This window comes from Arachis ipaensis, chromosome B7 (assembly GCF_059453495.1).
Source record: "Arachis ipaensis isolate K30076 ecotype BB chromosome B7, ASM5945349v1, whole genome shotgun sequence".
NCBI classification, from domain to species: Eukaryota; Viridiplantae; Streptophyta; class Magnoliopsida; order Fabales; family Fabaceae; genus Arachis; species Arachis ipaensis.
In genome coordinates, this window is record NC_142442.1 from 100391304 (window position 1) to 100463392 (window position 72089).

General features: G+C 39.3%; 1 protein-coding gene, 4 non-coding genes and 1 pseudogene across 5 annotated transcripts in view; all 6 read right to left on the reverse strand.

Annotated features, from left to right (window-relative positions):
* Nucleotides 1-13670: 13670 nt before the first annotated feature.
* LOC148553517 (small nucleolar RNA R71) lies at nt 13671-13778 on the reverse strand. The gene has a single exon (XR_015893595.1). It is a non-coding gene; the product is annotated as a small nucleolar RNA R71 (small nucleolar RNA).
* Nucleotides 13779-27531: 13753 nt separating this feature from the next.
* LOC148553518 (small nucleolar RNA R71) lies at nt 27532-27639 on the reverse strand. The gene has a single exon (XR_015893596.1). It is a non-coding gene; the product is annotated as a small nucleolar RNA R71 (small nucleolar RNA).
* Nucleotides 27640-41332: 13693 nt separating this feature from the next.
* On the reverse strand, nt 41333-41440 carry LOC148553519 (small nucleolar RNA R71). Its single transcript, XR_015893598.1, has one exon. It is a non-coding gene; the product is annotated as a small nucleolar RNA R71 (small nucleolar RNA).
* An 8148-nt stretch (nt 41441-49588) lies between these two features.
* LOC148553520 (small nucleolar RNA R71) lies at nt 49589-49696 on the reverse strand. Its single transcript, XR_015893220.1, has one exon. It is a non-coding gene; the product is annotated as a small nucleolar RNA R71 (small nucleolar RNA).
* Nucleotides 49697-66402: 16706 nt separating this feature from the next.
* Nucleotides 66403-67131, reverse strand: LOC148553521 (secreted RxLR effector protein 161 pseudogene; annotated as a pseudogene).
* A 2468-nt stretch (nt 67132-69599) lies between these two features.
* LOC148553522 (uncharacterized) overlaps nt 69600-72089 on the reverse strand; it is a 2899-nt gene continuing 409 nt past the window's right edge. The window contains exon 2 of the mRNA XM_088494834.1: nt 69600-71182. Within this exon, the coding sequence (XP_088350960.1) occupies nt 69600-71182 (1583 nt within the window). The remainder of the gene's footprint in view (nt 71183-72089) is intronic.

Consider the following 72089-nt stretch of genomic DNA (forward strand, 5'->3'; position numbering starts at 1 on the left):
AACTATCTAAATGAATCATGCAATTCTAATTTTTATTCACTTGTATATAAAACTTACATGTTGTTAAATTAATTCACATTCTCAAGGAATCATATATGCATAACCAACCTTAGATAATGTTAAGGCACTTTTACAATTGAGATGGGTAAAAATATTTTTCAAACTTGCAAGACAATTAACAATTTAAGCAGAGATATATGGTGATGAGCTATTGAACCCTCACTGGATTCTGTGTTTACTCTCTAGTCACTCAGTGTTTATTGGGTTAATCACTCTATTCTTCTTTTTATCCTTACTTTCTATAACTTTGTTCTTCATCTAACCAATCAACAATTATAGAATACAGACATACAAAATCATGAGGTCTTTTTCAAGGTTATAATGGGGCCAAGGTAAAGGTAAGGGTATATGTATAAGACTAAGTGAGCTAATAAATGAACCCTTGACTAGTCTAAGATCTCACCTAACATACATATTTTGTAATTCAAAGTTTCTTATCCTATTTGCCCAGATTTTCTCACTTTTGTATTGCAAGCTCATGCATTAACTTTTTATCCCATGTGCATTGATTCTTTTTATTTTTATTTTTTTTTGCAATTGGGGAATTTTGGTATCCCTTTTATTTAAATAAAGATAATTTTTTTTAATGCACATGGTAATTTAATTGATTTCACATGAGCATGCTTCCCAAAATTTTTATTTTGAGATATCTTTATTCTTTTTTAACTTTCCTACTTATTTCTATCATCCATGTTCCCATAAAGTTTCCCACACTTAAACAATACACAATTTCTGTCTTAAGCTAACCAAGGATTCAACTTGGAATTTTTATTTTGTTTTTCTGCTTAAGGCTAGTAATGTGGTTTATAGAACAAGAGGGGATTAAAAAGCTCAAAGGGGCTAACAAGGGTGATGTAAAGGTAGGCTAATTTGGGATAAGTGAGGAAAATTCTAATGATGGCCTCAATCATCTCTTAGTATGTATCTATACTCTATAAATGGACATATAAATTAAAACAAAGTAAAGAATATCAGAATAAAAAAGAAGGACAAAACACACAGAAATAAAAATTATGGTTTGAATGTAAGTAGAATTTAAGCTCAAAACTCACAGGCTGTGTGTTCTCTAGCTCAAAATTCATATATCAGTTATACATGTCATGTTAGTAGAATTTAAGAGTTCCCATTATTCTCAATGTAAAAATAAAAATTTTTATTTGTTTTGGGTGGCTTTAAAGTTTTAGTGTTCCTCCTTGATGAAATGTTGTTAACTAACTAACATGTTATGTTCTATATACAAGGTATGGATTGTTTTTTATTATGTTAAAGTCTCTAGTTTACTTCCTTTTTATTTTCAATTTAAACCAAACTATTATATGCTAAAAGGGTAAACTATACTAATTAATCCACATATTCTATAACTAATAAGTTTAGAATTGCAATTACACTAACTGGCTAAAATATGAACTATAGTGCAAAATGAAGAAAATAGAGTAAAAACACATGAAAGAATAATGTATAAGTACTGAAAGATAAAAATAAAAATAAAGATAAAAATACAGAAAAATAACCAAAATAAAATAAAAGAGTCTGTAGTGGTTCTCCAAAAATACGCCAGAGATGGCGACCTCCCCACACTTAAAATAAAGCATCGTCCTCGATGCTCACTCAATCTAGGTTTGAAGGAGTGTCATCACTGAAAGGATGGGCTGCTGGATGATAAACCCCGATTTCGTGGTTTATCTTGTGCTCATTTTGGGAGATTTTATCAATAATTCTCACACTTATTCACAAGAAATGCATGGTTTTGTGTTCACTTCCCAATATTGCTCTATGATGAGAAACATGCTTGTTTACCTTGAATTTACCATATTTTAACCCTCTTCTATTGTCATTCGATGCCGTGATATCTTTGTTGAGTAATTTCAGGTGTTATAGGTTAGGATTGACTCAGAAGAGAGGGAGAAAGCATGTACAAAAGGGGAGGAACATGAAGAATTGAAGTATTGGAAGCAGCAGCATCGGCGCGTCCGCGCATTCCACGCGCTCGCGTGGGTGGGACTGGATAGAAGCGGCGCGCAAGGATGGACGCATCCGCGCAGATTGGGAGATTTCCATCGACGCACACGCGCAACTGGCGCGCACGCGTGGATCACAAAAGCATCGGCGCGCGCGCACGCATGGCGCGGATGCGTGGGAAGCTGCACGTGACCTCATTAAGAAAAATCGTGCCTGGCGATTTCTGAGGCCAAGAAGGCCCAATTTCAAGCTTTTTCTACATGGAAAAGACCCAAGAATGCTGAGGGAAAGGGAGAGGAGAGTCAATTTGGAAAAGGAGACATATTTTGAGAGTTTTTCTTGTTTCTTGGATGATTCTAGAGAGAGAAACCATTGTTCCTCTCTAGATCTAGTTTCCATTTTGATTTTTCCTTATTGATTTGTGAATTGGATTTTGTTGATTACAGTTTTAATTGTTCAATTTAGTTTCCTTGCTATAATCTCTCTTACATCTAGTGATAGTTTTATGATTCTTGTTAATTGTTATTCTACCCAATTCATGAATATTGTGAATCTTGTTTTGTTGATGTTACATTGATGATTTCTATGTTTAATCTTGTTGATTGTTTAATTGTATGTTGATCATTGTTAGTGGGTATTTGTAGAATTCAATTTAATTACTATTTTGAACATGTCTTTCATAAGCACTTACCAAGTGTTTGATGAATTGTTTACTTTGATTATGGAGTAGTTTTTCACACTCTTGGCCTAGGTCAAGGGAATTGGGTAAACTTGAGTCATTAGGTCTAATGGATTTGATGATTTGAGAGCCCTAGGTGGTCAATTTGATACTCATTGATGCCAACCCACTACTAATCTAATTAGTAGGTAGGTTGGGACTTATGGGTTGATGTGGCCAGGGCCATTTGACGTACTTCAAATTTAGGGGTAGATATCACGTACTTAAGACTTGGGAGTAGACTTAATAAGCTTGGTTCCTCATAATTGTCAAGATGAAGTGTTGGACAATGATTGTGACCCCAATTCCCATGCCTAGCCAAGAGTTATTTTTAGCATTCATATTTGAAACCCGATTTCCAATTTCACGTATCTTAGTAGTAGTTATTCGTTTAGCTTAAGGTAGAATTGAGTAGAATATTGCTTGCTCATTGGAATTGCTTGGTTTTTGCTTGTGTAGTTGAATTCATTTGTTGCCATTTAAGATTACTTGTTTGTTAAGTTTTCCATTTACTTTTATGTTCATAACTCTCAACCCCGGATTTCTAACCAATGTCGAAGCACATGTTTGCCCATTCTTCGTGAGACGACCCGAGGTTTGAATACTTCGATTATTTCTATTGGGATTGAAATTATGACAACCAAATCCCTCTTCTAAATTTGACCCCAAGGCTTGTTGTTGGTAGGCTATACTCACAACGAGGTGATATTAAAGAGAAAAATCTTACCAATACAACATCCCTTGGTCGCAAGAGTTAGTGTGTGTCAAATTTATGGCGCCGTTGCCGGGGAATGGTTGCAATGTATGCCTCGATGTTGGTTATGTGAATATGTGAATATTGTAGATAATTTGCTCTTTCAATACTTAGCTAGAGTTTAAATTTCTTTTGCATTTGTACTATGACTTTCAAGTTTGATGACTCGGTCTCAACCGAATTCTAGCTTAGCCAATTTTGATCCCGAGATTGAAAGAACTTTGTTACACACTAGGCAAGCTAGAAGGCGGTTGGACTACACGCCTAGTACTTCGGCCTCTCTTGAGGAAAACACCGAATTACTAGTCACCGCCGAGGGTGACTTGGAGTCTGTTACTTCCTATTCTTCTGTTGACACTGCTAATACATCTTTGCATCCTACAGGTGAGCCACACATGGCGGAGCCACGCTGGATCACTTTGCATGAGCAAGGAGCTCCGGATATCATACTTCAACCGTTACAAGCAAGATATCCTATCCTTGATCCAAACTTTGAGTTGAAGAGTAGCTTGATAAATCTACTTCCTAAATATCATGGGTTTCCGGGTCAAGACCCCATCCGACATTTGAAGGATTTTCATGTCGTTTGTTCCACGGCTCGAAGGCATGGAGCCGATGAGGTAGCCATCATGGTTTTTGCCTTTCCTTTTTCTCTTGAAGCACAAGTAAAAACATGGTTTTATTCGCTACCGGATGATATTGTGACTAATTGGGATTTCCTGAGAAGAGAGTTTCTTGACAAGTTCTTCCCAACGGAGAAGACCGAATACATCCGGAAAGAGATTTCGGGCATAATGCAAAGAGACCAAGAGAGCATGTATGAGTATTGGTCTCGGTTCAAGAGGTTATTGGAGTCATGTCCACATCACGGAATGACCACTCGCTTGCTCATTAGCTACTTTACCGGAGGTCTTTGTGCGGAAGATAGAAGATTGCTTATCGCCTCTAGTGGCGGGTCCCTTTCGAAAAACAAGACGGAAGGAGAAGCTGGGGATTTGATAAAGGATGTCGCCGAATCTATGCAACACACAAGAGCAAGGAATAACCTCCTTAAGGGTGTGGTAGAACCGTCCCCTTCCGAAGCAAGTCTAACCAAGGCACTTGGGGATATGGCCACCATTCTTACACAAATTCAAAGAGATCAAAGGGAGTATTACTCCATCAAAGCCATCCAAGCCCCTCCTCCGGTTGCTCAACTTGAAGGCCCTCCTAGGATTTGTGGTTTGTGCTCTAGCACCACACATTACACCGACCAATGCCATCAAATTCAAGAGGAACATGGCCTTGTGGTAGCCAATGTGAATTACAATAACCGTCCACCATATCCTTCCCAAGGCCAGAGCAACTACCATCAAGGTAGCAATCAACAACAAGGGTGGAGAGATAATTCACAAGGAAACAATCAGAACCAAAGATGGAACAACCCTTCTTCTTACCACAATAACAACCCATCTTCATCCCAATATCACCACAATAACACCAATTACCAAGCCAACCAAAACCAAAACAATTACACCAAGTACCAAACATCACACCATAGACAACAAAACCAAACTCCTACATCTTCCAACAATCAAGTTGATGAGCTTAGAGCCCCTATGGAAAAACGAGATGAGATCAACAAGGCTCAATTTGAGGTCTTGAACACTCAGTTGGCTAACCTCACCAACATACTCTCAAAGATGAACATGTCAAACCAACCACCAACTCCCAATAACAACACCACCCAACCCTCAAGTTCATCCAACCTTCCATCCCAACCCCAACCAAACCCAAGAGGCGGTCTCAATGCCATCACTCTACGGTCGGGGACTACATTGGAGGAAATACCCCCAAGAATCATGGGAGAGATGCATGAGGAAGAGGTAGTTGTTGGAGCTCCACATAAAGAAGAGGTGGTAGACAAAAGGCATGAGGAAGAAGGAGTAAACCTCAAGGAACCCAAGAGGAAAGCCGTAATCGATGAATTAATTCCTATTCCATTTCCTTCCATGGTGAAGAAAGCAAAGAAGACACCGGAATTTGATTTAGACATGCTCCAAGTGTTCAAAAAGGTCGAGGTAACCATACCACTCCTTGACGCTATTCAACAAATCCCTAAGTATGCGAAATTTTTGAAAGACTTGTGTACACACAAGAGTAGAATAGGGGAATTGGAGACACTATCCTTGGGTAGTTCGATCTCTTCTTTGATGGAACCTATTCCAAGAAAATGTGGTGATCCTGAACCGTGCTTAGTGTCTTGTTGTATTGGTGGATACACTTTTCATGATTGTATGTGTGATCTGGGAGCTTGTGTTAGCATCATGCCGTTTTCCATCTATGTGCGGTTGAATTTAGCTCCTTTGAAGAAGTTGGCGGCGAGATTTGCCTTAGCCGATAAAAGTGTGATCACAGTAATGGGAATAGCTGAAGATGTACTTGTGGCAATTAAGGATTTGATTTTTCCGGTGGACTTTTACATCCTTGAGATACCCCCAACAGAAGGTAGAAGCTCATCTTCCGTTCTACTTGGTAGACCTTTCCTCAAAACCTCCAAATTCAAGCTAGATGCTTTTACTGGTATATATTCCTTTGGAGTTGGAGACAAGACTATCAAGTTCAATTTAGAGGAAGCCATGAAACATCCTTGATGACATGTCACCAGGTCATGTTTTTATATGCTTTTTCCTTTGTTTTCAATAGGTTTTATGCACTTTCTTGAGCCATAAGCAAGCCAATTGGGTAGATTTCCATGTTTCCTTTAATTCAATCAACCATGGATGAATTAATGCAATTTCATGAGATTTTATGCTATAATTGTCATATATTATGAAAGAATAACAAACTCATGATTTTGAGCATAGCTTTGATGTGTTTGGTTGATTGATGATAGGTGAAAAGAGTTTTGAAGAAGGTTGAAGGAAGAAGGAATGGCTAGGAGCAAGAGAGAACAAAAAGTTTGAGCCAAAGTTTGCCTCAAACTTTAGCTCAAACTTTTGGAAGAGTTGAAAACACCTTAGAGGAAAAAAGCTTGAGCCAAAGTTTGCCTCAAACTTTAGCTCAAACTTTTGGAAGAATTGAAAATGCCCTGGAGGAGAAAAGCTTGCGCCAACGTTTGCCTCAAGCTTTTTGGCAAATTTTGGTGCCACACTTGCACACCCTGGAGGAAAAAGCTTGCGCCAACGTTTGCCTCAAGCTTTTTGGCAAACGTTGGCGCCACACGCCACAACAGCCTGAAGGGGTATACTTCCAACATGAATAACTTGAGCTACAGAGCTCCAAATGAGGTGATTCAAAAAGCAATGGAAAGTAGGAATCGAGAGCTTTCCAAGCATATATGGCACTGCATGGTGGACACTAAAATTGAGGTAGAAAACTGCCCCGAAATGTGCATAAACGAACATGGTGGCAACTTGCAGTGAGGCCAACTGACCTCTGCACCTTCGACGGAGTATAACTCGAGCTGTGGAACTCCAAATGATGCGCTTCTAATGACATTGGAAAGTAGACATTCAGGGCTTTCCAACAATGCATAATAGTATGGTGTGAACAATGTGTTTGAGTCTCCAAAAGCTGGCGTTTTCGACCACGTTTGAGGCAAACGTCGCCTCAAACGCTGCACACCAAAGCCAGCGACCTTGTCCTCTTCAAAGGAGCATAACTTGAGTTGTAGATGTCCAATTGAGGTGGATTCCAAGTGGGTTAGAAAGCTGACATTCAGAGCTTTCCAACCATATATAATAGTCTATAGTTGGCATAAAATTGGCAATGTTGACAAGAGGACAAAGTAGCGCCACAAGACATGCAAGGGAGGATCCACGTTTGAGCTAAAGTTTGACCTCAAACTTTAAGCCAAACGTGGATGACAGCAAAAAGAGCAAGCTGCTACAAAAAGCTTGAGTGAAAGTTTGCCTCAAATTTTGACTCAAACTTTTTTTGGTTCATGGTCCGGTTCAAAGCTTAAATATTTCCCAAGGTCAAGAGCAATCAACAGAGGCTATTTTCAACCCAATTCCATCAAGGCCAAAAGCCCAATTGACATCACTCAAAGGCACAAGAAACAATTTGGTTAGGAATTTCATTTTCTTTGTAATTTTCTTTTCAATTTTATTTTCATTTGTCATGTTTGTAAAAGCCTATAAAAGGGCATCATTTTCATTTTAGAAAAAGGGGCCCGAATAGAGAGAATAGAGGCTGGCTTCACTAGGGAGCATTAGAATTGGAGAGCTTTCCCTCTTCTAGTTTTTCTTTCTTTGAATTTGAATCTTGGATTGAGGGGAGAAGGAATTCTGTTTCCCTCTCGGTCTAAGATTTCTCTTGTTCTTCTTCTGAAATTTTAATTTCTCCTCTACTATAAGTTCCTTTGCTGCAAGTTTACAATTTAATTTACATTGAGCTTGATTTTGATCTTTGGTTCTCATTTCTTTTTGTTCTCATTGAATTCAATTTACTTTCAAGCAATTTAATTCTTCTGCAAGTGCTCTGCATTTTACATTTCTGTTCATGATCTGATTTACTTTTCCTGCAAGTTTAATTTTCTCTAAGCTTTGATCTATTGCTCTCTTTAATTTCCAGCACCCACTCCCCTTTACATTTAATGCAATTTACATTTCTTGCAATTTAAGTTTCAGCTATTTTACTTTCTTGTTCTTTAAGTTACTGTCCAATTTACTTTCTGCACTTTAATTTTCCTTGTCATTTACTTTCTGCTGCATCAATTATCACTCAAATGTTAGCTTGACTAAACTAATCACCCACTAAAGTTGCTTGATCCATCAATCCCTGTGGGATCGACCTCACTCCCGTGAGTTTTACTACTTGATGCGACCCGGTGCACTTGCCGGTTAGTTTCGTGTGTTTGGAAAATTCGTTTTCCGCAAAAACACCATCAAGTTTTTGGCGCCGTTGCCGGGGATTGATTTAGATCAACAATGATTAAGTGGGTGAGAAGTTTAGATCAAGCATTTTTTTTGTTTTTGTTCTTTGTTTTAAACTGAAACCAAGGTGTTTGTGTTTTTACCTCACTGAGAAATTCTGTCTCTGTGACATGAATTTCAATTTTCAATGGTGTTGTGTTTTGCAAAATACAAATGGAGTTCAACTCATCTTGCAGTTAAACAAAATTTTTCAGGATATCACCCACCATCACCAACCTCTAATGGTGGCTGGGGATATCACCAAGAATTAACAGATTCTGAGCACTCCAATCCATGGAGAATTGCTTCAGAGACACAAGATGATCAAGGAAATCAGATGGGACACTTTCCAGAGACACAATATGATCCAGATTTTGATGAGTCTAACAACTACTCATATTGTGACTGGGAAAGTCAAAATCAAAGAAACCTTAGCAATCCATACTGTGATGAGTTCAACAATTCTTCAAATTGTGATTCAGAGGATCTCCTTCAAAAGTCCAGAGGAATTTTTGAAAGACAAGAACAATCCTGGAAAAGGCAAGAAGCTCTCTTAAAAAATATGAATGGAGATTTAGAGAAAATAAGGAGGAGCTTATAACCACTGAGCAAGAAAAATGAAGGCCAATTGATGGATATGAAGGAGAAAGTGGAAGAGCAAGATAAGGAGGCCACTGCATCAAGTGAACTTTCAATGAAGAATGAGGTGGTTGAAAATGAAACTGCACTTGAGGTAACAAAGGAACATTCACAACCCTCACAAACTTCCCTTGAATCTGTGATCGAAAAATATGAAGAAGAGATGAAGAAATCTTGGGAAGAACAACAAACCTCCTCCATAAAAGAACTATTAAGTCAAATATTGGGTGCAAAGAAAGGAGTGGAGGAGCATGAAAGTGAGGAAGTCATTCCAAAGAATTCACACTCAAGTGAAGCAGAAAATCACATGAAGGAAGGGCTCCTGGAACCACCAAAACAAGAGGCTCTTAATGAAGAAATCACTCCAATAATCACGCAGCAACCATGTCTTGACATCCAAGAAGTGAAGGCAATTGACAAAAGCACCAAGAAGAGGATTGTGACCAAGATACTGATGAGCGGATAATTTATACGCTTTTTGGCATTGTTTTTAATATATTTTTAGTAGAATCTAGTTACTTTTAGGGATGTTTTTAATAGATTTTATGTTAAATTCACATTTCTGGACTTTACTATGAGTTTGTGTGTTTTTCTGTGATTTTAGATATTTTCTGGCTGAAATTGAGGGACTTGAGCAAAAATCAGATTCAGAGGTTGAAGAAGGACTGCTGATGCTGTTGGATTCTGACCTCCCTGCACTCAAAGTGGATTTTCTGGAGCTACAGAACTCAAAATGGCGCGCTTCCAATTGCGTTGGAAAGTAGACATCCAGGGCTTTCCAGAAATATATAATAGTTTATACTTTGGCCAAGAATAGACGACGTAAACTGGCGTTCAACGCCAGCTCTCAGCCCAAATCTCGCGTCCAGTGCCAGAAAAGGATCCAAAACCAGAGTTGAACGCCCAAACTGGCACAAAAACTGGCGTTCAACTCCACAAATGGCCTCTGCACGTGCTACACTTAAGCTCAGCCCAAACACACACCAAGTGGGCCCCGGAAGTGGATTTATGCATCAATTACTTACTCATGTAAACCCTAGTAGCTAGTTTATTATAAATAGGACCTATTACTATTGTATTAGGCATCTTTGGATTACCTTATGATCCTTTGATCACGTTTTAGGGGGCTGGCCATCTCGGCCATGCCTGGACCTTCACTTATGTATTTTTAACGGTAGAGTTTCTACACTCCATAGATTAAGGTGTGGAGCTCTGCTGTTCCTCAAAGATTAATGCAAAGTACTACTGTTTTCTATTCAATTCTTCTTATTTCGCTTCTAAGATATCCATTCGCACCCAAGAACGTGATGAAGGTGATGATTATGTGTGACGCTCATCATCCTTCTCCCTTATGAACGCGTGCCTGACAAACACTTCCGTTCTACATGAATTAAGCTAGAATGAATATCTCTTAGATCTCCTAACCAGAATCTTCGTGGCGTAAGCTAGAATGATGGCGGCATTCAAGAGAATCTGGAAGGTCTAAACCTTGTCTGTGGTATTCCGAGTAGGATTCAATGATTGAATGACTGTGACGAGCTCCTAACTCGCGATTGCAGGGCGTTAGTGACAGACGCAAAAGGATAGTAAATCCTATTTCAGTATGATCGAGAACCGACAGATGAATAGCCGTGCCGTGACAGGGTGCGTGAGCATATTATTCACTGAGAGGATAAGATGAAGCCATTGACAAGGGTGATGCCTCCAGACGATTAGCCGTGCCGTGACAGGGCATTGGATCATTTTCCCGAGAGATGACCGAAAGTAGCCATTGACAGTGGTGATGTATCACATAAAGCCAGCCATGGAAAGGAGTAAGACTGATTGGATGAAGATAGCAGGAAAGCAGAGGTTCAGAGGAACGAAAAGCATCTCCATTCGCTTATCTGAAATTCCTACCGATGAATTACATAAGTATCTCTATCCCTATTTTATTATATAATATTCGAAAACACCATTATCACTTTATATCTGCCTGACTGAGATTTACAAGGTGACCATAGCTTGCTTCATACCAACAATCTCCGTGGGATTCGACCCTTACTCACGTAAGGTATTACTTGGACGACCCAGTGCACTTGCTGGTTAGTTGTATCGAAGTTGTGACAATCATGAATTAAGATCAGAGCACCAAGCTTTGGAGCCATTACCAGGATTTGTTCGAGTCTGGAGATCACAATTTCGTGCACCAAGTTTTTGGCGCCGTTGCCGGGGATTGTTCGAGTTTGGACAACTAACGGTTCATCTTGTTGCTCAGATTAGGTAATTTTCTTTTTGTTTTCTTTTCAAAAAAATTTTTCAAAAACCTTTCAAAAATTCCTCACTTGTTTTCGAAAAAAAAAAATTTTACTAAAAATAATGTTTTCAAATATAAATTATTCTATGGCTTCAAAATTTTTAAGAATGAATTCTAGTGTTTCATGAAGCATGTTGAAGCCTATCTGGCTGTAAAGCCATACCCAAACTGCTTTGGGATTGGCTAATCACTTCAGTGGAGTCATGCCCAATCCTTCTGGATAGGGTATGTCAGGCTTGTCATGTCTGAATTACACTCATATTTTTATTAAAGCTTGGCTGGCTATTAAGCCATGCCTGACCCTTTGATTGGAGCTTTAAGACTAACATGGCAAGATTCCTGGAATTCATATTAAAAATTTTGAAATCCTTATTTTTATTTTTCACAATAATTTTCGAAAAAAAAAATAATAAATAAAAATACAAAAAAATTATAAAATCATAAAAATCAAAAATATTTTTGTGTTTCTTGTTTGAGTCTTGAGTCATGTTATAAGTTTGGTGTCAATTGCATATGCATCTTGCATTTTTTCGAAAATATCATGCATTCATAGTGTTCTTCATGATCTTCAAGTTGTTCTTGGTAAGTCTTCTTGTTTGATCTTGATGATTTTTTGTTTTGTGTCTTTTCATGTTTATCATATGCATTATTGAATTCTTAGTGCGTAAGCATTAAAGAATTCTAAGTTTGGTGTCTTGCATGTTTTCTTTGCATTAAAAATTTTTCAAAATTGTGTCTATGATGTTCATCTTGACATTCAAAGTGTTCTTGGTGTTCATCTTGACATTCATAGCATTCTTGCATGCATCACATGTTTTGATCTAAAAATTTCATGCATTGCATAATTTTCACGTTTTCATAAAAATTCAAAAAAAATCAAAAAAATATCTTCCCCTTTTTCTCTCATCAAATTCGAAAATTTGAGTTGACTTTTTCAAAAATTTTTAAAATCAAGTTGTTTCTTATGAGTCAAATCAAATTTTCAATTTGAAAATCTTATCTTTTTCAAAATCTTTTTCAAAATTCATGATTATTTTCGAAAATTCCAAAAAAATAATTTTCAAAAACCTTTTTCTTATTTTATATCATAATTTTCGAAAATAACATAATCAATTAAAGTTTTGATTCAAAAATTTGAAGTTTGTTACTTGCTTGTTAAGAAAGATTCAAACTTTAAGTTCTAGAATCATATCTTGTGATTTCTTATGAATCAAGTCATTAATTGTGATTTTAAAAATCAAATCTTTTTCAAAAACTAATTTCTATCATATCTTTTCAAAAAAAAAATATCTTCTTATCTTATCTTTTTCAAAATTTGATTTCAAAATATCTTCTCTAACTTCCCAACTTCTTATCTTTTCAAATTTGTTTCAACTAACTAACTAACTTTTTGTTTGTTTATTAACTTTTTCAAAACTACCTAACTAACTCTCTCTCTCTAATTTTCGAAAATATCTTCCCTCTTTTTCAAAAATTTCTTTTTTATTAACTAATTATTTTTATTTTTTATTTATAAAAAAAAAAATTTTTTTCGAAAAAAATACTAACCTTTTTCAAAAACTATTTTCAAAAATCACTAACTCTTTTTCAAAAATTGTTTTTGAAAATTCACTTCCCCCTCTCATCTTCTTCTATTTGTTTATTGATATACTAACATCTTTCCATCAACTCTCCAAAAATCCGAACCCCCTCTCTCTTTGAGTTCAGATTTTCTTCCCTTCTTTTCTTCTACTAACACAAGGATCCCTATACCGTGGTGTAAAGGATCCATATTATTATTACTATTTTTTCTGTGCCATCTTCTTTGTCATATGAGCAGGAGCAAGGACAAAAACATTCTTGTTAAAGCAGATCCAGAACCTGAAAGGACTCTGAAGAAAAAAATTAAGAGAAGCTAAAATACAACAATCCAGAGATAACCTTTCAGAAATTTTCGAACACGAAAAGGAGATGGCAGCCGAAAATAATAATAATATAAGGAAGATGCTTGGTGACTTCACTGCACCTAATTCCAATTTACATGGAAGAAGCATCTCCATTCCTGCCATTGGAGCAAACAACTTTGAGCTGAAACCTCAATTAGTTTCTCTGATGCAGCAAAACTGCAAGTTTCATGGACTTCCATCTGAAGATCTCTTTCAGTTCTTAACTGAATTCTTGCAGATATGTGATACTGTTAAGACTAATGGAGTAAATCCTGAAGTCTACAGGCTCATGCTTTTCCCTTTTGCTGTAAGAGACAGAGCTAGATTATGGTTGGATTCTCAACCCAAAGACAGCCTGAACTCTTGGGATAAGCTGGTCACGACTTTCTTAGCCAAGTACTTTCCTCCTCAATAGCTGAGCAAGCTTAGAGCTGATGTTCAAACCTTCAGGCAGAAAGAAGGTGAATCCCTCTATGAAGCTTGGGAAAGATACAAACAGTTGACCAAAAAGTGTCCTTCTGACATGCTTTCAGAATGGACCATCCTGGATATATTCTATGATGGTTTATCTGAGCTATCAAAGATGTCACTGGACACTTCTGCAGGTGGATCCATTCACCTAAAGAAAATGCCTGCAGAAGCTCAAGAACTCATTGACATGGTTGCTAATAACCAGTTCATGTACACTTCTGAAAGGAATCCTGTGAGTAATGGGACGCCTATGAAGAAGGGAGTTCTTGAAGTTGATACTCTGAATGCCATATTGGCTCAGAATAAAATATTGACTCAGCAAGTCAATATGATTTCTCAGAGTCTGAATGGAATGCAAGCTGCATCCAACAGTACTCAAGAGGCTTCTCCTGAAGAAGAAGCTTATGATCCTGAGAACCCTGCAATAGCAGAGGTGAACTACTTAGGTGAACCTTATGGAAACACCTATAACTCATCATGGAGAAATCATCCAAATTTCTCATGGAAGGATCAAAAGCCTCAACAAGGCTTTAACAATGGTGGAAGAAACAGGTTTAACAACAGCAAGCCTTTTCCATCATCAACTCAGCAACAGACAGAGAACTCTGACCAAAATGCTTCTAATTTAGCAAATCTAGTCTCTGATCTATCTAAAGCCACTGTAAGTTTCATGAATGAAACAAGGTCTTCCATTAGAAATCTGGAAGCACAAGTGGGCCAGCTGAGTAAAAGGATCACTGAAATCCCTCCTAGTACTCTCCCAAGCAATACAGAAGAGAATCCAAAAGGAGAGTGCAAGGCCATTGACATAAGCGCCGTGGCCGAACCTATGAGGAGAGGAGAGGACGTGAATTCCAAGGAGGAAGACCTCCTGGGACGTCCAGTGGTCAATAAGGAGCTTCCCTCTGAGGAACCAAAGGACTCTGGGGCCCATCTAGAGACCATAGAGATCCCATTGAACCTCCTTATACCCTTCATGAGCTCTGATGAGTATTCCTCTTCTGAAGAGAATGAGGATGTTACTGAAGAGCAAACTGCCAAGTTTCTTGGTGCAATCATGAAGTTAAATGCCAAATTATTTGGCATTGATACTTGGGAAGTTGAACCTCCCTTGTTCATCAATGAACTAAGTGATCTGGATCAACTGACATTGCCTCAGAAGAGACAGGATCCTGGAAAGTTCATAATACCCTGTACCATAGGCACCATGATCTTTAAGGCTCTGTGTGACCTTGGTTCAGGAATAAACCTCATGCCCCTATCTGTAATAGAGAAACTGAGAATCTATGGGGTGCAAGCTGCTAAAATCTCATTAGAGATGGCAGACAGCTCAAGAAAACAGGCTTATGGACAAGTAGAGGACGTGTTAGTAAAGGTTGAAGGCCTTTACATCCCTGCTGATTTCATAGTCCTGGATACTGGAAAGGAAGAGGATGAATCTATCATCCTAGGAAGACCTTTCCTGGCCACAGCAAGAGCTGTGATTGATGTTGACAGAGGTGAAATATTCCTTCAATGGAATGAGAACTCCCTTGTGTTTAAAACTCAAGGATCTCCCTCTGCAACCATGGAGAGGAAGCAGAAAAAGCTTCTCTCCAAGCAGAGTCAACCAGAGCCCCCACAGTCAAACTCTAAGTTTGGTGTTGGGAGGCCACAACCAAACTCTAAGTTTGGTGTTGAACTCCCATATCCAAAAATAAAATAAAAGAGTCTGTAGTGGTTCTCCAAAAATACGCCAGAGATGGCGACCTCCCCACACTTAAAATAAAGCATCGTCCTCGATGCTCACTCAATCTAGGTTTGAAGGAGTGTCATCACTGAAAGGATGGGCTGCTGGATGATAAACCCCGATTTCGTGGTTTATCTTGTGCTCATTTTGGGAGATTTTATCAATAATTCTCACACTTATTCACAAGAAATGCATGGTTTTGTGTTCACTTCCCAATATTGCTCTATGATGAGAAACATGCTTGTTTACCTTGAATTTACCATATTTTAACCCTCTTCTATTGTCATTCGATGCCGTGATATCTTTGTTGAGTAATTTCAGGTGTTATAGGTTAGGATTGACTCAGAAGAGAGGGAGAAAGCATGTACAAAAGGGGAGGAACATGAAGAATTGAAGTATTGGAAGCAGCAGCATCGGCGCGTCCGCGCATTCCACGCGCTCGCGTGGGTGGGACTGGATAGAAGCGGCGCGCAAGGATGGACGCATCCGCGCAGATTGGGAGATTTCCATCGACGCACACGCGCAACTGGCGCGCACGCGTGGATCACAAAAGCATCGGCGCGCGCGCACGCATGGCGCGGATGCGTGGGAAGCTGCACGTGACCTCATTAAGAAAAATCGTGCCTGGCGATTTCTGAGGCCAAGAAGGCCCAATTTCAAGCTTTTTCTACATGGAAAAGACCCAAGAATGCTGAGGGAAAGGGAGAGGAGAGTCAATTTGGAAAAGGAGACATATTTTGAGAGTTTTTCTTGTTTCTTGGATGATTCTAGAGAGAGAAACCATTGTTCCTCTCTAGATCTAGTTTCCATTTTGATTTTTCCTTATTGATTTGTGAATTGGATTTTGTTGATTACAGTTTTAATTGTTCAATTTAGTTTCCTTGCTATAATCTCTCTTACATCTAGTGATAGTTTTATGATTCTTGTTAATTGTTATTCTACCCAATTCATGAATATTGTGAATCTTGTTTTGTTGATGTTACATTGATGATTTCTATGTTTAATCTTGTTGATTGTTTAATTGTATGTTGATCATTGTTAGTGGGTATTTGTAGAATTCAATTTAATTACTATTTTGAACATGTCTTTCATAAGCACTTACCAAGTGTTTGATGAATTGTTTACTTTGATTATGGAGTAGTTTTTCACACTCTTGGCCTAGGTCAAGGGAATTGGGTAAACTTGAGTCATTAGGTCTAATGGATTTGATGATTTGAGAGCCCTAGGTGGTCAATTTGATACTCATTGATGCCAACCCACTACTAATCTAATTAGTAGGTAGGTTGGGACTTATGGGTTGATGTGGCCAGGGCCATTTGACGTACTTCAAATTTAGGGGTAGATATCACGTACTTAAGACTTGGGAGTAGACTTAATAAGCTTGGTTCCTCATAATTGTCAAGATGAAGTGTTGGACAATGATTGTGACCCCAATTCCCATGCCTATCCAAGAGTTATTTTTAGCATTCATATTTGAAACCCGATTTCCAATTTCACGTATCTTAGTAGTAGTTATTCGTTTAGCTTAAGGTAGAATTGAGTAGAATATTGCTTGCTCATTGGAATTGCTTGGTTTTTGCTTGTGTAGTTGAATTCATTTGTTGCCATTTAAGATTACTTGTTTGTTAAGTTTTCCATTTACTTTTATGTTCATAACTCTCAACCCCGGATTTCTAACCAATGTCGAAGCACATGTTTGCCCATTCTTCGTGAGACGACCCGAGGTTTGAATACTTCGATTATTTCTATTGGGATTGAAATTATGACAACCAAATCCCTCTTCTAAATTTGACCCCAAGGCTTGTTGTTGGTAGGCTATACTCACAACGAGGTGATATTAAAGAGAAAAATCTTACCAATACAACATCCCTTGGTCGCAAGAGTTAGTGTGTGTCAAATTTATGGCGCCGTTGCCGGGGAATGGTTGCAATGTATGCCTCGATGTTGGTTATGTGAATATGTGAATATTGTAGATAATTTGCTCTTTCAATACTTAGCTAGAGTTTAAATTTCTTTTGCATTTGTACTATGACTTTCAAGTTTGATGACTCGGTCTCAACCGAATTCTAGCTTAGCCAATTTTGATCCCGAGATTGAAAGAACTTTGTTACACACTAGGCAAGCTAGAAGGCGATTGGACTACACGCCTAGTACTTCGGCCTCTCTTGAGGAAAACACCGAATTACTAGTCACCGCCGAGGGTGACTTGGAGTCTGTTACTTCCTATTCTTCTGTTGACACTGCTAATACATCTTTGCATCCTACAGGTGAGCCACACATGGCGGAGCCACGCTGGATCACTTTGCATGAGCAAGGAGCTCCGGATATCATACTTCAACCGTTACAAGCAAGATATCCTATCCTTGATCCAAACTTTGAGTTGAAGAGTAGCTTGATAAATCTACTTCCTAAATATCATGGGTTGCCGGGTCAAGACCCCATCCGACATTTGAAGGATTTTCATGTCGTTTGTTCCACGGCTCGAAGGCATGGAGCCGATGAGGTAGCCATCATGGTTTTTGCCTTTCCTTTTTCTCTTGAAGCACAAGTAAAAACATGGTTTTATTCGCTACCGGATGATATTGTGACTAATTGGGATTTCCTGAGAAGAGAGTTTCTTGACAAGTTCTTCCCAACGGAGAAGACCGAATACATCCAGAAAGAGATTTCGGGCATAATGCAAAGAGACCAAGAGAGCATGTATGAGTATTGGTCTCGGTTCAAGAGGTTATTGGAGTCATGTCCACATCACGGAATGACCACTCGCTTGCTCATTAGCTACTTTACCGGAGGTCTTTGTGCGGAAGATAGAAGATTGCTTATCGCCTCTAGTGGCGGGTCCCTTTCGAAAAACAAGACGGAAGGAGAAGCTTGGGATTTGATAAAGGATGTCGCCGAATCTATGCAACACACAAGAGCAAGGAATAACCTCCTTAAGGGTGTGGTAGAACCGTCCCCTTCCGAAGCAAGTCTAACCAAGGCACTTGGGGATATGGCCACCATTCTTACACAAATTCAAAGAGATCAAAGGGAGTATTACTCCATCAAAGCCATCCAAGCCCCTCCTCCGGTTGCTCAACTTGAAGGCCCTCCTAGGATTTGTGGTTTGTGCTCTAGCACCACACATTACACCGACCAATGCCATCAAATTCAAGAGGAACATGCCCTTGTGGTAGCCAATGTGAATTACAATAACCGTCCACCATATCCTTCCCAAGGCCAGAGCAACTACCATCAAGGTAGCAATCAACAACAAGGGTGGAGAGATAATTCACAAGGAAACAATCAGAACCAAAGATGGAACAACCCTTCTTCTTACCACAATAACAACCCATCTTCATCCCAATATCACCACAATAACACCAATTACCAAGCCAACCAAAACCAAAACAATTACACCAAGTACCAAACATCACACCATAGACAACAAAACCAAACTCCTACATCTTCCAACAATCAAGTTGATGAGCTTAGAGCCCCTATGGAAAAACGAGATGAGATCAACAAGGCTCAATTTGAGGTCTTGAACACTCAGTTGGCTAACCTCACCAACATACTCTCAAAGATGAACATGTCAAACCAACCACCAACTCCCAATAACAACACCACCCAACCCTCAAGTTCATCCAACCTTCCATCCCAACCCCAACCAAACCCAAGAGGCGGTCTCAATGCCATCACTCTACGGTCGGGGACTACATTGGAGGAAATACCCCCAAGAATCATGGGAGAGATGCATGAGGAAGAGGTAGTTGTTGGAGCTCCACATAAAGAAGAGGTGGTAGACAAAAGGCATGAGGAAGAAGGAGTAAACCTCAAGGAACCCAAGAGGAAAGCCGTAATCGATGAATTAATTCCTATTCCATTTCCTTCCATGGTGAAGAAAGCAAAGAAGACACCGGAATTTGATTTAGACATGCTCCAAGTGTTCAAAAAGGTCGAGGTAACCATACCACTCCTTGACGCTATTCAACAAATCCCTAAGTATGCGAAATTTTTGAAAGACTTGTGTACACACAAGAGTAGAATAGGGGAATTGGAGACACTATCCTTGGGTAGTTCGATCTCTTCTTTGATGGAACCTATTCCAAGAAAATGTGGTGATCCTGAACCGTGCTTAGTGTCTTGTTGTATTGGTGGATACACTTTTCATGATTGTATGTGTGATCTGGGAGCTTGTGTTAGCATCATGCCGTTTTCCATCTATGTGCGGTTGAATTTAGCTCCTTTGAAGAAGTTGGCGGCGAGATTTGCCTTAGCCGATAAAAGTGTGATCACAGTAATGGGAATAGCTGAAGATGTACTTGTGGCAATTAAGGATTTGATTTTTCCGGTGGACTTTTACATCCTTGAGATACCCCCAACAGAAGGTAGAAGCTCATCTTCCGTTCTACTTGGTAGACCTTTCCTCAAAACCTCCAAATTCAAGCTAGATGCTTTTACTGGTATATATTCCTTTGGAGTTGGAGACAAGACTATCAAGTTCAATTTAGAGGAAGCCATGAAACATCCTTGATGACATGTCACCAGGTCATGTTTTTATATGCTTTTTCCTTTGTTTTCAATAGGTTTTATGCACTTTCTTGAGCCATAAGCAAGCCAATTGGGTAGATTTCCATGTTTCCTTTAATTCAATCAACCATGGATGAATTAATGCAATTTCATGAGATTTTATGCTATAATTGTCATATATTATGAAAGAATAACAAACTCATGATTTTGAGCATAGCTTTGATGTGTTTGGTTGATTGATGATAGGTGAAAAGAGTTTTGAAGAAGGTTGAAGGAAGAAGGAATGGCTAGGAGCAAGAGAGAACAAAAAGTTTGAGCCAAAGTTTGCCTCAAACTTTAGCTCAAACTTTTGGAAGAGTTGAAAACACCTTAGAGGAAAAAAGCTTGAGCCAAAGTTTGCCTCAAACTTTAGCTCAAACTTTTGGAAGAATTGAAAATGCCCTGGAGGAGAAAAGCTTGCGCCAACGTTTGCCTCAAGCTTTTTGGCAAATTTTGGTGCCACACTTGCACACCCTGGAGGAAAAAGCTTGCGCCAACGTTTGCCTCAAGCTTTTTGGCAAACGTTGGCGCCACACGCCACAACAGCCTGAAGGGGTATACTTCCAACATGAATAACTTGAGCTACAGAGCTCCAAATGAGGTGATTCAAAAAGCAATGGAAAGTAGGAATCGAGAGCTTTCCAAGCATACATGGCACTGCATGGTGGACACTAAAATTGAGGTAGAAAACTGCCCCGAAATGTGCATAAACGAACATGGTGGCAACTTGCAGTGAGGCCAACTGACCTCTGCACCTTCGACGGAGTATAACTCGAGCTGTGGAACTCCAAATGATGCGCTTCTAATGACATTGGAAAGTAGACATTCAGGGCTTTCCAACAATGCATAATAGTATGGTGTGAACAATGTGTTTGAGTCTCCAAAAGCTGGCGTTTTCGACCACGTTTGAGGCAAACGTCGCCTCAAACGCTGCACACCAAAGCCAGCGACCTTGTCCTCTTCAAAGGAGCATAACTTGAGTTGTAGATGTCCAATTGAGGTGGATTCCAAGTGGGTTAGAAAGCTGACATTCAGAGCTTTCCAACCATATATAATAGTCTATAGTTGGCATAAAATTGGCAATGTTGACAAGAGGACAAAGTAGCGCCACAAGACATGCAAGGGAGGATCCACGTTTGAGCTAAAGTTTGACCTCAAACTTTAAGCCAAACGTGGATGACAGCAAAAAGAGCAAGCTGCTACAAAAAGCTTGAGTGAAAGTTTGCCTCAAATTTTGACTCAAACTTTTTTTGGTTCATGGTCCGGTTCAAAGCTTAAATATTTCCCAAGGTCAAGAGCAATCAACAGAGGCTATTTTCAACCCAATTCCATCAAGGCCAAAAGCCCAATTGACATCACTCAAAGGCACAAGAAACAATTTGGTTAGGAATTTCATTTTCTTTGTAATTTTCTTTTCAATTTTATTTTCATTTGTCATGTTTGTAAAAGCCTATAAAAGGGCATCATTTTCATTTTAGAAAAAGGGGCCCGAATAGAGAGAATAGAGGCTGGCTTCACTAGGGAGCATTAGAATTGGAGAGCTTTCCCTCTTCTAGTTTTTCTTTCTTTGAATTTGAATCTTGGATTGAGGGGAGAAGGAATTCTGTTTCCCTCTCGGTCTAAGATTTCTCTTGTTCTTCTTCTGAAATTTTAATTTCTCCTCTACTATAAGTTCCTTTGCTGCAAGTTTACAATTTAATTTACATTGAGCTTGATTTTGATCTTTGGTTCTCATTTCTTTTTGTTCTCATTGAATTCAATTTACTTTCAAGCAATTTAATTCTTCTGCAAGTGCTCTGCATTTTACATTTCTGTTCATGATCTGATTTACTTTTCCTGCAAGTTTAATTTTCTCTAAGCTTTGATCTATTGCTCTCTTTAATTTCCAGCACCCACTCCCCTTTACATTTAATGCAATTTACATTTCTTGCAATTTAAGTTTCAGCTATTTTACTTTCTTGTTCTTTAAGTTACTGTCCAATTTACTTTCTGCACTTTAATTTTCCTTGTCATTTACTTTCTGCTGCATCAATTATCACTCAAATGTTAGCTTGACTAAACTAATCACCCACTAAAGTTGCTTGATCCATCAATCCCTGTGGGATCGACCTCACTCCCGTGAGTTTTACTACTTGATGCGACCCGGTGCACTTGCCGGTTAGTTTCGTGTGTTTGGAAAATTCGTTTTCCGCAAAAACACCATCAAGTTTTTGGCGCCGTTGCCGGGGATTGATTTAGATCAACAATGATTAAGTGGGTGAGAAGTTTAGATCAAGCATTTTTTTTGTTTTTGTTCTTTGTTTTAAACTGAAACCAAGGTGTTTGTGTTTTTACCTCACTGAGAAATTCTGTCTCTGTGACATGAATTTCAATTTTCAATGGTGTTGTGTTTTGCAAAATACAAATGGAGTTCAACTCATCTTGCAGTTAAACAAAATTTTTCAGGATATCACCCACCATCACCAACCTCTAATGGTGGCTGGGGATATCACCAAGAATTAACAGATTCTGAGCACTCCAATCCATGGAGAATTGCTTCAGAGACACAAGATGATCAAGGAAATCAGATGGGACACTTTCCAGAGACACAATATGATCCAGATTTTGATGAGTCTAACAACTACTCATATTGTGACTGGGAAAGTCAAAATCAAAGAAACCTTAGCAATCCATACTGTGATGAGTTCAACAATTCTTCAAATTGTGATTCAGAGGATCTCCTTCAAAAGTCCAGAGGAATTTTTGAAAGACAAGAACAATCCTGGAAAAGGCAAGAAGCTCTCTTAAAAAATATGAATGGAGATTTAGAGAAAATAAGGAGGAGCTTATAACCACTGAGCAAGAAAAATGAAGGCCAATTGATGGATATGAAGGAGAAAGTGGAAGAGCAAGATAAGGAGGCCACTGCATCAAGTGAACTTTCAATGAAGAATGAGGTGGTTGAAAATGAAACTGCACTTGAGGTAACAAAGGAACATTCACAACCCTCACAAACTTCCCTTGAATCTGTGATCGAAAAATATGAAGAAGAGATGAAGAAATCTTGGGAAGAACAACAAACCTCCTCCATAAAAGAACTATTAAGTCAAATATTGGGTGCAAAGAAAGGAGTGGAGGAGCATGAAAGTGAGGAAGTCATTCCAAAGAATTCACACTCAAGTGAAGCAGAAAATCACATGAAGGAAGGGCTCCTGGAACCACCAAAACAAGAGGCTCTTAATGAAGAAATCACTCCAATAATCACGCAGCAACCATGTCTTGACATCCAAGAAGTGAAGGCAATTGACAAAAGCACCAAGAAGAGGATTGTGACCAAGATACTGATGAGCGGATAATTTATACGCTTTTTGGCATTGTTTTTAATATATTTTTAGTAGAATCTAGTTACTTTTAGGGATGTTTTTAATAGATTTTATGTTAAATTCACATTTCTGGACTTTACTATGAGTTTGTGTGTTTTTCTGTGATTTTAGATATTTTCTGGCTGAAATTGAGGGACTTGAGCAAAAATCAGATTCAGAGGTTGAAGAAGGACTGCTGATGCTGTTGGATTCTGACCTCCCTGCACTCAAAGTGGATTTTCTGGAGCTACAGAACTCAAAATGGCGCGCTTCCAATTGCGTTGGAAAGTAGACATCCAGGGCTTTCCAGAAATATATAATAGTTTATACTTTGGCCAAGAATAGACGACGTAAACTGGCGTTCAACGCCAGCTCTCAGCCCAAATCTCGCGTCCAGTGCCAGAAAAGGATCCAAAACCAGAGTTGAACGCCCAAACTGGCACAAAAACTGGCGTTCAACTCCACAAATGGCCTCTGCACGTGCTACACTTAAGCTCAGCCCAAACACACACCAAGTGGGCCCCGGAAGTGGATTTATGCATCAATTACTTACTCATGTAAACCCTAGTAGCTAGTTTATTATAAATAGGACCTATTACTATTGTATTAGGCATCTTTGGATTACCTTATGATCCTTTGATCACGTTTTAGGGGGCTGGCCATCTCGGCCATGCCTGGACCTTCACTTATGTATTTTTAACGGTAGAGTTTCTACACTCCATAGATTAAGGTGTGGAGCTCTGCTGTTCCTCAAAGATTAATGCAAAGTACTACTGTTTTCTATTCAATTCTTCTTATTTCGCTTCTAAGATATCCATTCGCACCCAAGAACGTGATGAAGGTGATGATTATGTGTGACGCTCATCATCCTTCTCCCTTATGAACGCGTGCCTGACAAACACTTCCGTTCTACATGAATTAAGCTAGAATGAATATCTCTTAGATCTCCTAACCAGAATCTTCGTGGCGTAAGCTAGAATGATGGCGGCATTCAAGAGAATCTGGAAGGTCTAAACCTTGTCTGTGGTATTCCGAGTAGGATTCAATGATTGAATGACTGTGACGAGCTCCTAACTCGCGATTGCAGGGCGTTAGTGACAGACGCAAAAGGATAGTAAATCCTATTTCAGTATGATCGAGAACCGACAGATGAATAGCCGTGCCGTGACAGGGTGCGTGAGCATATTATTCACTGAGAGGATAAGATGAAGCCATTGACAAGGGTGATGCCTCCAGACGATTAGCCGTGCCGTGACAGGGCATTGGATCATTTTCCCGAGAGATGACCGAAAGTAGCCATTGACAGTGGTGATGTATCACATAAAGCCAGCCATGGAAAGGAGTAAGACTGATTGGATGAAGATAGCAGGAAAGCAGAGGTTCAGAGGAACGAAAAGCATCTCCATTCGCTTATCTGAAATTCCTACCGATGAATTACATAAGTATCTCTATCCCTATTTTATTATATAATATTCGAAAACACCATTATCACTTTATATCTGCCTGACTGAGATTTACAAGGTGACCATAGCTTGCTTCATACCAACAATCTCCGTGGGATTCGACCCTTACTCACGTAAGGTATTACTTGGACGACCCAGTGCACTTGCTGGTTAGTTGTATCGAAGTTGTGACAATCATGAATTAAGATCAGAGCACCAAGCTTTGGAGCCATTACCAGGATTTGTTCGAGTCTGGAGATCACAATTTCGTGCACCAAGTTTTTGGCGCCGTTGCCGGGGATTGTTCGAGTTTGGACAACTAACGGTTCATCTTGTTGCTCAGATTAGGTAATTTTCTTTTTGTTTTCTTTTCAAAAAAATTTTTCAAAAACCTTTCAAAAATTCCTCACTTGTTTTCGAAAAAAAAAAAAATTTACTAAAAATAATGTTTTCAAATATAAATTATTCTATGGCTTCAAAATTTTTAAGAATGAATTCTAGTGTTTCATGAAGCATGTTGAAGCCTATCTGGCTGTAAAGCCATACCCAAACTGCTTTGGGATTGGCTAATCACTTCAGTGGAGTCATGCCCAATCCTTCTGGATAGGGTATGTCAGGCTTGTCATGTCTGAATTACACTCATATTTTTATTAAAGCTTGGCTGGCTATTAAGCCATGCCTGACCCTTTGATTGGAGCTTTAAGACTAACATGGCAAGATTCCTGGAATTCATATTAAAAATTTTGAAATCCTTATTTTTATTTTTCACAATAATTTTCGAAAAAAAAAATAATAAATAAAAATACAAAAAAATTATAAAATCATAAAAATCAAAAATATTTTTGTGTTTCTTGTTTGAGTCTTGAGTCATGTTATAAGTTTGGTGTCAATTGCATATGCATCTTGCATTTTTTCGAAAATATCATGCATTCATAGTGTTCTTCATGATCTTCAAGTTGTTCTTGGTAAGTCTTCTTGTTTGATCTTGATGATTTTTTGTTTTGTGTCTTTTCATGTTTATCATATGCATTATTGAATTCTTAGTGCGTAAGCATTAAAGAATTCTAAGTTTGGTGTCTTGCATGTTTTCTTTGCATTAAAAATTTTTCAAAATTGTGTCTATGATGTTCATCTTGACATTCAAAGTGTTCTTGGTGTTCATCTTGACATTCATAGCATTCTTGCATGCATCACATGTTTTGATCTAAAAATTTCATGCATTGCATAATTTTCACGTTTTCATAAAAATTCAAAAAAAATCAAAAAAATATCTTCCCCTTTTTCTCTCATCAAATTCGAAAATTTGAGTTGACTTTTTCAAAAATTTTTAAAATCAAGTTGTTTCTTATGAGTCAAATCAAATTTTCAATTTGAAAATCTTATCTTTTTCAAAATCTTTTTCAAAATTCAAAATCTTTTTCAAAATTCATGATTATTTTCGAAAATTCCAAAAAAATAATTTTCAAAAACCTTTTTCTTATTTTATATCATAATTTTCGAAAATAACATAATCAATTAAAGTTTTGATTCAAAAATTTGAAGTTTGTTACTTGCTTGTTAAGAAAGATTCAAACTTTAAGTTCTAGAATCATATCTTGTGATTTCTTATGAATCAAGTCATTAATTGTGATTTTAAAAATCAAATCTTTTTCAAAAACTAATTTCTATCATATCTTTTCAAAAAAAAAATATCTTCTTATCTTATCTTTTTCAAAATTTGATTTCAAAATATCTTCTCTAACTTCCCAACTTCTTATCTTTTCAAATTTGTTTCAACTAACTAACTAACTTTTTGTTTGTTTATTAACTTTTTCAAAACTACCTAACTAACTCTCTCTCCCTAATTTTCGAAAATATCTTCCCTCTTTTTCAAAAATTTCTTTTTTATTAACTAATTATTTTTATTTTTTATTTATAAAAAAAAAAATTTTTTTCGAAAAAAATACTAACCTTTTTCAAAAACTATTTTCAAAAATCACTAACTCTTTTTCAAAAATTGTTTTTGAAAATTCACTTCCCCCTCTCATCTTCTTCTATTTGTTTATTGATATACTAACATCTTTCCATCAACTCTCCAAAAATCCGAACCCCCTCTCTCTTTGAGTTCAGATTTTCTTCCCTTCTTTTCTTCTACTAACACAAGGATCCCTATACCGTGGTGTAAAGGATCCATATTATTATTACTATTTTTTCTGTGCCATCTTCTTTGTCATATGAGCAGGAGCAAGGACAAAAACATTCTTGTTAAAGCAGATCCAGAACCTGAAAGGACTCTGAAGAAAAAAATTAAGAGAAGCTAAAATACAACAATCCAGAGATAACCTTTCAGAAATTTTCGAACACGAAAAGGAGATGGCAGCCGAAAATAATAATAATATAAGGAAGATGCTTGGTGACTTCACTGCACCTAATTCCAATTTACATGGAAGAAGCATCTCCATTCCTGCCATTGGAGCAAACAACTTTGAGCTGAAACCTCAATTAGTTTCTCTGATGCAGCAAAACTGCAAGTTTCATGGACTTCCATCTGAAGATCTCTTTCAGTTCTTAACTGAATTCTTGCAGATATGTGATACTGTTAAGACTAATGGAGTAAATCCTGAAGTCTACAGGCTCATGCTTTTCCCTTTTGCTGTAAGAGACAGAGCTAGATTATGGTTGGATTCTCAACCCAAAGACAGCCTGAACTCTTGGGATAAGCTGGTCACGACTTTCTTAGCCAAGTACTTTCCTCCTCAATAGCTGAGCAAGCTTAGAGCTGATGTTCAAACCTTCAGGCAGAAAGAAGGTGAATCCCTCTATGAAGCTTGGGAAAGATACAAACAGTTGACCAAAAAGTGTCCTTCTGACATGCTTTCAGAATGGACCATCCTGGATATATTCTATGATGGTTTATCTGAGCTATCAAAGATGTCACTGGACACTTCTGCAGGTGGATCCATTCACCTAAAGAAAATGCCTGCAGAAGCTCAAGAACTCATTGACATGGTTGCTAATAACCAGTTCATGTACACTTCTGAAAGGAATCCTGTGAGTAATGGGACGCCTATGAAGAAGGGAGTTCTTGAAGTTGATACTCTGAATGCCATATTGGCTCAGAATAAAATATTGACTCAGCAAGTCAATATGATTTCTCAGAGTCTGAATGGAATGCAAGCTGCATCCAACAGTACTCAAGAGGCTTCTCCTGAAGAAGAAGCTTATGATCCTGAGAACCCTGCAATAGCAGAGGTGAACTACTTAGGTGAACCTTATGGAAACACCTATAACTCATCATGGAGAAATCATCCAAATTTCTCATGGAAGGATCAAAAGCCTCAACAAGGCTTTAACAATGGTGGAAGAAACAGGTTTAACAACAGCAAGCCTTTTCCATCATCAACTCAGCAACAGACAGAGAACTCTGACCAAAATGCTTCTAATTTAGCAAATCTAGTCTCTGATCTATCTAAAGCCACTGTAAGTTTCATGAATGAAACAAGGTCTTCCATTAGAAATCTGGAAGCACAAGTGGGCCAGCTGAGTAAAAGGATCACTGAAATCCCTCCTAGTACTCTCCCAAGCAATACAGAAGAGAATCCAAAAGGAGAGTGCAAGGCCATTGACATAAGCGCCGTGGCCGAACCTATGAGGAGAGGAGAGGACGTGAATTCCAAGGAGGAAGACCTCCTGGGACGTCCAGTGGTCAATAAGGAGCTTCCCTCTGAGGAACCAAAGGACTCTGGGGCCCATCTAGAGACCATAGAGATCCCATTGAACCTCCTTATACCCTTCATGAGCTCTGATGAGTATTCCTCTTCTGAAGAGAATGAGGATGTTACTGAAGAGCAAACTGCCAAGTTTCTTGGTGCAATCATGAAGTTAAATGCCAAATTATTTGGCATTGATACTTGGGAAGTTGAACCTCCCTTGTTCATCAATGAACTAAGTGATCTGGATCAACTGACATTGCCTCAGAAGAGACAGGATCCTGGAAAGTTCATAATACCCTGTACCATAGGCACCATGATCTTTAAGGCTCTGTGTGACCTTGGTTCAGGAATAAACCTCATGCCCCTATCTGTAATAGAGAAACTGAGAATCTATGGGGTGCAAGCTGCTAAAATCTCATTAGAGATGGCAGACAGCTCAAGAAAACAGGCTTATGGACAAGTAGAGGACGTGTTAGTAAAGGTTGAAGGCCTTTACATCCCTGCTGATTTCATAGTCCTGGATACTGGAAAGGAAGAGGATGAATCTATCATCCTAGGAAGACCTTTCCTGGCCACAGCAAGAGCTGTGATTGATGTTGACAGAGGTGAAATATTCCTTCAATGGAATGAGAACTCCCTTGTGTTTAAAACTCAAGGATCTCCCTCTGCAACCATGGAGAGGAAGCAGAAAAAGCTTCTCTCCAAGCAGAGTCAACCAGAGCCCCCACAGTCAAACTCTAAGTTTGGTGTTGGGAGGCCACAACCAAACTCTAAGTTTGGTGTTGAACTCCCATATCCAAAAATAAAATAAAAGAGTCTGTAGTGGTTCTCCAAAAATACGCCAGAGATGGCGACCTCCCCACACTTAAAATAAAGCATCGTCCTCGATGCTCACTCAATCTAGGTTTGAAGGAGTGTCATCACTGAAAGGATGGGCTGCTGGATGATAAACCCCGATTTCGTGGTTTATCTTGTGCTCATTTTGGGAGATTTTATCAATAATTCTCACACTTATTCACAAGAAATGCATGGTTTTGTGTTCACTTCCCAATATTGCTCTATGATGAGAAACATGCTTGTTTACCTTGAATTTACCATATTTTAACCCTCTTCTATTGTCATTCGATGCCGTGATATCTTTGTTGAGTAATTTCAGGTGTTATAGGTTAGGATTGACTCAGAAGAGAGGGAGAAAGCATGTACAAAAGGGGAGGAACATGAAGAATTGAAGTATTGGAAGCAGCAGCATCGGCGCGTCCGCGCATTCCACGCGCTCGCGTGGGTGGGACTGGATAGAAGCGGCGCGCAAGGATGGACGCATCCGCGCAGATTGGGAGATTTCCATCGACGCACACGCGCAACTGGCGCGCACGCGTGGATCACAAAAGCATCGGCGCGCGCGCACGCATGGCGCGGATGCGTGGGAAGCTGCACGTGACCTCATTAAGAAAAATCGTGCCTGGCGATTTCTGAGGCCAAGAAGGCCCAATTTCAAGCTTTTTCTACATGGAAAAGACCCAAGAATGCTGAGGGAAAGGGAGAGGAGAGTCAATTTGGAAAAGGAGACATATTTTGAGAGTTTTTCTTGTTTCTTGGATGATTCTAGAGAGAGAAACCATTGTTCCTCTCTAGATCTAGTTTCCATTTTGATTTTTCCTTATTGATTTGTGAATTGGATTTTGTTGATTACAGTTTTAATTGTTCAATTTAGTTTCCTTGCTATAATCTCTCTTACATCTAGTGATAGTTTTATGATTCTTGTTAATTGTTATTCTACCCAATTCATGAATATTGTGAATCTTGTTTTGTTGATGTTACATTGATGATTTCTATGTTTAATCTTGTTGATTGTTTAATTGTATGTTGATCATTGTTAGTGGGTATTTGTAGAATTCAATTTAATTACTATTTTGAACATGTCTTTCATAAGCACTTACCAAGTGTTTGATGAATTGTTTACTTTGATTATGGAGTAGTTTTTCACACTCTTGGCCTAGGTCAAGGGAATTGGGTAAACTTGAGTCATTAGGTCTAATGGATTTGATGATTTGAGAGCCCTAGGTGGTCAATTTGATACTCATTGATGCCAACCCACTACTAATCTAATTAGTAGGTAGGTTGGGACTTATGGGTTGATGTGGCCAGGGCCATTTGACGTACTTCAAATTTAGGGGTAGATATCACGTACTTAAGACTTGGGAGTAGACTTAATAAGCTTGGTTCCTCATAATTGTCAAGATGAAGTGTTGGACAATGATTGTGACCCCAATTCCCATGCCTAGCCAAGAGTTATTTTTAGCATTCATATTTGAAACCCGATTTCCAATTTCACGTATCTTAGTAGTAGTTATTCGTTTAGCTTAAGGTAGAATTGAGTAGAATATTGCTTGCTCATTGGAATTGCTTGGTTTTTGCTTGTGTAGTTGAATTCATTTGTTGCCATTTAAGATTACTTGTTTGTTAAGTTTTCCATTTACTTTTATGTTCATAACTCTCAACCCCGGATTTCTAACCAATGTCGAAGCACATGTTTGCCCATTCTTCGTGAGACGACCCGAGGTTTGAATACTTCGATTATTTCTATTGGGATTGAAATTATGACAACCAAATCCCTCTTCTAAATTTGACCCCAAGGCTTGTTGTTGGTAGGCTATACTCACAACGAGGTGATATTAAAGAGAAAAATCTTACCAATACAACATCCCTTGGTCGCAAGAGTTAGTGTGTGTCAAATTTATGGCGCCGTTGCCGGGGAATGGTTGCAATGTATGCCTCGATGTTGGTTATGTGAATATGTGAATATTGTAGATAATTTGCTCTTTCAATACTTAGCTAGAGTTTAAATTTCTTTTGCATTTGTACTATGACTTTCAAGTTTGATGACTCGGTCTCAACCGAATTCTAGCTTAGCCAATTTTGATCCCGAGATTGAAAGAACTTTGTTACACACTAGGCAAGCTAGAAGGCGGTTGGACTACACGCCTAGTACTTCGGCCTCTCTTGAGGAAAACACCGAATTACTAGTCACCGCCGAGGGTGACTTGGAGTCTGTTACTTCCTATTCTTCTGTTGACACTGCTAATACATCTTTGCATCCTACAGGTGAGCCACACATGGCGGAGCCACGCTGGATCACTTTGCATGAGCAAGGAGCTCCGGATATCATACTTCAACCGTTACAAGCAAGATATCCTATCCTTGATCCAAACTTTGAGTTGAAGAGTAGCTTGATAAATCTACTTCCTAAATATCATGGGTTTCCGGGTCAAGACCCCATCCGACATTTGAAGGATTTTCATGTCGTTTGTTCCACGGCTCGAAGGCATGGAGCCGATGAGGTAGCCATCATGGTTTTTGCCTTTCCTTTTTCTCTTGAAGCACAAGTAAAAACATGGTTTTATTCGCTACCGGATGATATTGTGACTAATTGGGATTTCCTGAGAAGAGAGTTTCTTGACAAGTTCTTCCCAACGGAGAAGACCGAATACATCCGGAAAGAGATTTCGGGCATAATGCAAAGAGACCAAGAGAGCATGTATGAGTATTGGTCTCGGTTCAAGAGGTTATTGGAGTCATGTCCACATCACGGAATGACCACTCGCTTGCTCATTAGCTACTTTACCGGAGGTCTTTGTGCGGAAGATAGAAGATTGCTTATCGCCTCTAGTGGCGGGTCCCTTTCGAAAAACAAGACGGAAGGAGAAGCTTGGGATTTGATAAAGGATGTCGCCGAATCTATGCAACACACAAGAGCAAGGAATAACCTCCTTAAGGGTGTGGTAGAACCGTCCCCTTCCGAAGCAAGTCTAACCAAGGCACTTGGGGATATGGCCACCATTCTTACACAAATTCAAAGAGATCAAAGGGAGTATTACTCCATCAAAGCCATCCAAGCCCCTCCTCCGGTTGCTCAACTTGAAGGCCCTCCTAGGATTTGTGGTTTGTGCTCTAGCACCACACATTACACCGACCAATGCCATCAAATTCAAGAGGAACATGCCCTTGTGGTAGCCAATGTGAATTACAATAACCGTCCACCATATCCTTCCCAAGGCCAGAGCAACTACCATCAAGGTAGCAATCAACAACAAGGGTGGAGAGATAATTCACAAGGAAACAATCAGAACCAAAGATGGAACAACCCTTCTTCTCACCACAATAACAACCCATCTTCATCCCAATATCACCACAATAACACCAATTACCAAGCCAACCAAAACCAAAACAATTACACCAAGTACCAAACATCACACCATAGACAACAAAACCAAACTCCTACATCTTCCAACAATCAAGTTGATGAGCTTAGAGCCCCTATGGAAAAACGAGATGAGATCAACAAGGCTCAATTTGAGGTCTTGAACACTCAGTTGGCTAACCTCACCAACATACTCTCAAAGATGAACATGTCAAACCAACCACCAACTCCCAATAACAACACCACCCAACCCTCAAGTTCATCCAACCTTCCATCCCAACCCCAACCAAACCCAAGAGGCGGTCTCAATGCCATCACTCTACGGTCGGGGACTACATTGGAGGAAATACCCCCAAGAATCATGGGAGAGATGCATGAGGAAGAGGTAGTTGTTGGAGCTCCACATAAAGAAGAGGTGGTAGACAAAAGGCATGAGGAAGAAGGAGTAAACCTCAAGGAACCCAAGAGGAAAGCCGTAATCGATGAATTAATTCCTATTCCATTTCCTTCCATGGTGAAGAAAGCAAAGAAGACACCGGAATTTGATTTAGACATGCTCCAAGTGTTCAAAAAGGTCGAGGTAACCATACCACTCCTTGACGCTATTCAACAAATCCCTAAGTATGCGAAATTTTTGAAAGACTTGTGTACACACAAGAGTAGAATAGGGGAATTGGAGACACTATCCTTGGGTAGTTCGATCTCTTCTTTGATGGAACCTATTCCAAGAAAATGTGGTGATCCTGAACCGTGCTTAGTGTCTTGTTGTATTGGTGGATACACTTTTCATGATTGTATGTGTGATCTGGGAGCTTGTGTTAGCATCATGCCGTTTTCCATCTATGTGCGGTTGAATTTAGCTCCTTTGAAGAAGTTGGCGGCGAGATTTGCCTTAGCCGATAAAAGTGTGATCACAGTAATGGGAATAGCTGAAGATGTACTTGTGGCAATTAAGGATTTGATTTTTCCGGTGGACTTTTACATCCTTGAGATACCCCCAACAGAAGGTAGAAGCTCATCTTCCGTTCTACTTGGTAGACCTTTCCTCAAAACATCCAAATTCAAGCTAGATGCTTTTACTGGTATATATTCCTTTGGAGTTGGAGACAAGACTATCAAGTTCAATTTAGAGGAAGCCATGAAACATCCTTGATGACATGTCACCAGGTCATGTTTTTATATGCTTTTTCCTTTGTTTTCAATAGGTTTTATGCACTTTCTTGAGCCATAAGCAAGCCAATTGGGTAGATTTCCATGTTTCCTTTAATTCAATCAACCATGGATGAATTAATGCAATTTCATGAGATTTTATGCTATAATTGTCATATATTATGAAAGAATAACAAACTCATGATTTTGAGCATAGCTTTGATGTGTTTGGTTGATTGATGATAGGTGAAAAGAGTTTTGAAGAAGGTTGAAGGAAGAAGGAATGGCTAGGAGCAAGAGAGAACAAAAAGTTTGAGCCAAAGTTTGCCTCAAACTTTAGCTCAAACTTTTGGAAGAGTTGAAAACACCTTAGAGGAAAAAAGCTTGAGCCAAAGTTTGCCTCAAACTTTAGCTCAAACTTTTGGAAGAATTGAAAATGCCCTGGAGGAGAAAAGCTTGCGCCAACGTTTGCCTCAAGCTTTTTGGCAAATTTTGGTTCCACACTTGCACACCCTGGAGGAAAAAGCTTGCGCCAACGTTTGCCTCAAGCTTTTTGGCAAACGTTGGCGCCACACGCCACAACAGCCTGAAGGGGTATACTTCCAACATGAATAACTTGAGCTACAGAGCTCCAAATGAGGTGATTCAAAATACAATGGAAAGTAGGAATCGAGAGCTTTCCAAGCATATATGGCACTGCATGGTGGACACTAAAATTGAGGTAGAAAACTGCCCCGAAATGTGCATAAACGAACATGGTGGCAACTTGCAGTGAGGCCAACTGACCTCTGCACCTTCGACGGAGTATAACTCGAGCTGTGGAACTCCAAATGATGCGCTTCTAATGACATTGGAAAGTAGACATTCAGGGCTTTCCAACAATGCATAATAGTATGGTGTGAACAATGTGTTTGAGTCTCCAAAAGCTGGCGTTTTCGACCACGTTTGAGGCAAACGTCGCCTCAAACGCTGCACACCAAAGCCAGCGACCTTGTCCTCTTCAAAGGAGCATAACTTGAGTTGTAGATGTCCAATTGAGGTGGATTCCAAGTGGGTTAGAAAGCTGACATTCAGAGCTTTCCAACCATATATAATAGTCTATAGTTGGCATAAAATTGGCAATGTTGACAAGAGGACAAAGTAGCGCCACAAGACATGCAAGGGAGGATCCACGTTTGAGCTAAAGTTTGACCTCAAACTTTAAGCCAAACGTGGATGACAGCAAAAAGAGCAAGCTGCTACAAAAAGCTTGAGTGAAAGTTTGCCTCAAATTTTGACTCAAACTTTTTTTGGTTCATGGTCCGGTTCAAAGCTTAAATATTTCCCAAGGTCAAGAGCAATCAACAGAGGCTATTTTCAACCCAATTCCATCAAGGCCAAAAGCCCAATTGACATCACTCAAAGGCACAAGAAACAATTTGGTTAGGAATTTCATTTTCTTTGTAATTTTCTTTTCAATTTTATTTTCATTTGTCATGTTTGTAAAAGCCTATAAAAGGGCATCATTTTCATTTTAGAAAAAGGGGCCCGAATAGAGAGAATAGAGGCTGGCTTCACTAGGGAGCATTAGAATTGGAGAGCTTTCCCTCTTCTAGTTTTTCTTTCTTTGAATTTGAATCTTGGATTGAGGGGAGAAGGAATTCTGTTTCCCTCTCGGTCTAAGATTTCTCTTGTTCTTCTTCTGAAATTTTAATTTCTCCTCTACTATAAGTTCCTTTGCTGCAAGTTTACAATTTAATTTACATTGAGCTTGATTTTGATCTTTGGTTCTCATTTCTTTTTGTTCTCATTGAATTCAATTTACTTTCAAGCAATTTAATTCTTCTGCAAGTGCTCTGCATTTTACATTTCTGTTCATGATCTGATTTACTTTTCCTGCAAGTTTAATTTTCTCTAAGCTTTGATCTATTGCTCTCTTTAATTTCCAGCACCCACTCCCCTTTACATTTAATGCAATTTACATTTCTTGCAATTTAAGTTTCAGCTATTTTACTTTCTTGTTCTTTAAGTTACTGTCCAATTTACTTTCTACACTTTAATTTTCCTTGTCATTTACTTTCTGCTGCATCAATTATCACTCAAATGTTAGCTTGACTAAACTAATCACCCACTAAAGTTGCTTGATCCATCAATCCCTGTGGGATCGACCTCACTCCCGTGAGTTTTACTACTTGATGCGACCCGGTGCACTTGCCGGTTAGTTTCGTGTGTTTGGAAAATTCGTTTTCCGCAAAAACACCATCAAGTTTTTGGCGCCGTTGCCAGGGATTGATTTAGATCAACAATGATTAAGTGGGTGAGAAGTTTAGATCAAGCATTTTTTTTGTTTTTGTTCTTTGTTTTAAACTGAAACCAAGGTGTTTGTGTTTTTACCTCACTGAGAAATTCTGTCTCTGTGACATGAATTTCAATTTTCAATGGTGTTGTGTTTTGCAAAATACAAATGGAGTTCAACTCATCTTGCAGTTAAACAAAATTTTTCAGGATATCACCCACCATCACCAACCTCTAATGGTGGCTGGGGATATCACCAAGAATTAACAGATTCTGAGCACTCCAATCCATGGAGAATTGCTTCAGAGACACAAGATGATCAAGGAAATCAGATGGGACACTTTCCAGAGACACAATATGATCCAGATTTTGATGAGTCTAACAACTACTCATATTGTGACTGGGAAAGTCAAAATCAAAGAAACCTTAGCAATCCATACTGTGATGAGTTCAACAATTCTTCAAATTGTGATTCAGAGGATCTCCTTCAAAAGTCCAGAGGAATTTTTGAAAGACAAGAACAATCCTGGAAAAGGCAAGAAGCTCTCTTCAAAAATATGAATGGAGATTTAGAGAAAATAAGGAGGAGCTTATAACCACTGAGCAAGAAAAATGAAGGCCAATTGATGGATATGAAGGAGAAAGTGGAAGAGCAAGATAAAGAGGCCACTGCATCAAGTGAACTTTCAATGAAGAATGAGGTGGTTGAAAATGAAACTGCACTTGAGGTAACAAAGGAACATTCACAACCCTCACAAACTTCCCTTGAATCTGTGATCGAAAAATATGAAGAAGAGATGAAGAAATCTTGGGAAGAACAACAAACCTCCTCCATAAAAGAACTATTAAGTCAAATATTGGGTGCAAAGAAAGGAGTGGAGGAGCATGAAAGTGAGGAAGTCATTCCAAAGAATTCACACTCAAGTGAAGCAGAAAATCACATGAAGGAAGGGCTCCTGGAACCACCAAAACAAGAGGCTCTTAATGAAGAAATCACTCCAATAATCACGCAGCAACCATGTCTTGACATCCAAGAAGTGAAGGCAATTGACAAAAGCACCAAGAAGAGGATTGTGACCAAGATACTGATGAGCGGATAATTTATACGCTTTTTGGCATTGTTTTTAATATATTTTTAGTAGAATCTAGTTACTTTTAGGGATGTTTTTAATAGATTTTATGTTAAATTCACATTTCTGGACTTTACTATGAGTTTGTGTGTTTTTCTGTGATTTTAGATATTTTCTGGCTGAAATTGAGGGACTTGAGCAAAAATCAGATTCAGAGGTTGAAGAAGGACTGCTGATGCTGTTGGATTCTGACCTCCCTGCACTCAAAGTGGATTTTCTGGAGCTACAGAACTCAAAATGGCGCGCTTCCAATTGCGTTGGAAAGTAGACATCCAGGGCTTTCCAGAAATATATAATAGTTTATACTTTGGCCAAGAATAGACGACGTAAACTGGCGTTCAACGCCAGCTCTCAGCCCAAATCTCGCGTCCAGTGCCAGAAAAGGATCCAAAACCAGAGTTGAACGCCCAAACTGGCACAAAAACTGGCGTTCAACTCCACAAATGGCCTCTGCACGTGCTACACTTAAGCTCAGCCCAAACACACACCAAGTGGGCCCCGGAAGTGGATTTATGCATCAATTACTTACTCATGTAAACCCTAGTAGCTAGTTTATTATAAATAGGACATATTACTATTGTATTAGGCATCTTTGGATTACCTTATGATCCTTTGATCACGTTTTAGGGGGCTGGCCATCTCGGCCATGCCTGGACCTTCACTTATGTATTTTTAACGGTAGAGTTTCTACACTCCATAGATTAAGGTGTGGAGCTCTGCTGTTCCTCAAAGATTAATGCAAAGTACTACTGTTTTCTATTCAATTCTTCTTATTTCGCTTCTAAGATATCCATTCGCACCCAAGAACGTGATGAAGGTGATGATTATGTGTGACGCTCATCATCCTTCTCCCTTATGAACGCGTGCCTGACAAACACTTCCGTTCTACATGAATTAAGCTAGAATGAATATCTCTTAGATCTCCTAACCAGAATCTTCGTGGCGTAAGCTAGAATGATGGCGGCATTCAAGAGAATCTGGAAGGTCTAAACCTTGTCTGTGGTATTCCGAGTAGGATTCAATGATTGAATGACTGTGACGAGCTCCTAACTCGCGATTGCAGGGCGTTAGTGACAGACGCAAAAGGATAGTAAATCCTATTTCAGTATGATCGAGAACCGACAGATGAATAGCCGTGCCGTGACAGGGTGCGTGAGCATATTATTCACTGAGAGGATAAGATGAAGCCATTGACAAGGGTGATGCCTCCAGACGATTAGCCGTGCCGTGACAGGGCATTGGATCATTTTCCCGAGAGATGACCGAAAGTAGCCATTGACAGTGGTGATGTATCACATAAAGCCAGCCATGGAAAGGAGTAAGACTGATTGGATGAAGATAGCAGGAAAGCAGAGGTTCAGAGGAACGAAAAGCATCTCCATTCGCTTATCTGAAATTCCTACCGATGAATTACATAAGTATCTCTATCCCTATTTTATTATATAATATTCGAAAACACCATTATCACTTTATATCTGCCTGACTGAGATTTACAAGGTGACCATAGCTTGCTTCATACCAACAATCTCCGTGGGATTCGACCCTTACTCACGTAAGGTATTACTTGGACGACCCAGTGCACTTGCTGGTTAGTTGTATCGAAGTTGTGACAATCATGAATTAAGATCAGAGCACCAAGCTTTGGAGCCATTACCAGGATTTGTTCGAGTCTGGAGATCACAATTTCGTGCACCAAGTTTTTGGCGCCGTTGCCGGGGATTGTTCGAGTTTGGACAACTAACGGTTCATCTTGTTGCTCAGATTAGGTAATTTTCTTTTTGTTTTCTTTTCAAAAAAATTTTTCAAAAACCTTTCAAAAATTCCTCACTTGTTTTCGAAAAAAAAAAATTTTACTAAAAATAATGTTTTCAAATATAAATTATTCTATGGCTTCAAAATTTTTAAGAATGAATTCTAGTGTTTCATGAAGCATGTTGAAGCCTATCTGGCTGTAAAGCCATACCCAAACTGCTTTGGGATTGGCTAATCACTTCAGTGGAGTCATGCCCAATCCTTCTGGATAGGGTATGTCAGGCTTGTCATGTCTGAATTACACTCATATTTTTATTAAAGCTTGGCTGGCTATTAAGCCATGCCTGACCCTTTGATTGGAGCTTTAAGACTAACATGGCAAGATTCCTGGAATTCATATTAAAAATTTTGAAATCCTTATTTTTATTTTTCACAATAATTTTCGAAAAAAAAAATAATAAATAAAAATACAAAAAAATTATAAAATCATAAAAATCAAAAATATTTTTGTGTTTCTTGTTTGAGTCTTGAGTCATGTTATAAGTTTGGTGTCAATTGCATATGCATCTTGCATTTTTTCGAAAATATCATGCATTCATAGTGTTCTTCATGATCTTCAAGTTGTTCTTGGTAAGTCTTCTTGTTTGATCTTGATGATTTTTTGTTTTGTGTCTTTTCATGTTTATCATATGCATTATTGAATTCTTAGTGCGTAAGCATTAAAGAATTCTAAGTTTGGTGTCTTGCATGTTTTCTTTGCATTAAAAATTTTTCAAAATTGTGTCTATGATGTTCATCTTGACATTCAAAGTGTTCTTGGTGTTCATCTTGACATTCATAGCATTCTTGCATGCATCACATGTTTTGATCTAAAAATTTCATGCATTGCATAATTTTCACGTTTTCATAAAAATTCAAAAAAAATCAAAAAAATATCTTCCCCTTTTTCTCTCATCAAATTCGAAAATTTGAGTTGACTTTTTCAAAAATTTTTAAAATCAAGTTGTTTCTTATGAGTCAAATCAAATTTTCAATTTGAAAATCTTATCTTTTTCAAAATCTTTTTCAAAATTCAAAATCTTTTTCAAAATTCATGATTATTTTCGAAAATTCCAAAAAAATAATTTTCAAAAACCTTTTTCTTATTTTATATCATAATTTTCGAAAATAACATAATCAATTAAAGTTTTGATTCAAAAATTTGAAGTTTGTTACTTGCTTGTTAAGAAAGATTCAAACTTTAAGTTCTAGAATCATATCTTGTGATTTCTTATGAATCAAGTCATTAATTGTGATTTTAAAAATCAAATCTTTTTCAAAAACTAATTTCTATCATATCTTTTCAAAAAAAAAATATCTTCTTATCTTATCTTTTTCAAAATTTGATTTCAAAATATCTTCTCTAACTTCCCAACTTCTTATCTTTTCAAATTTGTTTCAACTAACTAACTAACTTTTTGTTTGTTTATTAACTTTTTCAAAACTACCTAACTAACTCTCTCTCTCTAATTTTCGAAAATATCTTCCCTCTTTTTCAAAAATTTCTTTTTTATTAACTAATTATTTTTATTTTTTATTTATAAAAAAAAAAATTTTTTTCGAAAAAAATACTAACCTTTTTCAAAAACTATTTTCAAAAATCACTAACTCTTTTTCAAAAATTGTTTTTGAAAATTCACTTCCCCCTCTCATCTTCTTCTATTTGTTTATTGATATACTAACATCTTTCCATCAACTCTCCAAAAATCCGAACCCCCTCTCTCTTTGAGTTCAGATTTTCTTCCCTTCTTTTCTTCTACTAACACAAGGATCCCTATACCGTGGTGTAAAGGATCCATATTATTATTACTATTTTTTCTGTGCCATCTTCTTTGTCATATGAGCAGGAGCAAGGACAAAAACATTCTTGTTAAAGCAGATCCAGAACCTGAAAGGACTCTGAAGAAAAAAATTAAGAGAAGCTAAAATACAACAATCCAGAGATAAGGAAGATGCTTGGTGACTTCACTGCACCTAATTCCAATTTACATGGAAGAAGCATCTCCATTCCTGCCATTGGAGCAAACAACTTTGAGCTGAAACCTCAATTAGTTTCTCTGATGCAGCAAAACTGCAAGTTTCATGGACTTCCATCTGAAGATCTCTTTCAGTTCTTAACTGAATTCTTGCAGATATGTGATACTGTTAAGACTAATGGAGTAAATCCTGAAGTCTACAGGCTCATGCTTTTCCCTTTTGCTGTAAGAGACAGAGCTAGATTATGGTTGGATTCTCAACCCAAAGACAGCCTGAACTCTTGGGATAAGCTGGTCACGACTTTCTTAGCCAAGTACTTTCCTCCTCAATAGCTGAGCAAGCTTAGAGCTGATGTTCAAACCTTCAGGCAGAAAGAAGGTGAATCCCTCTATGAAGCTTGGGAAAGATACAAACAGTTGACCAAAAAGTGTCCTTCTGACATGCTTTCAGAATGGACCATCCTGGATATATTCTATGATGGTTTATCTGAGCTATCAAAGATGTCACTGGACACTTCTGCAGGTGGATCCATTCACCTAAAGAAAACGCCTGCAGAAGCTCAAGAACTCATTGACATGGTTGCTAATAACCAGTTCATGTACACTTCTGAAAGGAATCCTGTGAGTAATGGGACGCCTATGAAGAAGGGAGTTCTTGAAGTTGATACTCTGAATGCCATATTGGCTCAGAATAAAATATTGACTCAGCAAGTCAATATGATTTCTCAGAGTCTGAATGGAATGCAAGCTGCATCCAACAGTACTCAAGAGGCTTCTCCTGAAGAAGAAGCTTATGATCCTGAGAACCCTGCAATAGCAGAGGTGAACTACTTAGGTGAACCTTATGGAAACACCTATAACTCATCATGGAGAAATCATCCAAATTTCTCATGGAAGGATCAAAAGCCTCAACAAGGCTTTAACAATGGTGGAAGAAACAGGTTTAACAACAGCAAGCCTTTTCCATCATCAACTCAGCAACAGACAGAGAACTCTGACCAAAATGCTTCTAATTTAGCAAATCTAGTCTCTGATCTATCTAAAGCCACTGTAAGTTTCATGAATGAAACAAGGTCTTCCATTAGAAATCTGGAAGCACAAGTGGGCCAGCTGAGTAAAAGGATCACTGAAATCCCTCCTAGTACTCTCCCAAGCAATACAGAAGAGAATCCAAAAGGAGAGTGCAAGGCCATTGACATAAGCGCCGTGGCCGAACCTGTGAGGAGAGGAGAGGACGTGAATTCCAAGGAGGAAGACCTCCTGGGACGTCCAGTGGTCAATAAGGAGCTTCCCTCTGAGGAACCAAAGGACTCTGGGGCCCATCTAGAGACCATAGAGATCCCATTGAACCTCCTTATACCCTTCATGAGCTCTGATGAGTATTCCTCTTCTGAAGAGAATGAGGATGTTACTGAAGAGCAAACTGCCAAGTTTCTTGGTGCAATCATGAAGTTAAATGCCAAATTATTTGGCATTGATACTTGGGAAGTTGAACCTCCCTTGTTCATCAATGAACTAAGTGATCTGGATCAACTGACATTGCCTCAGAAGAGACAGGATCCTGGAAAGTTCATAATACCCTGTACCATAGGCACCATGATCTTTAAGGCTCTGTGTGACCTTGGTTCAGGAACAAAACCTCATGCCCCTATCTGTAATAGAGAAACTGAGAATCTATGGGGTGCAAGCTGCTAAAATCTCATTAGAGATGGCAGACAGCTCAAGAAAACAGGCTTATGGACAAGTAGAGGACGTGTTAGTAAAGGTTGAAGGCCTTTACATCCCTGCTGATTTCATAGTCCTGGATACTGGAAAGGAAGAGGATGAATCTATCATCCTAGGAAGACCTTTCCTGGCCACAGCAAGAGCTGTGATTGATGTTGACAGAGGTGAAATATTCCTTCAATGGAATGAGAACTCCCTTGTGTTTAAAACTCAAGGATCTCCCTCTGCAACCATGGAGAGGAAGCAGAAAAAGCTTCTCTCCAAGCAGAGTCAACCAGAGCCCCCACAGTCAAACTCTAAGTTTGGTGTTGGGAGGCCACAACCAAACTCTAAGTTTGGTGTTGAACTCCCATATCCAAACTCTAAGTTTGGTGTTGGAGAGTCTCAACAAAGCTCTGCACATCTGTGAGGCTCCATGAGAGCCCACTGTCAAGCTATTGACATTAAAGAAGCGCTTGTTGGGAGGCAACCCAATGTTTATTTATCTAACTATATTTTTCTTAGTTATGTGTCTTTATAGGTTCATGATCATGAGGAGTCATAAAATAAATATAAAAATTGAAAACGGAATCAAAAACAGCAGAAGAAAAATCACACCCTGGAGGAGCATCTGTCTGGCGTTCAAACGCCAGAACAGAGCATAGTTCTGGCGCTGAACGCCCAGAATGGGAGCATCCTGGCGCTGAACGCCCAGAACAAGCATGGTTCTGGCGTTCAACGCCAGAAATGGCAGCAAAGGGGCGTTGAACGCCCAAAATGGGCACCAACCTGGCGCTGAACGCCCAGAGTTGTGTGCAAGGGCATTTTACATGCCTAAATTGGTGCAGGGATGTAAATGCCTTGACACCTCAGGATCTGTGGACCCCACAGGATCATCTTAGGATCTGTGGACCCCACAGGATCCCCACCTACCTCATCATCTCTCTTTCCATTCATGATCATCCCTTCTTTTTTTCCATTTACCACTCACATCCATACACCCACTACCTTTAAAAATTCAACATCTCTCTCCCACCCAATCCCACCCATATGGCCGAATACACACTCCCATCCATCTCCTCCATATCTTCTTCTTATTCTTCTATTCTTTCTTCTTTTGCTCGAGGGCGAGCAACATTCTAAGTTTGGTGTGGTAAAAGCATAGCTTTTTTGTTTTTCCATAACCATTGATGGCACCTAAGGCCAGAGAAACCTCTAGAAAGAGGAAAGGGAAGACAAAAGCTTCCATCAAGGGTCTATAGCTCAGTGGTAGAACATTTGACTGCAAATCAAGAGATCCCTGAGATACCTCAAGGGATACATTTTCTTCCACACAATTATTGGAAGCAACTAAGGGTGGAACATCAAGAGCACTCCATCATCCATCATGAAATCAGAGAAGATCTAAAAGCACTGAAGGAGGAGCAACAAAGGCAAGGAAGAGACATAGAAGAGCTCAAGGACATCATTGATTCCTCAAGAAGGAAATGCCACCATCACTAAGGTGGATTCATTCCTTGTTCTTAATTCTTCTGCTTTTCGTTTTCTATGTTATGTGCTTATCTATGTTGGTGTCTTCATTACATGATCATTAGTAGTAATAACTATGTCTTAAAGCTATGAATGTCCTATGAATCCATCACCTCTCTTAAATGAAAAATGTTTTAATTCAAAAGAACAAGAAGTACATGAGTTTCGAATTTATCCTTGAACTTAGCTTAATTATATTGATGTGGTGACAATGCTTCTTGTTTTCTGAATGTATGCTTGAACAGTGCATATGTCTTTTGAAGTTGTTGTTTAAGAATGTTAAATATGTTGGCTCTTGAAAGAATGATGACTAGGAGACATGTTATTTGATAATCTGAAAAATCATAAAAATGATTCTTGAAGCAAGAAAAAGCAGCAAAAAAATAAAGCTTGCAGAAAAAAAAAAAGAAGAAAAAAAAAAATTAGGCGAAAAAAAAATAGAAAGAAAAAGAAAAAGCAAGCAGAAAAAGCCAAAAGCTCTTAAAACCAAGAGGCAAGAGCAAAAAGCCAATAACCCGTAAAACCAAAAGGCAAGGGCAAATAAAAAGGATCCCAAGGCTTTGAGCATCAGTGGATAGGAGGACCTAAAGGAATAAAATTCTGGTCTAAGCGGCTAAACCAAGTTGTCCCTAACCATGTGCTTGTGGCGTGTAGGTGTCAAGTGAAAACTTGAGACTGAGCGGTTAAAGTCAAGGTCCAAAGCAAAAAAAGAGTGTGCTTAAGAACCCTGGACACCTCTAATTGGGGACTTTAGCAAAGCTGAGTCACAATCTGAAAAGGTTCACCCAATTATGTGTCTGTGGCATTTATGTATCCGGTGGTAATACTGGAAAACAAATTGCTTAGGGCCACGGCCAAGACTCATAAAGAAGCTGTGTTCAAAAATCATCATACTGAACTAGGAGAGTCAATAACACTATTCGAAATCTGAAGTTCCTATAGATGCCAATCATTCTAAACGTCAATGGATAAAGTGAGATGCCAAAACTATTCAAGAGGCAAAAAGCTATAAGTCCCGCTCATATGATTGCAGCTATGTTTCATTGATAGTTTGGAATTTTTAGTATATTCTATTCTTTTTATCCTATTTTGATTTTCAGTTGTTTGGGGACAAGCAACAATTTAAGTTTGGTGTTGTGATGAGCGGATAATTTATACGCTTTTTGGCATTGTTTTTAGTATGTTTTTAGTAGGATCTAGTCACTTTTAGGGATGTTTTCATTAGTTTTTATGTTAAATTCACATTTCTGGACTTTACTATGAGTTTGTGTGTTTTTCTGTGATTTCAGGTATTTTCTGACTGAAATTGAGGGACTTGAGCAGAAATCAGATTCAGAGGTTGAAAAAGCACTGCTGATGCTGTTGGATTCTGACCTCCCTGCACTCAAAGTGGATTTTCTGGAGCTACAGAACTCGACATGGCGCGCTTCCAATTGCGTTGGAAAGTAGACCACCAGGGCTTTCCAGCAATATATAATAGTCCATACTTTGGCCAAGAATTGACGACGTAAACTGGCGTTCAACGCCAGCCTTCTGCCCAAATCTGGCGTCTAGCGCCAGAAAAGGATCCAGAACCAGAGTTGAACGCCCAAACTAGCACAGAAACTGGCGTTCAACTCCACAAATGGCCTTTGCACGTGCAACACTCAAGCTCAGCCCAAACACACACCAAGTGGGCCCAGGAAGTGGATTTATGCATCAATTACTTACTCATGTAAACCCTAGTAGCTAGTTTATTATAAATAGGACCTTTTACTAGTCTTTTTGACAATCTTTGGTCTCACTTTTAATCCATTGTTCATCTTAGGAGACTATTGATCTCGTTTAGGGGGCTGGCCATCTCGGCCATGCCTGGACCTTCACTTATGTATTTTCATACGGTAGAGTTTCTACACTCCATAGATTAAGGTGTGGAGCTCTGCTGTTCCTCAAAGATTAATGCAAAGTACTACTGTTTTCTATTCAATTCTTCTTATTTCGCTTCTAAGATATCCATTCGCACCCAAGAACGTGATGAAGGTGATGATTATGTGTGACGCTCATCATCCTTCTCCCTTATGAACGCGTGCCTGACAAACACTTCTGTTCTACATGAATTGAGCTAGAATGAATATCTCTTAGATCTCCTAACCAGAATCTTCGTGGCGTAAGCTAGAATGATGGCGGCATTCAAGAGAATCCGGAAAGTCTAAACCTTGTCTGTGGTATTCCGAGTAGGATTCAATGATTGAATGACTGTGACGAGCTCCGAACTCGCGATTGCAGGGCGTTAGTGACAGACGCAAAAGGATAGTAAATCCTATTCCAGCATGATCGAGAACCGACAGATGAATAGCCGTGCCGTGACAGGGTGCGTGAGCATATTATTCACTGAGAGGATAAGATGAAGCCATTGACAAAGGTGATGCCTCCAGACGATTAGCCGTGCCGTGACAGGGCATTGGATCATTTTCCCGAGAGATGACCGAAAGTAGCTGTTGACAATGGTGATGTATCACATAAAGCCAGCCATGGAAAGGAGTAAGGCTGATTGGATGAAGATAGCAGGAAAGCAGAGGTTTAGAGGAACGAAAAGCATCTCCATTCGCTTATCTGAAATTCCTACCAATGAATTACATAAGTATCTCTATCCCTATTTTATTATATTAAATTCGAAAACACCATTATCACTTTATATCTGCCTGACTGAGATTTACAAGGTGACCATAGCTTGCTTCATACCAACAATCTCCGTGGGATTCGACCCTTACTCACGTAAGGTATTACTTGGACGACCCAGTGCACTTGCTGGTTAGTTGTATCGAAGTTGTGACAATTATGTATTAAGATCAAAGCACCAAGCTTTGGAGCCATTACCAGGGATTGTTCGAGCCTGGACATCACAATTTCGTGCACCAAGTTTTTGGCGCCGTTGCCAGGGATTGTTTGAGTTTGGACAACTGACGGTTCATCTTGTTGCTCAGATTGGGTAACTTTCTTTTCGTTCTCTTTTCAAAAATCTTTCAAAAATATTTTCAAAAAAATTTCTCTTGTTTTCGAAAAAAATAAAAATGTTTTCAAAAATTTATTCAAAATTTTTAAGAATGAATTCTAGTGTTTCATGAAGCATGTGAAGCCTGGCTGGCTGTAAAGCCATGTCTAAATTCATTTGGACTGAGGCTTGCAATTTGTTATCAAAAGCAACTTAATTGTTGCTCATCCACCTGCTGCTGATCCATGATCACCTGCTGAAGCTTGGCTGGCCATTGGCCATGTCTAGTGTTTTGGACCGGAGCTTTCTTTGAAAGCTTGGCTGGCTAGTGAGCCATGTCTAATTCTTGGACTGAAGCTTTAGACTAACATGGCAAGATTCCTGGAATTCATATTAAAAATTTTTGGAATCCTTATTTTTCCTTTTAATATGCGAAAAATATAAAATAAAAATCCAAAAAAATTAGAAAATCATAAAAATCAAAAATATTTTGTGTTTCTTATTTGAGTCTTGAGTCATATCATAAGTTTGGTGTCACTTGCATAAGCATCTTGCATTTTTTTCGAAAATATCATGCATCCATAGTGTTCTTCATGATCTTCAAGTTGTTCTTGGTAAGTCTTCTTGTTTGATCTTGATGATTTTTTGTTTTGTGTCTTTTCATGTTTATCATATGCATTCTTGAATTCTTAGTGCGTAAGCATTAAAGAATTCTAAGTTTGGTGTCTTGCATGATTTCTTTGCATTAAAAATTTTTCAAAATTGTGTCTATGATGTTCATCTTGACATTCATAGTGTTCTTGGTGTTCATCTTGACATTCATAGCATTCTTGCATGCATTCATTGTTTTGATCTAAAAATTTCATGCATTGCATAATTTTCATGTTTTTCATAAAAATTTCAAAAATCAAAAAAATATCTTTCCCTTTTTCTCTCATCAAATTCGAAAATTTGGATTGACTTTTTCAAAAATTTTTAAAATCAAGTTGTTTCTTATGAGTCAAATCAAATTTTCAATTTGAAAATCTTATCTTTTTCAAAATCTTTTTCAAAAATCAAATCTTTTTCAAAATTCTTAGTTATTTTCGAAAATTCAAAAAATATTTTTCAAAAATCTTTTTCTTAATTTTTTCACAAATTTTCGAAAATAACATAAACAATTAATGTTTTGATTCAAAAATTTGAAGTTTGTTACTTGCTTGTTAAGAAAGATTCAAACTTTAAGTTCTAGAATCATATCTTGTGATTTCTCATGAATCAAGTCATTAATTGTGATTTTAAAAATCAAATCTTTTTCAAAACTAATTTCAATCATATCTTTTCAAAAATATCTTCTTATCTTATCTTTTTCAAAAATATCTTTTCAAAATATCTTTTCTAACTTCCTAACTTCCTATCTTTTCAAAGTTTGTTTCAACTAACTAACTAACTTTTTGTTTGTTTCTTAACTTTTTCAAAACCACCTAACTAATTCTCCCTTTCTAATTTTCGAAAATATCTCCCCCTTTTTCAAAAATTTCTTTTTAATTAACTAATTATTTTTATTTTTATTTTTGATTTCAAAAATTTTCGAAAAAAAAAAAAATACTAACATTTTCAAAAACCATTTTTCAAAAATCACTAACTCTTTTTCAAAATAATTTTCGAAAATTATCCCTCCCCCATCCTATTCTATTTATTCATTCATATCCTAACATCTCATCTCACATCTCTTCCATCCGTACAGTTGTGTTTCTTCCTTTACATCACATTCTTTGTCTCCCCCTCTTTTCTTCCACTCACAAAGGGATCCCTATGCTGTGGTATAAAGGATCTCTATTATTATTATTATTTTTCTGTGCCTTCTTCTTTGTCATATGAGCAGGAGCAACGACAAGAACATTCTTGTGGAAGCAGATCCAGAACCTGAAAGGACTCTGAAGAGAAAATTAAGAGAAGCTAAAATACAACAATCCAGAGATAACCTTTCAGAAATTTTCGAACAGGCAGAGGAGATGGCAGCCGAAAATAATGATAATGTAAGGAAGATGCTTGGTGACTTTACTGCACCTAATTCCAATTTACATGGAAGAAGCATCTCCATTCCTGCCATTGGAGCAAACAACTTTGAGCTGAAACCTCAATTAGTTTCTCTAATGCAGCAGAACTACAAGTTTCATGGACTTCCATCTGAAGATCCTTTTCAGTTCTTAACTGAATTCTTGCAGATATGTGATACTGTTAAGACTAATGGAGTAGATCCTGAAGTCTACAGGCTCATGCTTTTCCCTTTTGCTGTAAGAGACAGAGCTAGATTATGGTTGGATTCTCAACCCAAAGACAGCCTGAACTCTTGGGATAAGCTGGTCACGGCTTTCTTAGCCAAGTACTTTCCTCCTCAAAAGCTGAGCAAGCTTAGAGCTGATGTTCAAACCTTCAGACAGAAAGAAGGTGAATCCCTCTATGAAGCTTGGGAAAGATACAAACAGTTGACCAAAAAGTGTCCTTCTGACATGCTTTCAGAATGGACCATCCTGGATATATTCTATGATGGTTTATCTGAGCTATCAAAGATGTCACTGGACACTTCTGCAGGTGGATCCATTCACCTAAAGAAAACGCCTGCAGAAGCTCAAGAACTCATTGACATGGTTGCTAATAACCAGTTCATGTACACTTCTGAAAGGAATCATGTGAGCAATGGGACGCCTATGAAGAAGGGAGTTCTTGAAGTTGATACTCTGAATGCCATATTGGCTCAGAACAAAATATTGACTCAGCAAGTCAATATGATTTCTCAGAGTCTGCATGGAATGCAAGCTGCATCCAACAGTACTCAAGAGGCATCTTCTGAAGAAGAAGCCTATGATCCTGAGAACCCTGCAATAGCAGAGGTGAATTACTTAGGTGAACCTTATGGAAACACCTATAACTCAACATGGAGAAATCATCCAAATTTCTCATGGAAGGATCAAAAGCCCCAACAAGGCTTTAATAATGGTGGAAGAAACAGGTTTAGCAATAGCAAGCCTTTTCCATCATCAATTCAGCAACAGACAGAGAACTCTGAACAAAATGCTTCTAATTTAGCAAATCTAGTCTCTGATCTATCTAAGGCCACTGTAAGTTTCATGAATGAAACAAGGTCTTCCATTAGAAATCTGGAAGCACAAGTGGGCCAGTTGAGTAAAAGGATCACTGAAATCCCTCCTAGTACTCTCCCAAGCAATACAGAAGAGAACCCAAAAGGAGAGTGCAAGGCCATTGACATAAGCGCCATGGCCGAACCTCTGAGGAGAGGAGAGGACGTGAATCCCAAGGAGGAGGACCTCCTGGGACGTCCAGTGATCAATAAGGAGCTTCCCTCTGAGGAACCAAAGGACTCTGAGGCTCATCTAGAGACCATAGAGATTCCATTGAACCCCCTTATGCCCTTCATGAGCTCTGATGAGTATTCCTCCTCTGAAGAGAATGAGGATGTCACTGAAGAGCAAACTGCCAAGTTTCTTGGTGCAATCATGAAGCTGAACGCCAAATTGTTTGGCATTGATGCTTGGGAAGTTGAACCTCCCTTGTTCATCAATGAACTAAGTGATCTGGATCAACTGACATTGCCTCAGAAGAGACAGGATCCTGGAAAGTTCATAATACCCTGTACCATAGGCACCATGATCTTTAAGGCTCTGTGTGACCTTGGTTCAGGAATAAACCTCATGCCCCTCTCTGTAATAGAGAAACTGGGAATCTATGGGGTACAAGCTGCTAAAATCTCACTAGAGATGGCAGACAGCTCAAGAAGACAGGCTTATGGACAAGTAGAAGATGTATTAGTAAAGGTTGAGGGCCTTTACATACCTACTGATTTCATAGTCCTGGATACTGGAAAGGAAGAGGATGAATCCATCATCCTAGTAAGACCTTTCCTGGCCACAGCAAGAGCTGTGATTGATGTTGACAGAGGTGAAATAGTCCTTCAATGGAATGAGAACTCCCTTGTATTCAAAACTCAAGGATCTCCCTCTGCAACCATGGAGAGGAAGCTTGAAAAGCTTCTCTCAAAGCAGAGTCAACCAGAGCCCCTACAGTCAAACTCTAAGTTTGGTGTTGGGAAGCCACAACCAAACTCTAAGTTTGGTGTTGAACTCCCATATCCAAACTCTAAGTTTGGTGTTGGGAAGCCACAACCAAACTCTAAGTTTGGTGTTGAACTCCCATATCCAAACTCTAAGTTTGGTGTTGGAGAGTCTCAACAAAGCTCTGCACATCTTTGAGGCTCCATGAGAGCCCACTGTCAAGCTATTGACATTAAAGAAGCGCTTGTTGGGAGGCAACCCAATGTTTATCTAATTCTTATTTTTATTATTTTTCATGTTTTCTTAGGTTCATGATCATGTGGAGTCACAAAATAAATATAAAAATTGAAAACGGAATCAAAAACAGCAGAAGAAAAATCACACCCTGGAGGAGCATCTGTCTGGCGTTCAGCGCCAGAACAGAGCATGGTTCTGGCGCTGAACGCCCAAAATGGGCAGCTTCTGGGCGCTGAACGCCAGAACAGGCATGGTTCTGGCGTTCAACGCCAGAAATGGCACACAGATGGGCGTTGAACGCCCAAAATGGCCACCAACCTGGCGCTGAACGCCCAGAGTTGGATACAAAGGCATTTTTACATGCCTAATGGGTGCAGGGATGTAAATCCTTGAACACCTCAGGATCTGTGGACCCCACAAGATCCACTCAGGATCTGTGGACCCCACAGGATCCACTTAGGATCTGTGGACCCCACAGGATCCCCACCTACCTCCACTCACTTCTTCTCACCACTCTCTTTCACACAACCCCATAAACACTCTTACCCAAAAACCCCTCACCAATCACCTCAATCTCTCTTTCCCACTAAACCTTTACCACTCACATCCATCTCCTCTTCCCCATAAACCTACCTCATAAACTCCACCTACCTTCAAAATTCAAAACCAATTTCCCACCCAAACCCACCCATATGGCCGAACCTTAACCCCCCTCCCTTCCCTATATAAAGACCTCCATTCTTCATCAAATTCACACAACACACCCCTCTATACCCTTCTTGGCCGAAACACATCTCCCTCTCCCTCTCCATATTTCTTCTTCTTCTTCTTCTATTCTTTTGTTTATTGCTCGAGGGCGAGCAATATTCTAAGTTTGGTGTGGTAAAAGCATAGCTTTTTTGTTTTTCCATTACCATTGATGGCACCCAAGACCGGAGAATCCTCTAGAAGAGGGAAAGGGAAGACAAAAGCTTCCACATCCGAGTCATGGGAGATTGAAAGATTCATCTCCAAAGCCCATCAAGACCACTTCTATGATGTTGTGGCCAAGAAGAAGGTGATCCCTGAGGTCCCCTTCAAACTCAAAAGAAATGAGTATCCGGAGATCCGACATGAAATTCAAAGAAGAGGTTGGGAAGTTCTAACAAATCCCATCCAACAAGTCGGCATCCTAATGGTTCAAGAGTTCTATGCCAATGCATGGATCACCAAGAACCATGATCAAAGTAAGAACCCGGACCCAAAGAACTATGTTACAATGGTTCGGGGGAAATACTTAGATTTTAGTCCGGAAAATGTGAGGTTGGCGTTCAACTTGCCATACATGGAAGAAAACGCATGCCCCTACACAAGGAGAGTCAACTTTGATCAAAGGTTGGACCAAGTCCTTATGGACATATGTGTAGAAGGAGCTCAATGGAAGATTGACTCCAAAGGCAAGCCGGTTCAACTAAGAAGATTGGACCTCAAGCCTATAGCTAGAGGATGGTTGGAGTTTATTCAATGCTCAATCATTCCCACTAGCAACCGGTCTGAAGTTACTATAGACCGGGCCATCATGATCCATAGCATCATGATTGGAGAAGAGGTGGAAGTTCATGAGATTATACCTCAAGAACTCTACAAGGTGGCTGACAAGTCTTCCACTATGGCAAGGTTAGCCTTTCCTCACCTCATCTGCCACCTATGCAATTCGGCTGGGATTGACATAGAGGGAGATATCCTCATTAAAGAGGAAAAGCCCATCACTAAGAAAAAGATGGAGTAAGCAAGAGAGCCCACTCATGAAGCTCAAGAGGCGTATGAAGCTCATCACCATGAGATTCCGGAAATGCCTCAAATGCACTTTCCTCCACAAAACTATTGGGAGCACATCAACACCTCCCTAGAAGAATTGAGTTCCAATATGGGACAACTAAGGGTGGAACATCAAGAGCACTCCATCATGCTCCATGAAATAAGAGAAGATCAAAAAGCAATGAGGGAGGAGCAACAAAGACAAGGAAGAGACATAGAAGAGCTCAAGGACATCATTGGTTCCTCAAGAAGGAAACGCCACCATCACTAAGGTGGATTCATTCCTTGTTCTTGCTTTCTCTGTTTTTCGTTTTCTATATTATGTGCTTATCTGTGTTTGTGCCTTCATTACATGATCATTAGTAGTTAGTAACTTTGTCTTAAAGATATGAATGTCCTATGAATCCATCACCTCTCTTAAAAGAAAAATGTTTTAATTCAAAAGAACAAGAAGTACATGAGTTTCGAATTTATCCTTGAACTTAGCTTAATTATATTGATGTGGTGACAATGCTTCTTGTTTTCTGAATGTATGCTTGAACAGTGGATATGTCTTTTGAAGTTGTTGTTTAAGATTGTTAAATATGTTGGCTCTTGAAAGAATGATGACTAGGAGACATGTTATTTGATAATCTGAAAAATCATAAAAATGATTCTTGAAGCAAGAAAAAGCAGCAAAGAACAAAGCTTGCAAAAAAAAAAAATAGCAAAAAAAAATAGAAAGAAAAAGAAAAAGCAAGCAGAAAAAGCCAATAACCCTTAAAACCAAAAGGCAAGGGCAAATAAAAAGGATCCCAAGGCTTTGAGCATCAGTGGATAGGAGGGCCTAAAGGAATAAAATCCTGGTCTAAGCGGCTACACCAAGCTGTCCCTAACCATGTGCTTGTGGCGTGTAGGTGTCAAGTGAAAACTTGAGACTGAGCGGTTAAAGTCAAGGTCCAAAGCAAAAGAAGAGTGTGCTTAAGAACCCTGGACACCTCTAATTGGGGACTTTAGCAAAGCTGAGTCACAATCTGAAAAGGTTCACCCAATTATGTGTCTGTGGCATTTATGTATCCGGTGGTAATACTGGAAAACAAAGTGCTTAGGGCCACGGCCAAGACTCATAAAATAGCTGTGTTCAAGAATCATCATACTGAACTAGGAGAATCAATAACACTATCTGAACTCTGAGTTCCTATAGATGCCAATCATTCTGAACCTCAATGGATAAAGTGAGATGCCAAAACTATTCAAGAGGGAAAAAGCTATAAGTCCCGCTCATATGATTGGAGCTATGTTTCATTGATAATTTGGAATTTATAGTATATTTTCTTCTTTTTATCCTATTTGATTTTCAGTTGCTTGGGGACAAGCAACAATTTAAGTTTGGTGTTGTGATGAGCGGATAATTTATACGCTTTTTGACATTGTTTTTAGTATGTTTTTAGTAGGATCTAGTCACTTTTAGGGATGTTTTCATTAGTTTTTATGTTAAATTCACATTTCTGGACTTTACTATGAGTTTGTGTGTTTTTCTGTGATTTCAGGTATTTTCTGACTGAAATTGAGGGACTTGAGCAGAAATCAGATTCAGAGGTTGAAAAAGGACTGCTGATGCTGTTGGATTCTGACCTCCCTGCACTCAAAGTGGATTTTCTGGAGCTACAGAACTCGAAATTGCGCGCTTCCAATTGCGTTGGAAAGTAGACGACCAGGGCTTTCCAGCAATATATAATAGTCCATACTTTGGCCAAGAATTGACGATGTAAACTGGCGTTCAATGCCAGCCTTCTGCCCAAATCTGGCGTCCAGCGCCAGAAAAGGATCCAAAACCAGAGTTGAATGCCCAAACTGGCACAGAAACTGGCGTTCAACTCCACAAATGGCCTCTGCACGTGCAACACTCAAGCTCAGCCCAAACAGACACCAAGTGGGCCCAGGAAGTAGATTTATGCATCAATTACTTACTCATGTAAACCCTAGTAGCTAGTTTATTATAAATAGGACCTTTTACTAGTCTTTTTGACAATCTTTGGTCTCAGTTTTAATCCATTGTTCATCTTAGGAGACTATTGATCTCGTTTAGGGGGCTGGCCATCTCGGCCATGCCTGGACCTTCACTTATGTATTTTCATACGGTAGAGTTTCTACACTCCATAGATTAAGGTGTGGAGCTCTGCTGTTCCTCAAAGATTAATGCAAAGTACTACTGTTTTCTATTCAATTCTTCTTATTTCGCTTCTAAGATATCCATTCGCACCCAAGAACGTGATGAAGGTGATGATTATGTGTGACACTCATCATCCTTCTCCCTTATGAACGCGTGCCTGACAAACACTTCTGTTCTACATGAATTGAGCTAGAATGAATATCTCTTAGATCTCCTAACCATAATCTTCGTGGCGTAAGCTAGAATGATGGCGGCATTCAAGAGAATCCGGAAAGTCTAAACCTTGTCTGTGGTATTCCGAGTAGGATTCAATGATTGAATGACTGTGACGAGCTCCGTACTCGCGATTGCAGGGCGTTAGTGACAGACGCAAAAGGATAGTAAATCCTATTCCAGCATGATCGAGAACCGACAGATGAATAGCCGTGCCGTGACAGAGTGCGTGAGCATATTATTCACTGAGAGGATAAGATGAAGCCATTGACAAAGGTGATGCCTCCAGACGATTAGCCGTGCCGTGACAGGGCATTGGATCATTTTCCCGAGGGATGACCGAAAGTAGCCGTTGACAATGGTGATGTATCACATAAAGCCAGCCATGGAAAGGAGTAAGGCTGATTGGATGAAGATAGCAGGAAAGCAGAGGTTTAGAGGAACGAAAAGCATCTCCATTCGCTTATCTGAAATTCCTACCAATGAATTACATAAGTATCTCTATCCCTATTTTATTATATTAAATTCGAAAACACCATTATCACTTTATATCTGCCTGACTGAGATATACAAGGTGACCATAGCTTGCTTCATACCAACAATCTCCGTGGGATTCGACCCTTACTCACGTAAGGTATTACTTGGACGACCCAGTGCACTTGCTGGTTAGTTGTATCGAAGTTGTGACAATTATGTATTAACATCAAAGCACCAAGCTTTGGAGCCATTACCAGGGATTGTTCGAGCCTGGACATCACAATTTCGTGCACCACGCCTACTCCAAAAAGATGTGGATTTTGAGTTTGACAGTGACTGTGTAAAAGCTTTTGAAGAGTTGAGGAAAATTCTCACCATAGCACCGATTGTGCGAAGCCCCAACTGGACGTTGCCGTTTGAGATAATGTGCGATGCGTCAAACTATGCTGTGGGTGCCGCGCTTGCACAACGTGAGGGTAAACTTCCTTATGTCATTGCTTACTCTTCTAAGACACTAGATGCCGCACAATCCAACTATACCACTACCGAGAAAGAACTCTTAGCCATTGTTCATGCCTTAGATAAATTCAGATCTTATTTGCTAGGTTCAAAGATAGTGGTATACACGGATCATGCAGCTTTGAAGTATTTATTGACAAAGAATGAGTCAAAGCCTAGACTCATACGTTGGATTCTGCTTTTGAAAGAAATTGACATTGAGATTAGGGACCGGAGTGGATCTCAAAACCTGGTTGCGGATCACTTAAGCTGCATTGAGAATTTAAAAACTGATCCATTTCCGATCAATGACTCATTCCCATTGGAAAGTTTGCATGCTGTGTCAGCTAGTTTTCCTTGGTTTGCCCCAATGGCAAACTACTTGGTTGCAAAAATCTTCCCTCCCAACTTTTTGAAAAATCAAAGGGACAAGTTGAGGAGTGATTCCAAATACTACATTTGGGATGACCCTCACTTGTGGAAGAGAGGTGTAGACCAAGTAATCAAAAGATGTGTCCCGGAATCCGAATTTCAACCAATTCTGGAAGCTTGTCATTCGTCCGACTGTGGTGGCCACTTTGGCCCACAAAGGACCGCTAAAAAGGTGTTGGATTGCAGATTCTGGTGGCCAACCTTATTCAAGGATGCTAACCGACTATGTGTATCTTGTCATCAGTGTCAAAAGTCAGGAAACACATCCCAAAGGGATGAAATGCCTCAACAACCTATGTTGTTCTGTGAGATATTTGATGTGTGGGGCATTGACTTTATGGGACCGTTTCCTAACTCTAGTGGGTATCTGTACATTCAGTTAGCGGTTGACTACGTGTCAAAGTGGGTGGAGGCCGTACCTACCCACCTTGACAACGCCAACACCGTTGTTTCTTTCATTAGGAATCACATTGTATGCCGTTATGGGTCGCCACGAGCAATCGTGAGCGACCAAGTATCCCACTTTTGTAACAGGAAGGTAGAAGCATTGCTCAAGCACTATGGAGTATCGCATAAGGTTGCCACTGCTTATCATCCGCAAACAAATAGGCAAGCGGAAGTTTCCAACCGGGAAATCAAAAGAATCTTGGAAAAAGTGGTCAATCCACAAAGAAAGGATTGGAGCTTCCGGCTAGGAGATGCACTATGGGCTTATAGAACAGCCTACAAGACTCCGATAGGAATGAGTCCCTTTCGGATCGTCTATGGCAAGGCATGCCACCTTCCGGTGGAGATTGAGCATCGAGCATACTGGGCGGTAAAGCAGTGCAACATGGATTTGGCCAAGGCGGGTAAAGCTAGGAAGTTACAATTAGAAGAGCTTGAGTGTTTGAGGAACGAGTCATATGAGAATGCCCGAATTTATAAAGAGAAGACTAAGGCATTCCATGACCATCACATTCGGAAGAAGGACTTTAAAGAAGGAGATGAAGTCCTCCTCTACAACTCAAGGCTCCGATTTATGCCTGGCAAGCTCCGTTCTAGGTGGGAAGGACCTTTTAAGGTGAAAGAAATGAAGCCCTACGGAGTGGTGGAATTGTTTGATCCCAAAGGTGAAGCAACTTTCAAGGTGAATGGGCATAGGGTGAAGAAATATCATGGTTGCAAACCTCCAAGGGAGCTAGAGGTGTACATATTGGAGGATGCACCAAGTGGAGATGAAGCTTAAGAAGAGGACCGTCCAACTTAAGGACGTAAAAGAAAAGTGCTTGGTGGGAGGCACCCCACCGTGGTAAGATCTTCCCTGTTTATACCATCTTGTAGTATCTTTAGTTCTTTGACTTTTATGCTCTTTTGATGATTGGTTGAGTGCTTAGGGATGCTAGCTTTGTTGGTTCTGTTAGATAGGTAGAATGTTCTTTTAGATAGGTTATGAAAGAAATAAAGAAAACACAAAATTTTTCTTTAAAAAAGAGTACCGACGTGCAAGCGCACAGTGCGCGCACGCGCCGGTTGCGAATCCCCCTTTTGAGGCCAAAAACCCGAGAGTTGGGCCAACTTTGTGCCCAACTCACGCCAGGCACCCACGCGTTCGCGTACATGCCGCCTGCGCGCAACATTGCCAGTTGACCATCGATGCTCACGCGCACAGTGCGTGCGCGCGCCGATGGGGCTGTGTGGAATCTCTGGTACATTTTCCAGAGAGTTGTGCCACAATTGGGCCAACTTTGTGCCGAAACTGACGCGTCCGCGTGTAGTGCGCGCCCGCACCGGATCTCAAATACCACAAGCACGCTTTCGCGCATAGTGCGCGTCCGCGCGCATGCCTCCCTGGGTCACCCTGGTACAAAAACCAGAGACTTGAGCCAGGTTTATGCCACTTTTGTGCCTGAGGCACAACTCCTCTCGTGCGTGCGCGCCATTGCCGCGTACGCGCCATCAGCCAGCACCTTCACGACGCGCCAGCGCACCCTGCGCACGCGTGCCATATGCGCGAATCAGATTAATATTTCGCGCCGTTGCACTCCTTTCTCACTCACATCCCCTTTCTTTTTCTTTCTTAGTTCACTCCTCCCCTCTCTTCATCACTTCCCTTCTCTTCTTCTTCTCCCACAACCCACCACCTTTGTCTCCGGCCACCCACCGGTGACAACCATCTTTTCCGGTGGCGCTACACTTCTCTTATTTCCTATCTCATCTTCACAAAAGAAGATTCAACCTTGCTTTTTCGTACTCTTCAAGGTTTGATTTTTTTTCCCCCTTTTACCTTTTCTTATGTTATTTCTTCTAGTTAAATTCTTCTTGCTATCTTACTTAGTTTCTCTTTTGCTTGTTAATGATATCTCTTGCTTTTGTTTGCTTCTTTTCTCTATCTTTTCTTTTTTTAACCATGGATGTTGAACTTGAACTTAAATGGCATTACTAAGTCTTTTATCACTCTTTTACCAATGTGTGATATTTATGTGGTGATTGATGTTCTATTTTGGGCTTTAGATTGGTTTAGTATTTCATAATTACTCATTGCTTGATTATTGCACGCCAAGTGTTCGAGGAAATGCACAACTACCATTTTGGCTCATTTTAGTCATGCACTTTCAAAATTGGTGCTCCCTCCTCATTCACTTGCTTCTTCTTCAATGCGTTGAGTCTAATTTATGTGCTTAAGGTTCATACTTACCAATCCCATATTAATTGAACATGACTTACTTTTGCTAAGGATGCTTGAGACTACTCTTCTCATGCTTTTGCATGCCTTACCTTCTCTTGCATCACATGCCGAGTGATATAACCCCTGCATTCATATTCATCATGGGCATGACATATCACTTGCATGTTTTCATCAAATTGTTTCTTTGGTTTAATGTTTTCCATTCTCCCCTTTCCTTTTAGGATGGCCACCAAAAAGGGCAAGGAGGTAGCTTCGGGGAAACCGGCCGCAAAAAGGGTGCCCCAAAAATCGAATTCTAAGGCGCGTTCTTCAATAGGAGCCAAACCTTTATCAAAGAACGGAAAGACACCCGCTCTTATTGATGAGGATAACAAGGGCAAACCGGCAAGAGACTCATCAAGGTTCCCTAACCACTTTTGTGAACTTCGATTCCCCTTCATAGCGGCAAGGAACTATCATCCTGAGCACTTACTCGCTCTGCCGGATAGGGTTGCTCCTTATATTCTACCTCGTGTCGAAAAGCGAGGATGGGAGTTTCTTTTGAGGAAACCAAAGGAAATCAACCTCTCTTGGGTGGAAGAATTTTACACTAACTACCATCTCTCTTCTCTTCGATCAGTGTACATGCACTGGAAGCAAGTTTTAGTTTCAGAAGAGGCTATTCAGCAGATGCTCAATGTTTTACCAGTGCCAATTGACATGGATGGATACCAAGAAGTCTTGCGTCAGCGAGTGGAGTACAGATTTAATTGGGACTCAATTCTCCACGTCATCGCTGAGCCTGAAGCATCTTGGATCCATGGTAGACAGCGGATGAGGCCGAAAAGTATCGATGCTCGCTTTCTCTCTGTGGAAGCTAGGCCGAAAAGTATCGATGCTACCTAGCACTCACAGGTCGTCCATCACAGCGGACCTTGCTTTGTTTGTCTGGTGTATCCTCACGGAGAAGCCGGTGAACATCCCATTTCTTGTCAAGCAAGCAATGAGTCAAGTCCACGACCGAGGTAACCTGTCATTTTCAGCTTTGGTATCTGACTTAGTTTCTGCTGCGGGTGTTTCTTGGGAAGCCAAGGATAAGAAGATCATGGTTCCGGCTAAGAACGATGTGGTCCCAAGCGGAAAATACCTATATTTTCCCATGAACAAACCAAGCCCCGACATGGTCCCACCACTTCTTTGTCCCTCAAGCTCATCTTCACCACCACTGAGATCCACAGATCAAAGGATAGAAGACCTTCACCGGAAGCTGGATAGGTATGAGCGGCGCAACCACCGCCGATACACCCACCTCAAAGAGCTTCTGAGTCGTGTTGCCCCTAGCATGGAGGAGCCCGAGATATTCACCTCCACCTCAAACCCAAGCGATGAAAGTTCTGATGGGGGAGATAGTGAAAACTCCGGTCCCGACCGTCCCTTAAGTATCATTCGTAGCACGGAGGACCGTGCTAATTTCTAAGTGTGGGGAGGTCGTTTGATCGATCTCCATGGGTAACATTCTCTTCTCTTCAATAACCATGGAGTTATGTTTTGCATATAGTTAGTATATGGCACGCATAGTTAGTTTATTTCTTGTAAATACCCTTGCATGATAGTTAGTTTTATAGAATTACTTGGTCAAAGCAATAATTTTTTCTCCAAGAAACTGTGTTCTGGGTGACCTACCAAAATTTTGAAATTTTTTGCAGTAAACTTGCTTTAAGAATGTATTTTGGAACATAGTGATTGAGTTAAGAACACAAGCATGAAAGTTTTGAGCCTATTGCATGGTTACATCTTTTAACCATTATTTCCATTCTTGTGTGCATATCTCTCTCCATGAATGTGATCCTTGATTTGTCTAATTCTATATGTCCATTGCTTTGTGTATGAATGCATTTGCGTGATTGAGGCCATTGTTTCATTAACCACTTTTCCCAAATAGCCTTAACCCTTATATCTACCATTGCTAACCAATTTTGAGCCTTTGATAAACCCTTTTGTTCTTAAACAGAGCATGCCAACAACCCTAAGCAAAAAACCATGAATGTCCCTGAATTTGAATCCTTGATTAGCTTAGGTAAGTTAGGTTGTGTATTATTCATACAGGAGGAGTATACTTTGGGAATTCGGGTAGATATATAGGCGTGTAATTGTAGTGTAATTGAAAACTCTAGGATTTTGGGAACATACTCATGTGTTAAATGGTTGCACCATATGCATTGACACTTTAGTCCACTAAGAAACCCCAAGGAAAAGGGGATGTTGATAATGTCATATATATAAAAACATATATATATATATATATATATATATATATATATATATATATATATACCCCAAGATAAAGTAATAAAAACAATGCATATAGTAGGTGGACTGAAAAGAAGCCATGCGTATGCAAAAGGGTAGAAATTCAAGGGTAGCTAGGAATATATTGTAGTTGTATAGGTTGTTTTAGGTGTCTAGTGGGATCCGAGGTTGATTAAGGACTCAAATTTTAAACCCACTTAGCCATATACATCCTTACCTTCACCCTAACCCCGTTACAACCCATGAATAAGACCTCATGATACATGTAAGCATGCATTAAGTAATTGTCGATTGATTAGATGAAAGACAAATCTTGGAAAGCATGATTAGGAGGAGATTGAGTGACGAACCCTAGACACTTGAATGAATAGAGCAGATACACTTCCGGTGAGGGTTCGATGCTCAATGCTTGTTCCCGGCTTTCACAAGCGTTCTTTCAGCAAGTCATATGCACTCTTTAGTGATACTCAATCTAGTAGAACTCGTGAACTGCATACTATCTTCACCCTATATGCTCACATGTATTCTTGAAGGTTGAATTCACCTTTGACCAAGTAGGTAGATGACTTTACATTAGTTACATGCATCCGTTTAGATACTTAGCATTTCACAAACCCTTTCCCATCATAATCTTTGGTCTTTTTATTTTTAAGCATGAGGGCATGCTTGGTTTAAGTGTGGGGAGATTTGATAAACCCCGATTTCGTGGTTTATCTTGTGCTCATTTTGGGAGATTTTATCAATAATTCTCACACTTATTCACAAGAAATGCATGGTTTTGTGTTCACTTCCCAATATTGCTCTATGATGAGAAACATGCTTGTTTTACCTTGAATTTGCCATATTTTAACCTTCTTCTATTGTCATTCGATGCCGTGATATCTTTGTTGAGTAATTTCAGGAGTTATAGGTTAGGATTGACTCAAAAGAGAGGGAGAAAGCATGTACAAAAAGGGAGGAACATGAAGAATTGAAGTATTGGGTGGGACTGGATAGAAGCGGCGCGCAAGGATGGACGCATCCACACAGATTGGGAGATTTCCATCGACGCACATGCGCAACTGGCGCGCACGCGTGGATCACAAAAGCATCGGCGCGCGCGCACGCATGGCGCGCACGCGTGGGAAGCTACACGTGACCTCATTAAGAGAAATCGTGCTTGGCGATTTCTGAGGCCAAGAAGGCCCAATTTCAAGCTGTTTCTGCATGGAAAAGACCCAAGAATGCTGAGGGAAAGGGAGAGGAGAGTCAATTTGGAAAAGGAGACATATTTTGAGAGTTTTTCTTGGTTCTTGGATGATTCTAGAGAGAGAAACCATTGTTCCTCTCTAGATCTAGTTTCCATTTTGATTTTTCCTTCTTGATTTGTGAATTGGATTTTGTTGATTATAGTTTTAATTGTTCAATTTAGTTTCCTTGCTATAATCTCCCTTACATCTAGTGATAGTTTTATGATTCTTGTTAATTGTTATTCTACCCATTTCATGAATATTGTGAATCTTGTTTTGTTGATGTTACAATGATGATTTCTATGTTTAATCTTGTTGATTGTTTAATTGTATGTTGATCATTGTTAGTGGGTATTTGTAGAATTCAATTTAATTACTATTTTGAACATGATGGTTCTAGATGAACTTGAGAAGGGGGGGTTGAATCAAGTTAGCTTAAAACTTAGAGTTTTAAACTCTGTTGCAGTGGAAGCTTATGTTGCAGGAGATTATTTCAAATTATCTCATACGCAGAACATTAAAAGAGCAGAGAAGAAGAGAAAGGGGCCAGCATGTATCCTGGTTCGGATTCTCAGTACCATGAATCCTACGTCCAATCTCCACCACAAACCATGGTGGAATTTCCACTATAATTCTCAGATTACATACACCAATACTATTGAATTAATTCCTAATCCAACTAGTATTTACCCCTAAGCTTTCTTCACCAAAGCTTAGCAACCCCAAAGTGCTATCCCAACTTGGAAGGGGAATCTACACAGATTCAATTCTCACCAAGTGCTAACCCAACTTGGCAAGGGGAACTAATCCTAGTTCAGATACCCAAATTACGTAAGAAAAACAGTGGCTATTTTGCATCACTCTTGCCTTTTCTCTCTTGGCTTTTGATCCTCACATAATTGCCTTTTTCAAAATAGAAAATAACGCAAGACAGGCATAACAAAAAATTAGAATTAAGCTTGAGTAGAAGAAAGAGATTCCAGCTCTATGTTAGAGAGGGTGCTCTGAATATGTGTTCTCTCTTTCTTGCTTTCAAATGTTGAAGTGAGGCTTGCTTTATATCTTCATCTTGGCTTCATTGTAGCTTCATCCTTTTGCTTGTCCTTGCTGCCCGTTGGGGCTTTCTCTGATGGCATGCAGTCCTTGCTCCTCTGCTCCACTAACGCTGCTTGTTGGAGGGTCTGATCCACCAACCTCTGTTGTCCTTGGAGCTGCTGTCTTCTTTGGCATGCAAAGCACTTCCATTTTTGAGCCATTCCAACTGCTGTCCATAGCTCTGCATTTTTGTTTTGCTCTTCCAAACTTGCTAGTGATCTTCTGCATTTTGATTTGCTGATGTCCTTTGTGTAGTGGCATTGTCCTTGTGTGTTGTTCTTTTCTTAGTGCCACAGCTGTCCCATAATAGTGCCAAATGTCCCATTACCCTTTTTTCTTTTGTTCAAACCATGAGCTTGCGGATCTCTCTCTTGGCTCATAGGTTCTGATTAGTTTCTTCATTAACTTGTAATGGGCTGAAGCTTTGGAGTTGTAACACTTGAAGTTGCTGAAGCAACATTAACTTGGGTTGAAGCAACATGTAAATGGGCCTGCATCACTTAGCAAACACACATCAAGCAATATTGGGCTTTTCACCCAAAACAATGTTTGTCATCATAACATAACCCAAAATCAAACTAGGCTCAACAATCTCCCCCTTGATGACAAACATGATAAAGTAGGGAAATTAAAAACAGATTTAAATGAGTTAAGAACACTTCCCTTTGATGACATTAGGATTGTGAGTTGCTCCCCCTGAATACTAGCATTGCTCCCCCTTAATTATGGCTTACATCTTTTCCTGAACAAAACGTAAAAACAGCCAAGACCAATATTTCCAGACAATATATCACAGTAATGAAAGCACAGAGCAATTAACACTAAGCACAACACAGGATAAATCATAGCACCACAAAACATTGTTCTTAACTATTACTATTAATCCCTAAGCCAAAACTAACATTCCTTTTCTTTTCTCCCCCTTTTGTCATCAAGGGAGGAAAGGAAAAACCTTCACAAAATTTGTTAGTGGCTAGTGCATATAGTCCAAGTAGCAAAATGGTTTAAGTCTATTACAGTCATCCAAAAGAAAGTAAAATAAACAAGTTCAAAATGAAAACAAGTCATTAGCGCAGATGAGATAACAAAAGCTAGGCATCAGAGTTGGATTCATCAGAGGTTCCATCGTCCTCCCCCTCATTGTCAGATGTGGTGAGGCCAACCTCAACATCCTCCACAAAATCTCTCAGAATCTGAATTCTCCCCTTGGTCTTCTTCAAAGCATTTTCCTCCATAACCTGGTTCCTTTTGCGCTCGGCATCATGAGTGAGAAGAAGGTCAGTCAGATTGATGAACTCCTCAAGTACGTTCTTCAGAGTGCATATCATGACCTTGATTTGGGTGGAGATGGAAGGAGGAATCAGAGGATCCTCATCAACAGAGGGAACATCGGTGCTGTCACCAGTTTGGCGATGCTTGGAAGTTGTTTTCTTTACTACACCACCCCCTTTGATATATGAGTTACAATCTTTTGCAATTTCATCCCCAAAATCAACATTGTAATATTGAAAAAAATTTTTGTAAGAAGCATGGCATAAGGTAAAGTATTTTTGGTACTAACACAGGCATGCATATGTCTCACAAGCAAGTAAGTAAAAGAAACAGGAGTTTTAGAGAGAAGAGTAAAGGTTGCATCTTGGAAGTAGGTAAAAATGAAAACTTTAAAATGTTTTGAAAATCATTGAAAGTTACCGCTGTAACCTTTGTACATTGATACCAGGAGAGAAACCAAAAAAAAATCAAAGGATGCCTAAAGAAAGTAGAACAGACAAAAATTGAAAACCCATTTGAAGAAATGATGTGAAAAAAATTGAAGGGGCCCAATTTAAAAAATAAAATGCAGTTGGTAAAACATTAAGAGAGCAAGGCTGAAATGGGCCACATGGTTTCAATAAAGAAAGCCCAGATGTCGTGAACTGCTCCAGCACTTGAGGTCCATCATTTATTATGGTCAGGTGTGAATCCAGTAGCTTCATAGTGACTTAATGAAGTTAACTCATCATCTGCCAAAAAATCTCACCGCAATTTATGAGATAAAACATAAAAGATCTCATAGTCAGAAACATTACGAAAACAGGGATGAAGTAAGAATGCCCAGTTCAGTTCTCAGCTTGCAGAACCTCTCCTCTATCAATGGTTTGGTGAATATATCAGCTAGCTGACCTTCAGAATTAACAAACTGAATATCTAAATTTCCATTTTGCACATGTTCTCTTATAGAATGAAAACGAACTTCAATGTGTTTTGTTCTTGAGTGCAAAACAGGATTTTTGGAAATATTAATAGCACTCATGTTGTCACAAAATAATGGAATATTTGAGACATTCAGTTTATAGTCAGCTAGTTGAGTTTTCAGCCATAATAATTGAGAACAACAAGAGGAGGCTGCAATATACTCAGCTTCGGCTGTTGAAAGTGCTACCGTTGCTTGCTTTTTGCTAGACCAAACAATGAGGGATTTCCCAAGAAAGCAGCACATGCCACTTGTGCTTCTTCTATCAATCCTATCCCCAGCAAAATCTGCATCACAGAAACCCACTAATTGAAAAGAATCAGTCTTAGGAAACCATAACCCATAATTAGTGGTACCAAGCACATATCGGATGATCCTTTTGACAGCTGAGAGATGGGACTCCTTAGGCTTTGATTGAAACCTTGAGCAAACTCCAACACTTTGGATGATATCAGGCCTTGAAGAGGTTAGATACATCAAAGATCCAATCATCCCTCTATAGCGTGTCTCATCAACATCTCTACCATGTTCATCCTTGTCAAGCTTGATATTGGGATGCATGGGGGTTCCCATTGGCTTAGCACAGTCCAGCCCAAACTTCTTGACAAGTTCCTTTGCATATTTTTCTTGATGGATGAATATGCCTTCTGCAGTTTGCTTGATTTACAAGCCTAGAAAGAAGTTGAGCTCTCCCATCATGCTCATATCAAATTCATTGGTCATAAGCTTAGCAAAATCTGCACACAAATCCTCATTAGCCGAACCAAATATAATATCATCAACATAAACTTGCACAAGAATAAAATGATCATGATAGTTTCTAATAAATAAAGTGGTATCAGTGGCTCCTCTTTGAAAATTATTTTTCAACAAAAATGAGCTAAGCCTCTCATACCAAGCTCTAGGAGCTTGTCTCAAACCATATAAGGCCTTAGCTAGTTTGAAAACATGGTTAGGAAAAGATTTGTTTTCAAACCCAGGTGGTTGAGCCACATAAACCTCTCTATCTATTATTCCATTGGGAAAGGCACACTTTACGTCCATTTGGAATAGCTTGAAGCCACAATGAGCTGCATAAGCAAGTAGCAATCTGATGGCTTCCATTCTAGCCACAGGCGCAAAGGACTCATCGAAGTCAATCCCTTCCTCTTGATCATATCCTTGAGCAACCAATCTAGCTTTGTTTCGGACTATGGATCCATCTTCACCCAGTTTGTTTCTGAAAATCCATTTAGTGCCATTGACTTTCTTTCCATTTGGACAAGGCACTAATGACCAAACCTGATTTTTCTCAAATTGCTGCAATTCTTCCTTCATAGCTAACACCCGTGAAGGATCAGCAAGAGCTTCTTGAATGTTCTGAGGTTCAATCTTTGATAAAAGAGCAATGTTGTTGGATTCAGCTCTTTTCAAAGATGAGCGAGTAGTCCTACCAGTGGATGGATTTCCTATTATGAATTCCTCAGGATAGTTTTTTAGAAACCTTCATTCTCTTGGTCTTCTTGACTGGTTTGAGGATTCAGATTCCTCTTGGTCAACAATGGCCTCTGCATCAGTATTTTCTGCAGAAACAGGAAATAATTCCAAATTGTCTCCTGCAGAATTGGGATTTTCGTTGCTAGCAGGTGCAGCTTCATGAGAACTTGGATTTTGTGGAACTGGTTCACTGTTCTTAGGTACTTCAACTTCAAAACCTGGACTATCATCAATGAAAACACTAGGAACAGAGTTAGATTCACAGAATGTGACATGCATGGTTTCCTCAACAGTTTTGGAGTTCTTGTTATAAACTCTATAGGCCTTGCTATTAGTGGAATAACCAAGAAAAATTCCTTCATGTGTTTTGGGATCAAATTTTCCTAAATTTTCTTTGATGTTCAAAATGAAACACTTGCAGCCAAACACATGAAAATAACTAAGATTAGGAGGATGCCCTTTCCAAAGTTCATATGGGGTTTTCTTCAAAAACTTCCTAATGATGGTTCTATTTAAAACATAGCAAGCTGTATTCACAGCTTCAGCCCATAAGAACTTGGGGATTTCATATTCACATAACATAGCTCTAGCCATTTCTTGTAAACTTCTATTTCTTCTCTCAACAACACCATTTTGTTGAGGTGTTCTTGGACAAGAGAAGTTATGTGATATGCCTTGTTCATCACAAAAAGATTCAAAGTATTGATTTTCAAATTCTTTACCATGATCACTTCTTATTGAAACAATTTTTGAACCTTTTTCATTTTGAATCTTTTTGCTGAACTTTTCAAAAACAGAAAAAGCCTCATGTTTATGAGCAAGAAAGAACACCCAGCCAAATCTAGTATAGTCATCCATAATTACCATGCCATAACTCTTTCCTCCAAGACTTTGAGTTCTAGTAGGTCCAAACAGATCAAGATACAACAACTCCAATGGTTTCTTAGTAGAGACATCTTCCTTGGGTTTGAAAGAGGTTTTAATTTATTTACCCATTTGACAAGCATCACAAATGATGTCCTTATCAAATTTTATATTAGGAAGACCTCTAACTAAGCCTCTCTTTACAAGCTTAGAGATTTGGAACATGCTAGCATGTCCTAACCTCTTATGCCACATCCATTTTTCAGATTCCATTGAAGAGAAACAAGTTACATTTTGAACTTTTAGATCATCTAGAGTGATACCATAAACATTGTCACTTCTTTTGGCAACAAATAAAACAGCCCCTGTTTTCTCATTTATGACTCTACAATCAGATTTCCTAAAGGTTACAGCATATCCAAGGTCACACAATTGACTTATGCTCGATAGATTATGCTTTAACCCATCAACTAAAAAGACACTATCAATGCAAGTTGAAAAATCTTTTCCAACCTTACCAATGGCAGTTATTTTACCTTTACCATTATCTCCAAAAGTGACAAATCCTCCATTATACTTGTTAAGTTTAATGAAGAAAGTATCCCTTCCGGTCATATGCCTTGAACATCCACTATCAAGATACCACATGTCCATTTTCTTCTTGGATGTAAGGCAAACCTGCATGTTCTTCAACTAACCTTAGGTATCCAAATCCATTTGGATCCTTTGATGTGAAATCTTCTTGGTTGCCCAAGAGCATTAAAATCATGAACAACTTTATATAACTTACTATCATTACCAAAAGACTTAAGAAAGATGAAACATTGAGGAGGATCATAACCATTTCTATTGCACTTGTAGCAATGATTCTTGCTTACTGATTTTTGAGGTTTGCTGAATCCTTTTGGTTTGAAAAGCTTGGAAGAGGAGGCTTCAGATTTTTTAAAGTTTTGTTTGAAAACAGCCTTGTTTTCCTCTATGAATCCAAGTCCAGATTTTTCAGATCCAAACCTTTGACTAGCAAGTAGTTTGTTCAGATTTTGAGAACCTTGAACAAACTTTGCTAAGTCTTCATTCAAATTTTTTATTTGTTCATTCAGCTTTTTGTTTTCAGAAATCAAATCAGTGGAAGCAGTAACTTCATGCTTGAGTTTGAATTTTTCTAATTCAGCTTGCAAGGCAATGTTTTCTTCTTTTAAAAACTTTTCATTACTAGTTTCATTTGCCTTAACCTTTTTCAAAAGAAGATCATTTTCTGTCCTCAAAGCCTCATTTTCTTTCTTACATTTAGCATACTTATCCAAGAGTTTCTTAGAGTTCATTGAAATGTCTTTGATAATGTAGTGCAGTTCATCAATAGATAAGTCAGAGAGATCTACCTCATCTTCATCATTATGATCTGCCATCAGACATAGTTGAGCTTCTTGATCTGAGCTTTCTGAGCTGGTGTCGTTCTCCAAGTCCTCCCATGTTGCCATCATCACCTTCTTTTTGTCTTTCTTAGATTTTTTGCCTTTCTTAAGTTGAGGGCAATCTGACTTGAAGTGACCAGGCTCCTTGCAGTGATGGCATGTGAACTTGACTTGTTCTTTCTTGACACCTTTGGATGAAGAGCTTCCTTTGCCTTTGTTTTTGTATCTCAGTAGTCTTCTCATTTTTCTTGCAAAGAGCACCATTTCTTCATCTGAGAAACTGTCATCAGATTCTTCTCCTTGGGCTGTCATTCTTGATTTTAGTGCTATACTTTTCTTTTTGTCATCTTTGTCTTGAGACATGTGAGTGGTTTCATAAGCCAGCAGCTTGCCTCTCAGCTCATCATAGGTGATTTTGATCAAATCATTCCTTTCAGAGATGGCTGTGCTTTTCACTTCCCATTTCTTGGTAAGACTCCTCAGAATCTTCCTTACCAAGGTTTCTTCAGAGTAGTTTCTTCCCATGGCGTCCAGATTGTTGATGATTATTGAGAACCTTTCGAACATTTGATCGATGCTCTCATCTTCCTTCATACTGAACATTTCATACTCCTTCATCAGCATGTCAATTCTAGTCTCCCTCACTTGCTTAGTGCCTTCATGAGTGAGTCTAAGCTTATCCCAGATTTCTTTAGCCGTTTTGCACCTTGACACTTTTCTGAACTCTTCAAAACTAATTGCACAGTGCATCAGGTTGATTGCCTTGGCATTGAGTTCAACCTTCTTCTTTTCTTCTTCTGTCCATTCGGTGTTCTCCTTTGCCACAACTTCTCCATCAGCATTCTGTTTGGTGGGAATGTCTGGACCATTGAGAATAATCTTCTAGATGTTGTAGTCGATCGACTGCAGGAAGATTCTCATTCTCTCTTTCCAGTAAGAGTAGTTGCTGCCATTAAAGTAGGGAGGTCTGTTGTTGGACTGCCCTTCAGTGAGAGTGAAAGCCACGATGTTGGGATTCATGTTGTTGGCCATGGATCTTTACTCCAAGCTGTGAAGCTTGTCTTCTTGAGACCTTGCTCTTGATACCAATTGATGCTGATCATAGCCACTCCACTATGTCACCCATCAATGGCACCTATCAGGCTTGCGGGCAACCGTCTCTACCGGTTCACCCACACCAATGAGCGGAGAGTCCTGCTTCGATGACACAGTCACAAGCGAGAGTTCTCATTGGTGTTATGCCCAAATTAACAGTATGGATCAACTGCGCTCTGATACCAATTGATGGTTCTAGATGAACTTGAGAAGGGGGGGTTGAATCAAGTTAGCTTAAAACTTAGAGTTTCAAACTCTGTTGCAGTGGAAGCTTATGTTGCAGGAGATTATTTCAAATTATCTCATACGCAGAACATTAAAAGAGCAGAGAAGAAGAGAAAGGGGCCAGCATGTATCCTGGTTCGGATTCTCAGTACCATGAATCCTACGTCCAGTCTCCACCACAAACCATGGTGGAATTTCCACTATAATTCTCAGATTACATACACCAATACTATTGAATTAATTCCTAATCCAACTAGTATTTACCCCTAAGCTTTCTTCACCAAAGCTTAGCAACCCCAAAGTGCTATCCCAACTTGGAAGGGGAATCTACACAGATTCAATTCTCACCAAGTGCTAACCCAACTTGGCAAGGGGAACTAATCCTAGTTCAGATACCCAAATTACATAAGAAAAACAGTGGCTATTTTGCATCACTCTTGCCTTTTC